This window comes from Centroberyx affinis, unplaced genomic scaffold (genome assembly GCF_046629955.1).
Source record: "Centroberyx affinis isolate AG114_WGS23_722 - 3 ecotype Tasmania unplaced genomic scaffold, CSIRO-AGI_Caff_v1 ptg000063l_1, whole genome shotgun sequence".
NCBI classification, from domain to species: Eukaryota; Metazoa; Chordata; class Actinopteri; order Beryciformes; family Berycidae; genus Centroberyx; species Centroberyx affinis.
In genome coordinates, this window is record NW_027278774.1 from 462262 (window position 1) to 527500 (window position 65239).

Below are 65239 nucleotides of genomic sequence, written 5' to 3' on the forward strand. Positions count from 1 at the left end.
TTTGTTGTGTCCTGTATTTTTAAAAATAAAAATTGTTGATCACAAAAAAAACAAACTTTATTGCCAAAGTTAAACAAGGCAAGAAAAGAAAAGCAGGGACGTGGTAAAACGGTAAAAACATTAACAGCACCAGGGTGGTCAGGGCAGCCACTAAGATGCAAACATTGTCAAAACGAAGTTTTTTAATTTAAACAAAAAAAAATCTTGAATACACCATGTTAATTGTAGAGCATTGCCCCGAATAGTACTAGTAGTACCACAAATGAATGTTCCTTTATTGTTTGAAGTTTAAATGGTGTAAACCTTTTGAGTGCAAAACTTAACTTGACAGGGTAGACAGCTGAAAATGTACTGCTCTCTGTGGGTTGAAACATTTCAAGCAGTTGTATTGGCCATACCCGAGTCAGCAATATGACAGGAACTAACCAGGATACAAACAGCTTTAGAAGTACTGACATCAGGAAGTAACTGTAAGCACTGCAAATGGATACAAACTTGACTTTCTGTGAACTGCTCTAATCCTGTGTTAAAGGAATCCAAACTTGTCAGGAGACCCCTCATGATAAAACATTAGAACCACTGAGAAATTTGAAGATTAACTTTTAAGCACCAATCAATCTCCAACATCTTTCTTTTTTTGCCTTTAAAAAAAAGACCAAACACTGTATCGCAGGTAGTAATGGCAGTGACCAAGTCGGACTCAAAGTCTTTGTAGGTTGTCTAATGGTCAGGCAACTTGATAGTCTCAAAGCATGTCAAGGCCCTGGGGAGAAGGTCACTTGCCACCTTCATGATCAGCTTCTTGGGTGGGACCTCCCAACCCACCCAGAACCGCAGCAGATTCTTCAGATGCTCTGAAGAGGCTGTTGAAAAGACAGTACAGACCTGTGAGACACGTCCTCTATACTCAGGCATCACACTTATACTTTCACAGTTTAATAATCAAGTGTTGTTCAATGGAAAAACAAAAAGGCATTGGAAGAAAGGAAGGCAGGCAGGAAAAAAGGCAGGAAAGAAGGAAGTGTCGTTCAATGGAAAAACTAAGAGGCATTAGTGAAAAAGCAATGTTCAAAAAACACACCGTGTTCAATAAAAGTCCTGAAGTAAGCCGTGACCCGAGTGATAGCCTCGACAGAGACGTCATCTTCATCGTCATCAGACTCAAAATCTGGATGCAGCGTGGGCCATGTGATGTGTGCAAGAATCATCTGCAAAGACAGAGACTGGTCTCAAGACTTATTCATACTTGGAAATAAAATTCAAGAATTTATTCAAGAAGGGGACTTAAAATTGCTTTTGATGGATAATTAATATACTAAAACTAATCTCATGTACCTGGGGTGTGATCTCAGCTTCTTTCTCGCAAGGGAAAAGCAGTTTGACCACATAATTGGAGAGAAGTGGCCAAATGCCAGTCTCCTTCAGTCCCTTTCATAACTGCTTCACTTGTTGAGCTGATTGCCCCAGAACCTGTGTAAAACAGCATTACAAGTCTGGATAAACGAAAACACCAATATTATCAGCATGACCAAATTATGTAAAACTAAAAATCAAGTTATTAACACAGCAAATAGACTGCAATTTTACCGCATGCAGGAGCAGCTTGTCATGGAGCCACTTCATGTTGTTTAGAGTTGGAAGCGGAAGGTCCCACGCCATGCAAAGGCTGACAACACTGTCACGTTGTTCACCTCCGAATTCAGAATTTTCTGTCAACTTCAGATAGATAGGAAGGAAGGAAGGGAGGCAGGAAGAAAGGAAGGCGGGAAAGGCAGGCAGTAAAGAAAGGCAGGAAGAAAGGAAGGCGGGAAAAAAAGGTACGAAGAAAGAAAGAAAAGAAAAATGTAATTAATGCAAGTCACACAGGTCTTAATATCTTCCAGTAGCACAAGTCTTACTGATGATGTTACTTTTCTGATTCTAAAGCCCCCCAAAACAGTTTCCCATTATTGCTGTTCAGTATTCAATGTTACAGACCTTTGTTAACATTTCAGATCACAATGTGACATAAGCCAATTTTATTAGGTCGTGTAGATATTCTTTAGTAATCCTTGGTTAAAGAGGGTTGTTCAGTTTTCAAAAGCCATTCAAAGAATACTGTACAACCTAAGAGGAATATTAAAATTTCTCATAATGTTGGAAAAACCTGGAAAGGTAAAAGTGCTCCAGAAATTCTCTACGAAATTGAAACTCTTTGCTTTAACAATTTTGAACAAGGCAAAGACATGGCCTTCTCTAACAATATGCAGTAAAATAAAGGTTGCCAAACATACCAGCTGGATTGTTTCACGGATGTCAAAATCAGGACAGTCTTTGATTGTGACTGTGGCAGTGTAAATGGAACCACTACAGACAGAACATGTGTGATGGCTGGGCTGAGACCAGGGAAAGCAGGACCACCATACAAGAAGCAATGCCTCATCATTCGCCCTGCCATCAGGAAAAGCTCACTCTCCACCATCACAGCAGAGTTGGCAGGCACCAAGTGGTCTGACTGACCCTCGAAAACCTTTGTGATTGCACCGTTTCCTGGTTAAAGAATATATTTATGATAGCTCATAATTATGACACTTCATTTTTGTCAATGCCTACTTGCACATTTGAAATGTTAGAAACTGAGTGTGGTGTAGGCACTGACCAAGATTAAGGTGGATCCAGTTGTCAGCTTCAGCATCATTGTTGACATTACATGTCGGTTAACACCTAGTCCTACAGCAGCATCGCCTGTGGGAAAGATGGAGACAACTTAGCACATTAAAGTATTAAACAGCAATACCCTCATTTGGAAAAAAAAAATTGTTAAACTAAGAACAAAATGACAAAAACAGGTACCACCACAAGTTATTTTCAATTTGACACACCGAAAAAGACATACAACGCACCTTCAAGTCTGCATCTCCATGGCGACGCCCACTCCACATTGCTGCGCTTATAGAAGCTCACATAGGACCTGTCCTGTTCTTCCTGGTCTTTCCTCAAGTCCACTGCGAAACGATTCTTATTGTGCAGCACCTCTTGGGTGAAAAGCCAAACAGCTCTTTTGGGATCTGCGACAGTCCTCCAGTCTGACAGGGCAAAGAAATTTTCAATATGTAGTATGAAAACCTAGATTTACAACAAATCGAAATAGAGAACACAATAAATGCAAACGTAGGTGCATGCTGAAGGGACAGAGCGTGCCAGAGTGGGACATGTTGCACAAAGGGGGGGAAATATTTGGGTGGAAAAAGGGAAAGAGGAACAAAGAAAGTGCCACCTTTCCTTCCTCTGATGTACCTGCTGACATGCTTGCTGCTGTACTTTGAGGAAGTGGTGCTACAGCATTATCATGGACATCAGGGATGCTGTGAAAAAAAGAGTGGGTTTGGCAGACTTTGTCATTGAGCCATTCTTGCTACTCATTATAACACCTGTAATAAGTCTTTTTTAGACGACTACCTCTCTGCAGAAACTTGCATGAATCTCCAGACTGTGTGTAGGATACAGCTGGCTACAGATGGGGCAGGAAGCCATGGCGGACAATGCAGCTGTGGGACATGCGTTCATCTTCACAGAATAGATAGGAAAATCACATGTTGTTAAAGGCAGTGTCTGCACAACAGTAGTTTTTTTATTTTTTTATTGGTGAAATAGCATTACAAAAAAAAGAGTGACAAAGAAGATAAACAAGATAGACATAATGGACAGACATACAGACAATAACATAAAGCAGTTACGATGATGTATGTGATGATATGATATGAGTTCGGGAGCAGAGATTACAGGTTGGCAGGTGAAGCAAGGAGTGTGGTATGTGTGGCGGAGAGAAAGAAACAGACAGTGTTAATGTTGTAGTGATAATAAATATATGATGTAACAGCAATATCATTATAATAACAACAATAAAATAATATGATAATAATATAATCATACTATCACTATCATCATTATATATAATATAATATAATATAATATAATATAATATAATATAATATAATATAATATAATATAATAATGACCATTATAATAATTAACATTACATTTATACAGCAATGAGGAGAGAGGCCAGACCGGGGCACCGGAAAGGCGGGCGAGAGGGCCCCACCCGGCCCCCCAGCAACACAACCGGAAGCCCCAGCGGGAGACAGGCGGGGCAGGTCAGCGAAGGAGCAACCCCCCCCCCTTTTTTTTTTTTTTCCTTTTCCTTCTTTCTTCCATTTTGTTAGTTTAGTTTAACTTTTTAGTTTTAGGGAGATCTTGCTTTGAGCCACGCCCAGGCCCAGAGGAGGCCGCTGGCCCATTGCAGGTTTTGTGCCTTGTCCTACCTTGGACCACTCCCAGACCGTTTGGAAGGGAGTCTGTCCGCTAAGGAGTGACATTCTTTGTTTTCTTTGATTGTTTATTTGTTTGTGTTTTTTTTTTTCCCCTTAAGGGGGAGGGAGGTAGGCCCTGCCAACCCCGCCCCCCGTCCCCCCCACCGGAGCCACCGCCCGCCCCCCCCCCAGCCAACCCAGTCCGGCCCCACAACCCATCGCTATTGTTTGAGAGTAATAATGTCATTATCACAATTACAGCAACTGAAGATAAAAAAATAAAAAAAAGTAATAACAATTCTATAAATCAATAAGTAGTACGTATATGAAAAGAAGAGAAAAGAAAAAGAAAAGATAGATAGAAAGAAAGAAAAAAAAAGAGCAACAACACTATCTTAATGTAAAGAATGAATAATAAGACAAAGCAAAAGAAAAACAAAAGATAAGTGTGTGAGTGTTTGATTGTGGGTGACAGGTGTCTCATGAAGATACTATGACTGTAATAATAACAACATTAGTAAAATTAAAAGCAAAATAAATAAATAAATAAATAATGATATAATATATACATACATACGTACAGACATACATACATACATACATACATACACATATACATATATATACACATACACATATACACACACATACACACACACACACATAATAATAACAATAATGACAATAATAGTAATAATAACAGCAATAACAATAATACTAACAATGATAATAATAATAGTAACAACTATAATTATAATAATAATATCATCACTGGTAACATCAAAAAGAAAATAAACATCAAGGGAGAAAAAACAAAGAACTTGACTAGATGATTATGATAGTAGTAATGACAACAACAACAATAACAACAACATTATTAATAATAATAATGAAAAGAATATATAAGTACGTGTAAGTATTATAAATAAGTAGTAAGTAAACATAAAATTACTAATGATGATTCGCAGGAGGGAGGGATAGATTAGAGGAAGCTAGTGTGTGTGTGTGTGGGGGGGGTTGAATGTGTGTATGTTTGTTGGGTGTATGTGTGTGATACCTGTAAGAGTGCAAATGTATGTCAGAGTAAAAAAAATAAATAAATAAAAATTATAGGAATCATTGCATTGTGGATTGGAGATCAGGCAATAGCGGAGGTTAACTTATTGATGACTGTGGACCAGGTTTTATTGAAATCAGCTGTTTTATGGTTGAGGGAAGCAGACATTTTTTCCAGGGATATATGATCTATTAGAAGATTCTTCCACTGTATGACGTTTAGGTTATTTTTTGATTTCCAGTTTAAAAAGATAGTCTTCTTGGCGATAGTTAGGGCTGTGAGGAGAACACTAGAAGCAGTACTGCGTAATTGTAATGCTGATAGGTCGCCTAAGATGCAGACCTTGGGGGATAAAGGGATGTGGCAGTCCAGTACGTGAGATAATTGATCTGTAACTTGGAGCCAAAAGTGCCTGATTGGTGAGCAATGCCAGGTGGCATGCAAGTAAGTGTCAGCTGTGTTTTGTGTGTGCAGAAGGTGACTTACTGACTGCACCACTGGGGAGACATGGCTTCCACACACCTTCTCACAAGGCAATGAGGCAATGACATCACATGTGCAAAACTGGGGTATTAACAAGGAAGCCACAACTACCCAGGTGCAGGTAGTTTCCTGACGCCCTCTTCAACCCCGCCCACTGGATCATAGTTTACATTTGAGACAGGTAGTCCAGGGGTTTTTGCCAGGTTTCGGTGAGACAGAGTAAATCCAGTTTATTGTTAGTGATGAATTCATTGAGAATAAGACTTTTATCGTTGAGAGATCTGGTATTAAAAAGGGCGATTTTCAGGGATTTTTGTTTTGAAATTGGTGTGGGGGACTTTGGTATTGGGCGGAGATTGATAGTATTCACATGGGGTTTATTGTGATGACGTAGCGTGGTCACGTGATTGTTGTGATGAAGGATTGCAGAAGTGGGGGAGCTACGCCAGGACCACAGAGATGGGATACTGTTGACCAAAGTAAATGTATAAATAAACTTATGACAGGAGTCTCCGTGGTTGTAGTCCAGAGTTTTTTATTGCTGTGAAAAGTTCTGTAGCAGGAGGCGTTTGGTGATTTAGTTGGAGCAGTTGTGTAGCGGATAGCCATGACCGAAACAGAGCTGAGCCAAGTGGTGAATACCCAGTAAACATTTAGACATTGAATGACTGTTGGGACAGTGGGACAGCCCTGAACCCTTGCGAGCCGCCGCCATAATGGAGGGTGTCCCATTACCAAGTGAGCCAAATGAAGCGAGGGCGAGTGGCTGTTCAGCCCTCCGACGTTCCCTTGAAAATGAGGCAAAGTGCTGGCTTAAAAGCGAGGGTTACCCAGCAGGCACTGCGGTACCAACATGAACTACCACAGAGAGCATGGTGGAGGAGGAGCCAACTTACTGCAAATGTAATAAAATAGCTCTAAATAAACTAAATCTAGTCTAAATCTAAATTACTGTAGGCTTATATTTTATTCTAGGAAACAATGTAAATAAAATCTATGTGGATTTGCAACAATTCTGTCTGATAACTATAAAATTATAAAAAGGAAAACATGGTTAAACCATGGCGAAAACATAAAAAGAAGACTTATTATACAAAATAGCAGCTTCTCAGGTAGAAACAGACATTTTACAATTTCACCATTCATTTATGCTTGGCTGACTATTTTTTTTTCAATGATTTAATTTATTTATCCAGTCACGGCCATCATGCTCTGAAACAAACACACTGACAATATTGAGAAAATGCATGTTGCTCAATCTGTGTAATGCACTAATGTCTTCTTTTAATGACCAGTGCTGCATATCTCCAATAAAACTGAAAAAATACGCTGCAACTATGACGTGCCATGTCAATAGGAAGTGATGATAGAGGGAAGTGCGTCCCAGAGCTGCTGCTGCAGGTCCTTCACCCCCTGCCTTGGCTCCTCCTGTGAGTGGCCCTTCTGACAGGCCTGGATATGCTTCCTCAGAACTGCTTAAAGATTTTCACTGATGGTTCTAAGGACCCAGAAAGTGGAAGAACAGGATTAAGTATTTGCATAGATCTTCTTGAAATCCATCAAGGCTTGCGAATCACAAATCATGCATCTATTTTTGCTTCAGAATTGTTAGCGATAATTTGGGCATTATGGTGGGTTGAAGATGTTAGACCAAATTTTACTGTAATATGCTCTGATTCAGCAGCTGCCTTGATGGCTTTAAAGAGTAGTACATCAGAAGCTCAACCTGACCTTATTTATGAGGTATATATCATGTCAATATCATGTCTTATCAGAATTGAGAAATTGAGTTGTGAGGTAGGGTTTATCTGGGTTTCAGGACATGTAGGAGTAGAGGGAAATGAAAAAGCTGATAGAATAGCTAAATCTATGCTAGAGAAACCAAATTTAAAGTGCCAGTATAGGCAGAGCAGAGTGCCACAGTTTCATCAAGGGACTTGAAAAGGAGTGGCAGGAAAAGTGGAATAAGGAAAAATGGGGAAGACTTTTCAATACAAGAGTCTGTTAAAAATATGAATATTTACATGGAGAAGGATAGGAAAGACACTGTCATATTGACAAGGTTAAGGTTAGGGCATTGTGAGTTGAATAGCTGTTTGCAGGTCATAGGTAAACATCCAGATGGTCTGTGTGAATGTGGAAACCCATACGGAAAGGAAATATATTTGAAATATATATTTTTTGGCCACAATGCATTTCACATACATTTGGAATGTATGGAATACATTTTGAAATGCATTTGAAGCCATGCAAAAATGTATTTCTGTCTCTAAAATGTATTCCTACGGAAGCCGAGAACGGCCATGCTTACAATTATTTTTTTAATGCCGTTATCTCGAGATCACAAGTTAATTATCTTGTGATCTTGAGATAACAAAGCTCGTTTTCTCGAGATCACAAGTTAATTATCTCGTTATCTCGAGAAAACAAAAGTCGTTTTCTCGAGATAACGAGATAATTTATCACGAGAAAACGACTTTTGTTTTCTCGAGATCACGGGATAATATGGAGAACTCGAAAGAGTGTCTGGTTCATTTGATCACACCTGACTTCAGCCTTCAAGGTCACTGTCATGACTGTCGGGGAGGATTCATAACTGAACAGGAAGCATAAATGTGTAGTTTTGTTTGCTGCAGTTACATTTCCAGCTTAAAAATCAGTTGCTACAGTTGTCAAGATGCCCTATGCATGCTGGCATGGCGCTCCTGATCTCTGATAAACATTATAAGTAATAGGGGGAAACGACATTTTGTTTTCTCATAATAACGGGTTGATTATCTCATTATCTCGAGATAACAAAGCTTGTTTTCTCGAGATCACAAGATAATTAACTCGTGATCTCGAGATAACGGCATTAAAAAAATAATTGTAAGCACGGCAGTTCTCGGCTTCCGTAGTATTCCAGACCAGAGAAGAAATATATTATATTATTTTAGAAATACATTTGAAATGAATTGATAAATGTAAAAATATAATTATTAAAATATAAAAAGTGGCCAATTTTTACATATTTCAAATGCATTTTGAAATCCATTTTGAAATCTTTCTTTCCGTATGGGAATTCTGAAACAGTGGTAAATGTCATGCTTCATTACCTCCGCCAAGGAGGTTATGTTTTCGGTGCCGTTTGTTTGTTTGTCAGCAGGATTACGGAAAAACTACTGGGCCGATTTTCATGAAACTTTGTGGAAGGGTGTAGCATGGGCCAAGGAAGAACCCATTAAATTTTGGAGCGGATCCGGATCCAACTCAAAATTTGCATATCATAGCAGACTGGACTGTTGGCCTTGGCGGAGGTCTGCGCTCTCCGAGTGCCCTTCTAGTTGTAAAAGGTATTATAAAGAGAGAGAGACTCTTTTCAAAGAATTGTCAGACCTGGGCGTTGCTTCTTTTTTATTTAAACTTTGTTTGGCCGAGACAAGAACCATCCTTTAATTCAGTGGTTCTCAACATGGGGTCCGGGGACCACCAGGGGTCCTCGAGGGGGCTCCAGGGGGTCCCCAGCAAATTGATAAAGTGTTAAACTTCACCATTATTTCATTTACAAGAAATTAAAGCAATTAGAGAATGTAGAAGAATTACTATTTTGGTCATAGTTTGACTGCTATCTCTCTACCTACAATACAGATAGACATGGAATTCTGGACAAAATCATATCTAACAATGAAAATATTCTCAGCTTTGGGTCTGAGGGAAAAAAATCTCATCAAATGGGGTCCATAGCCCTAATGTGGACTAAATTAGGGGTCCTTGATATGAAAAAGGTTGAGAATCACTGCTTTAATTGGACTTTTGTGACTGACCGGTGGAGGGCGGTAATGAAGCATCGAAACCGCCGAAATTCCCAAACGAAGAAGAAGAAGGAAGAAGGAAGAAGGAAGAAGAGCTACATTACCTGTAGACCGAGACACGAGTGCTTGTTGCATACGGATTTTGGAGATAATGTTTCTCCGTTTTAGTGTTAGGACAAGTCTGCTGGGCCGCCAAGAATATGTCAACGTTAACCGTGGTAGCGTCGTGGCAAGACGGCGGAACGACTTTGGGGACGAAGCCGGAAATCGCAGCCCCTGGGCCGTTCAGATGCCTCTGCCCCTCACCGCTGATTCTCCTGCAAGACCGATTCATACAAAAGCCGACTACAGAGCTAAAAATCTGATCAGCAGGTTCCTCAACAAGTCCAAGTGAGTCGTAAAGATTAAATCACATGCAATGTTTACAGTGTTTTATATCGTATGACTTTTTAGGTCTAAGTCTTAGCAGGGTTGCCTGCTGGAGTGAGATTTTCATGACATTTGCGCTTGCATGTTTTCACCGTAAATTCACCATATGTCATTTATTTACCCTAAACATTCACAAATAACTGATCACTGGCCGTCACGCCCTATTTTGTATGACATAACTGACCTCGAATGTACAGCAATTATAATATCTTGCCTGAACAGTGCATCACGCATAGTGCTAGTGTAGCTACATTATGAACATTGTTTTTGTTTTTACGTATTAGTTCTCTCTCACAATAACAAGCCATGGATATTCGGCTTAACGGCCATGTTTGTATAAGAGGAAGATGGCATATTAGTTTTCAAAATACAAGCATTTGTTAACATTGCGTTTTCAAAACCCTTAATGCAACTTCCAACACCAAGATGCCGCTAACAGTTAATTTCATGCACAAAATGCAGCTCTCAAAACAATGAACAGATGTCCTAAAAATGGAATAAAAAAGGAAGATAACAGCTTATTCCCATAGTCAGCACCTCCCTCATTGGTGTGCGTTTTTTTTTGTTTCCCCGTTGGATCTAAAATTGAATAAGTCAACCAAAACATCAACATGTCATCAGCTGAATAGAGTATTTGGTCAGGTAGTCTTACACTCTCAGAAGAACAGCTATCAATATTGCATTGAGCCTTTGTATTATGTGAATCTTTGGTTGATAGTATAAAATATGTATACTGTAGATCATTTTCTGAATTAGAGAATAATGTAGGCTTAGATAATGAAAAGACATCATATTGGGCCCCCACTATCCCAGGCCCTTAATTCCGCTGTACCAACACTGTCAACCCATTTAAGCTGTACCTCTTGCTGTCTAATACTTTTAAATCATACTGGTAGTGATCTGTAATACTGTGCAGACATGCCAGCCCCATTTTGCATACAGCGGATGTGATTATATAATGCAAAACAGTTTGATCTGAATTTTAATCAGACTTACAATTCAGGACGCTTAAGATAACATACATTACTAATGCTTACTATCACGGTTAGGTAATGACTACAAGGGTTGTAGTGACATCAAGTGAAAAGTGCAATGGTCAACTGTGCTTTGTTTAATTTTACTATAGGGTCATTCTGTGTCAACTCAACCAGAGCTCTGCGGCTCAAATTTTTGATATTGTTCGTTTTTCTCCTGTTGGAAGATATACATAAATGATGAAGAAAGCCCAAATATTAAAGCTCACTGATCATTATTTACTGAGTTTCCCCCAATTTTGTAGCAGGATGGTCAAAATGTCAATTTTCGCATATGATTTGGAGCAAGTTTAGGGGTCTAAAAGCGACACTGAGAAAGGTAGCAGCTTAGGGCTGGGCGATAATTCAATATTATCGTTTATCGTCTTTCAGTGGAATCATATTGTGATGATATGAAGATATTTTAATATCGTGACACACATTTCTGTGTCATCTTAATTGATGATGACAAGCAAATTTGACTTAAAAACTCATAAAATGAGGTATGGTAGGAATATTATTTGAATATCTCTGTTTTGTTTGACATCACACCTAACATTACCGTTCGGTTCAATGAGATGAACATTAATTTGATTATTTAACATGATTTTGCATACATGAACCATATCGTGATATATTGATATTGAGAAAAATCCTTATGATTATCGTGATATTGATTTCAACCATATCGCCCAGCCCTATAGCAGCTCCACTATTTTTCTTTTACAGAGAGACTTGTAGGTAGACTACAAGATTCTGGCAGTTTCAGCACTTGATTTTGTGATGTGTGCCTATGGCAGTAGTCAAAAAACAGAAAAAACGTGTGATTTTTTTGAAAGTGTAAATATTAATCAAAGGTATCAAAGATACCTCAATATCCTTTTACTTCCTGGTTTAAAATAAAAAAAATCTTGGTATCTTTGCATTTGCAAGGACCTGGGTGGTTTATTATCTTACATAATGACCTGTGAATATAGCTCTAGAATTAAGTAGCCTAGTCAAATTTGACAGGTCAAAAACCAACTGTGTGACACATGGTAGGAAGCTAGTCTTTTGTGTCCATAAAGAAGACGCTCTGAAGTAAAAAAAAATATAAAATTTGGAAATGTATCTTTTTCCTTCATTGAAACAAAATTAGGGCAAATGTGACAGAAAACAACAAACGAATTTCATGAGAGGAACAGTTCTTAATTCATTTTAGAGGCCCTCTGCACAGCAATGAATGTTTTGTTTGTCACACATTGTCAATGTAGTGTATTTTTGACCCTCAAAAACATATTTATTTTTTGTCATATTTGCCCGATTTTTTTTAATGAAGGAAAAAGATACATTTCCAATTTTTATATTATTTTTTACTTCAGAACCTCTTCTTTATGGACAAAAGACTAGCTTCCTACCATGTGTCACACAATTGGTTTTTGACCATTGAAAACATGTCAAATTCATTATCTCAGAGAATAAACCACCCAGGGCCTTGCAAATGCATAGACACTAAAATATTTGGTAACACTTTATAATAACCATCATTAATAAATGGTAAATTGATAGTTAATTAAACTTTAGTTAATAGTTATTTTACTGTTAACAAACAATGAAATGATCATTAATAATGTTTACTAATTATTAGTAATGCTATAATTTATGTTATTTTATCATTAGTTTGTGTAATATAAAATCATTTGTTTATAAATTATATATTGTATCATAGCTGATAAGAGACGGTAAAAAGGGTAAAAAGCTAATAATTAGTAAACATTATTAATGATCATTTCATTGTTTGTTAACAGTAAAATAACTATTAACTAAAGTTTAATTAACTATCAATTTACCATTTATTAATGATGGTTATTATAAAGTGTTACCAAATATTTGTATTTTAAACCAGAAAGTAAAATGATATTGAGGTATCTTTGATAGATTTGGAGTGATTAACATTTAAACTCTTAAAAAAACATTTCAGCTACTGCCATAGGCACACATCACAAAATCAAGTGCTGAAACTGACAGAATCTTGTAGTCTACCTACACAAGCCTCTCTGTAAAAGAAAAATAGTGGAGCGGCTACCTTTCTCAGTGTCGCTTTTAGGCCCCTAATCTTGCTCCAAATCATAGGCAAAAATTATCGTTTTGACCCTCACTCTACAGAATTGGTGGAAACACATGGGCTAAATATTTGGGCTTTCTTAATCATTTATGTATATCTTCCACCAGGAGAAAAATGATCACAATCAAAAGTTTGAGCCGGCGAAATTCCTGAAATTTGGTTGATTTGACACGGAATGACACTATATAGTTAATTTTACAGTCTGGACTTTAATCCTAATTCAGTGTGTTCTCTCTGACAGGAAGAAGATTTGGTACGAGAGTGCAATACAGGTTAGCCACAACACAGCACAAACAAACTCTCACCCAGTTTGAGTCTACAATTCACTCAGCCCACCTACCATTTGCCAGAAAAACTGTGATTGCTTAACTTCTATGTTTTCTTGCTACCTTTAGAGGCACAAGAAACTTGACCTACGTGAGAATAAGAATGGATACTGCAATATAAAGAAAAAGGTTTTTAAAGCCTGTCAATGGCACACAGGAATTGTGTTGTCCCTGGTTGCAATCCAATTAAGTAGACCTTGTGCCATAGTGATATTAGTCTTACATGACCATTTTCTGGTTATTCAAAGCTGGCTGTCTTTTAATTTCTTAAGAGAGATATAATCACTCCAGCATGTCTTGGTCTTCTCTGAGGCCTCCTCTCAGTCAGACCTGCCTGGTACACCTCCAAAGTGAGATGACTTGGGACATCCTCATCATCTGCCTGAACCACCTCAGCTGAATCCTCTTGGATCGCTGAGCTTCTCACCCTATCATGAAGGGTGAGGCCTGCAACCCATCTGAGAAACCTAATTTCCATCAATTGTATCCACAACCTCATTCTTTTGGTCACTACCCAAAGCTCATCACCATAGGTGAGGGTTGGGAAGACTGACTGGTAAATAGAGAGCTTTGCCTTGTAACTCAGCTTCTTCTTCCCCACTATGGTCCAATACAGTGCCTGCAGTACTGCAGATGCTGCACCTATCCGCCGGTCGATGTCACAGTCCCTATTATCTTGGTGTGATTTTTAAAAACCTTTTTTTTATTGTAATCTCATCACTACTGACAATTGTAATACCTTTGAGTTACTACGTTTTTCTATTGAGTGTGTTTCCCCAGTTTGTTGTATGGTTATTTACCGACCCCCCAAACAGAATAATGGCTTTTTAACTGAATTTTCTGGCTTATTATCCTCTATTGTTCTCTAACAGGATAAGTGCATTATTGTTGATGATTTTGATATACGTATTGATGACCTGTCTGACGCTTTTGCTGCAGAATTCTTAAATATTGTCAGACCATTCAATCTTGTACAACGTTTTTGGTCCCACACATAATTGCGGTCACACCCTTAACCTTGTTTTTACCCTTGGTTTGTCTCTGAATTCTCTCTCCACAATGGACTTTGTCTCAGATCATAAATGTATTCTATTTAAAACAATCAATCAACTCGTTAACCCTGCCACCCCACCTGCGTCTGTCACCTCCTCGATTGATTGATTGATTGAATTATCTTCTTCCTTGATAAGGAAGAAGGTGTGATAGTCGATCTGATGTACCATCAGATAACGATACATTGCGGTCTGACAGCAGTCTGTCAGACCGCAATGTATCGTTATTTCGCAATAATGACGGTCTCAACAATAAATACATTTTTACAGTGACATTAAAAAGGAGCCTTAGTAGCACACAAATATGACTAAACAGTTATGTAAGCCATGGAGAGATCGCTAGGGAAACGCACAGAGAGCGAGAGAGAGACGAAAGCTACACAGAGAGAGATGACAGCATGTCTTGCTCCAAACTAAGAAAAGTAGATGCAGAAAATCGAGCTTTCAAGGATGAATGGACAGACCAATATGCCTTCATTCTCCCCGCAACGAGTTCTAAACCAGTCTGTCTCATATGTTCTGAAACCGTGGCAGTAATAACAAGCACAGACCCTGTACAGACCCACGGTGTGTCTTCAATTCTATGCACTGCGACACGGTTAAATTGCCTAATTCCACTAACATTACTTAAATACCACAAGGTAATGTTACGAAGACGAGTTACTGTCCGCAAATCCCCGTTACTAACTGTGGAATGTTAAGTTTAACTTTTGTGTTCACACCAGGAGACTCTGTGGATTGAGTTTAATGGTGCTGGTCTGCTGTCTGTACATGTACATGTCTCCACATGACAGACATGACGTGATGCGCATATCAGGTGCATTAGAGATCGAGTGCATCATCTCGCTAAGCGTTACCTGACTGACTGACTGACTGCCTGACCTGAATTTGCCTCATGATGGCCGCGGCTGCGCTGTGGGGAAAAAGTGGCAATGTGAAGCGCCACTGTGAAACAAAATGTACATTGTTTACTGTATTTCCTCTAATAGTGGCTGGTAGTCAATTAAAAACCGGGTCTCCGATAATGGCCGGGGCTGTGGTCGACACAAACAAATAAAGGCCGACCCCAAATACAGGCCGGGGAAAAAAACAAAGGAAACAAGCGTGAATTCGCCATAGCTGCGACCACGTACACACTGTGATGCTATAGGCCACCAAAGGGTGGGGAAATCTTTGTGGACCAACCAACCAACCAACCAACCAACTAACCGACCGACAGAGCGAGCTATAGAGCTGCTGGTCGCAGCTAAAAACAACGGTGGATACTGGTAAACTCCTGGCGGAAGTCTCTGGAGCATGCCGCCGTCAATTACCGTAATTATCATAATGCATTGCAGTAACCAAAAAACGGCTACCTAACGAACCCAAACAGAAGCAGATCAGAAAACAAGGAGGCTTCGTACTAAAATATGAGCAAATATACTTATCAAACAGAGGGAATTAGAAATAAAGGCCTGTCTCTAATATAAGCGTGCTTCCAATAAAGGCCTGGTAGCCTCTGCAGTTGAGGTAAATAAAGGCCTAGGCCAATATTAGAGGAAATACGGTATTTTATTTGATAAATAATACATACATATAGGCCTCCGAATCATAGCACAAGTTAGACATTATGATATTTTGGACCTTTGATGGGAAGAAATTTTAGTGACTGGACCTCCTTGAATTTTAGTTGAATACCCCTGCTATAGCCCATTATCAAACATACCCTAAAAACTAGCCTAATCCTAAACCAATAGGCTAATTTACACAGCTGATGCACTGCTTACGCACAGCTAGGGCAAAAACTTAAAACCTTTGCAGTGCATTTTCTACAAACTGGCCTCTTCTGCGGTTGCGGCTGCTCTCTGACACGCACACTCGGGGTTGCCTGCTTGACTGTTAGGAGGTCTGGGTGCAGCTCCTTGGCCAGATCCAAGATGAAGCTCCTTCTGGCAATGTCCTCTCCCGTGCAGGCTTTGTACAGGATGTGTGCGTTGATGGCAGCCAGATCCAGCAGGTTGTAGAAGACAGCCACTGGCCATCTTTTGGTTGCTCCCTTCACAGAGTGCTGCCGTGCCATCGGGTGTAGCACATCAGTGCCAACCTTGGTGGAATTGTAGAGGCAGACAGTCTCTGTTTTTTTTTCATGTCACCTCCAATGTCAACATCCTGCCGCGCTCGGCACTTAGGACCCTGGGGGAGAACAGCTCCCGTCTCTCCTGTACAGGAGAGACTGCCTGGCAGCTTTGTTCATCATTCTGACATGTCTGGTGTTTTTGGCCAGCAGGCTCTGGGTGAGAGAGAGCGAGGTGAAGCAATTGTCCGTTGTGACATTCCATCCCTTTCCCATGAATGGCTCCACCAGCTTCAACACAACACTCTCTCCCAGACGCTGGGTAACGGGCCTCCTCATATTTGCAGAGGTCAGGGTAGCTCTTCAGCATATATTTGGTCTCCACATCTGCTGCCATCCAAAACTTGATGCCGAATTTGTCGGGCTTGCTTGCCATGTACTGCGTAAATCGTCAGCGCTCCTTAATGGGGAACAACTGCTCGTCCACAGTAATGTAGGCTCCTGGTTTGTAACAGGCAATGCTGTTTTTCACAAATCTCCCCCAAACCTCCGACATGCAGGCAAATTTATCCGTGTGGAGAAAAGTTGCCCTGTTGGCCTTGTTGTCAAATTGGAGGTAGCACATGATTTCACTGTACCTGTTTCTGTCATTGTTGTAGAGATGAATGGTAGCCCCCATTCCTCCACCCAAAGGCTCTCCATTTCTATATTCTTGCTGAAGGCCCCTCATGCATACAACAGTGTTATGAATGCCTTCAATTCCTTGAATGCCTTGAATGCCTTACCGATGTCACACCCTCGTGCGTGCTGGCCCGTACTCCACGAGGCTCACTGGGTTGGGTTCTGGCTCGCCATCTTGTTCAGACAGAATCCACTCTTGCAAAGGGTATCAAAAAAGACAACCTGCATACAGCAGTAGTTGTATCTCAATTAAAATGTATATCTCTTCACTGTACAGCATAATACTTTCGATATATGTCTATGAAAATATGAATTAAAAAACATAGTAACACGATGCATAAAGCTGTGTAAATGAATGAACTCAATAACCTTGGCCTATAGATTGTGGCTTCCAATACAATGCATAGCAACATTAGCAACTATATTTAGAAGATTAAATTGTGAGATCAAACAGATCACATACATTAAATCTGTCTCCAATTGGTTTTTAGAATCTCTAGCATGCATAAACAAGGATGCATAACATTGCATATAGCCACAGGATGTAAACATCAATGGAACAAAGTTAGCTAGCATGCTAAGCTAGGCTAATGTCAATGTGACTTTGAGTCAAAGTGAAACTCACTGGTACGGAAGCCGAGAACGGCCGTGCTTGCAATTATATTTTTAATGCGGTTATCTCGAGATCACGAGTTAATTATCTCGTTATCTCGAGAAAATGAGCTTGTTATCTCGAGATAACGAGATAATCAACCCGTTATCACGAGAAAACAAAATGTCAAAATGTTACTTATAATGTTTATCAGAGATCAGGAGCGCCATGCCAGCATGCATAGGGCGTTTTGACAACTGTAGCAACTGATTTTTAAGCTGAAAATTGTAACTGCAGAAAACTGTTCAGTTATGAATCCTCCCCGACAGTCATGACAGTGATCTTGAAGGCTGAAATCAGGTGTGATCAAATGAATCAGACACTCTTTCGAGTTCTCCATATTATCCCGTGATCTCAAGAAAACAAAAGTCGTTTTCTCGAGATAACGAGATAAATTAACCCGTTATCTCGAGATAACGGCATTAAAAAAAATAATTGCAAGCACGGCCGTTCTCGGCTTCCGTACACCGGAGCTTTTAAAAATGCAAATTCAGTCATTATCTACTCACCCCCATGCCAGCTGAAACTCGGGTGAAGTTTGTTAGTCCATAAAACAGTTCCTGAGCTCCACAGCGGAATGGCGTAGAAGCCTTCTCCAAAACAACTGAAGTTGCTGGGGACCTTGATCATGATGTTGAGCTGGAGGTGGTTGTTGTCGCACCAACCTACAATAGGCACCCCCTATTGATTGATCTTTACTTGCTTGTCTACCAAAATAGGTAGAAATACTGTTTTAATTACTTTGTATGTAATCGTCAAATTCAATTAGTGAGCACCCGTATTAATGTTTGATGCCATAATAATAATGAAAAATGCCACAAAATGTGCCATTTGTAACTATAAACGCTGCATGTATTACACTGTGCAGAATACATACAGAACAGAGACTAAAGTGGACATCAAACATTAATATTGATGCTGACTTATTGAATTTGATGATTACATACAAAGTAATTGGTTTAAAAGCTATTTTCAAATCTTGCGCTTTTATTTTGAAGGTTAAACGGCCAAACCGGAAGTCTTGTTTCTGGTAATTCAAGGAAGAGTTACACACGTAGTTCTCCTCATTCTCATATCTCGGGTGCATGCAAACGTGAGCTTTTCAACAACTAGAGTGGCGATTTCAGCTAAATAATGATGTAAATGTTGGTCTATTCAAGTCACTTTGGCATCGGTTGGCTTCCGGAGACTTCAATTACTTCAATTACTTCAATGGACAAGCTGCATGGAGCCATTTTATGTTTTTTTTTCTGTTATTTTTTGATCTGTGAAGTCAGGTCAAGTCAGGTCCCCAGCAACTTAAGTTGCTTTGGAGAAGGCTTTTACGCCGTCCCGCTGTGGAGCTCAGGGCCTGTTGTATGGACTAACAAACTTCACCCGAGTTTCAGCTGGCATGGGGGTGAGTAGATAATGACTGAATTTGCATTTTTGGGTGAACTATTCCTTTAAGGGACCAGCTCTTTGTTCTCTTGTGTCACTTGGAATATGCCGATAAACCATAGTATTCGCTGGGGGAAGAACAAATTTATGACGTCTGTTCCACAAATTTATGGCATTTGTGTCTTCTAATTGAATTAATGAAATTTCATCAAATTAAAATAATAATTTGTGATGATGATCTGGGTGTGGCCTATGCAATAATGGCATACAGCTTATGTTGGGCTTTAAAGTTATAAGGGACTTTGACCCCCAAATTGTTCCTTGTGGTATATTTAACATTTGTGTTTGTCTAATCAGGGCAGCGCTGTAAAACCACCGAGAAGGCAAGACCGTGATGACAGTACTCGCTGCAGGGTCCTCAATTCTGTCCTGTTTAAGGCTGTGTCTGACCTGCTGACCTCAGCTCAGGTAATTTCTTTGGGGTTATTTATTACAACCTGTTGTAATTGTTGAAAATTCCTATTCTTATTCTCCTAAGTCTTTTTATTGACTGTATTTTGTCTTGGTAACCCAAGCATTGATCAATAATGTCTGTCCATTTTGGCGCAGAGACGTTTGGGTACATGTAACCTCGATGAAATGAATGGCAAGACCTGGCCATTGGCTTTAATATAGCAATCTTTGACATTTACTTTTTTCATTTTACCAATTCAGCAGACACTCTACAGTGAGTTACAGTTAGTACAACTGGAATTTAAGTTTCAATTCCTAAATCACAGAATGTACAAACGGCCAATAGTACTGAGTGTAAAGGTTAGAGCTGTGTGGTGTTCACAATATTCCTGTGATCATCAAGAGAAAAGTATTATGGGGTGGCCCAGTGCGTAGCATTAAGGCTAGCTAAATCCTAATTGCAGTGGCATGGGTTTGAATCCGCCCTGTGCTCTTTGCTGCATGTCGTCCCCTCTCTCTGCTCTGTCTTTCCTGTGCCTCTCTCTACTGCAACTGTCCAATAAAGCAGAAATGACGAAAAAAATATCTTAATAAAAAAAGAGAGAGAGACAAGTACTAGGAAAATTAAAAAAAATATAGCCGCAAGCGGCGATTTCATGGATCAAGCACTAACTGCAGTTAAGACCAATTTGAGCGATTGGCATTAATAGTAAACAAGTTGTAAATGGAACTGCTTATGTAGAAGGTCTTAACATCTTAACCAAGTTTCCAAGCACTCAAGCAAACCATCATTAAGTAATGGCTAGGGTTGTGCCAATTATGAAATTTTAGCTGACTATTATCAGTCACACAAATAAATTTTGTTTTTTTAACAATATTACAGTGTTACTTAAATAAATGTTGGAGATGAGGTTATGTATTGCCATGGAGAAGTCTTCTATTTGGTGACAAGAAGCCAAAAAAAAAAAGTTTACCTAATACTATATGGTACATTAATGTTCCTCATGGTCCTCATGTTTGTAGATAATAAACAGATGGTCGGACATGGTGATATGACAAAACAAAATTTATGAAGTCAGTAACCGCACAGAGCGTGGCACGAAGACAGAAGTGTGTTGGACAACCGTGCTATGACAACCTTTAATCATGCCGTGCCCATAATGTTCGGGCTTACCCCACAGCAATACATTTCTGCACAACAAAATGCCTCCATCCTCACCCGGGGGCTTATGTGCTTCCTTCGCAAGCAGAGTAGCATACTGGCACTATTCCACAACATCGCAATAAACGAACAGTGATCACATTGTAGGCTGCAGATAACTCATACAAACATCACTGAAGGAAACCTAACATGAATATCAGCAATAGATATGATATGAGACTCAAAAACAACTACACAAGCCAAAAAAAAATTTTTTTAAAAGAAGCTTTGTTTTAATAGATTTTCATCATTTAGACTGTATGTCTTTTGTCTTGTTTTTTTCCTGTGCACTGTGAATGATATACAGTTGAGGCCAAAATTATTAGCCCCCCAGGAATTATGGAATATTTTCCTAAAATTCTGCCCAATGTTTGCATCATTGATAAACCCTGATATAATCAAACATTCACCAGTGCTATTTAGTAGCTTTTGGTACATTTTGGAATGTAAAATACATTTTTAGGCTGGCTTTATATCAAATATAGTGAAAAAAGGGGTGGTCAAAAAATATTAGCCCCCATATGAATTTTTGCTTTCAAAACACACCTAATCACCCAATCAGCTTTCAAACCACACCTGTGCAGTCAATTGGCTTCCTAACAACCCCTGAGCATTCAATCAGCATTGAAAAAAACAGCTTTACTTAAGGGACTCCAAGGAACAGGGTACTTGAACACATTATTGAGAGGGACTACTCTTACTCACCATGCCAAAGACAAAGGAAATAAGTCTTGAGCTCAGAAAGAAGATAGTGGAGGCTCATAATAAGGGGGAAGGCTATACTGCCATTTCCAAGCGTTTTACAGTGTCTAGAACAGCTGTACGTTGCATCATTGCTAAGTACAAGGAAACAAATTGTGTAAGAAACAAACCTGGGCGTGGTCGAAAGCGCAAGATTTCAAGAACTCTGGAAAGGAAAATAGTCAGAGATGTCAGCAAGAAGCCCCGGACATCTGCCAAGATGATTGTTGCTGACCTGGCCTCTTCTGGAGCTGATGTTTCAAGGAACACAGTTGTGAGGGCTCTTCATCGTGGTGGGCTTCAGGGCCATCGTCCCAGAAGAACCCCTTTACTCAAAGAGCGGCACATCAGAGCCAGACTGAGGTTTGCCCGTGAACATTTGAAAGGTAAAGATGAGTTTTGGAAGTCTGTCCTTTGGTCTGATGAGACTAAACTGGAACTGTTTGGGCACATGGATGTTGCTTATGTTTGGCGAAGAAAGGGAGAGGCCTTCAACCCTAAGAACACAGTTCCCACAGTTAAACATGGTGGTGGGAGCATCATGCTGTGGGGCTGTTTTGCAGCCTCAGGCACAGGGAGCCTTGTTCGGGTGCATGGCATCATGAAAAAAGAAAATTATGTTGACATTTTGAGGGATAATTTGAAGAAATCTGCTCTTAGTCTAGGCTTAGGTCGTCACTGGGTCTTCCAACAAGACAATGACCCAAAGCATACGTCAAAATTGGTCCAACAGTTCTTAAAGGACACCAAAACCAAGGTCCTGGAGTGGCCTGCACAGAGCCCAGATCTCAATCCTATTGAGAATCTGTGGCGGGTGCTCAAAGTGAATGTCCATGCTCGGAAACCACGCAATTTGGACCAGCTGGAACAATTTGCAATGGAAGAATGGGCCAGAATCCCTCAAGAGACATCTGCCAACCTTGTAAAGAACTACTCTAAGAGGTTGTTGTCAGTTGTGGCTCAGGAAGGGTACACTATTGACTATTAATGGCCAGGGGGCTAATAATTTTGGCCGTGTCATTTTTGCCTTTTCTTGTTTCAACTCAGTGCATCAATAAAATATCCTAATCTAACTTGGTGGACATTTTGTCTTTGTTATTTTGGAAACAAATGAACTATAAACACTTGATGTTAATGGTCATTTCCATGGAGAAATCAAGGGTTTTGTCTGATTTCACAAGGGGGGCTAATAATTTTGGCCTCAACTGTATAATAAAGTGCACAAAGCCTTTGTGTGGCCTATTATTTAAGGTTTAATAAAAAAAATATATTTTGCATAAGTTTTAATTGAACGAAATAATGTTTTGCACAATAGCAGACCTGCTTTAGAATTTTAACCCAAATACCAAATCTTCACAGTGGGGAACAACCGCAAGAAAGAAGCGGCCGTTATGTGCTCTGGTCCAGACTTGGGCTATGTCCCAGTACATTAAGCACATGTATTAATAGCCTATTGTTGGGAATTAAAGATGAGGCTTATATTGAGAATAGGCCTGCTGTAAAGATTATTATAACTAATCATGGAATCAAGGGCAAAAAAAAATCTTTCTGTGTCAGGAACGCTGCTCCGTCGGGACCAGTTGCAACCGGGACCAGCAACCACTAGCCTACACATTCACAGTCTATTTGACCAACTAAGATAAAATAACATGGAAAACTAAGACTGCAGTTATAGGCTATGGTCACAGGAAGGATAGGCTATTTGGTGTCGGCACATTTCAAAGAGTGTGCTGGGTTAATATTAGTTTCATCTCTCACTGTAGCAGAGTTTTAATTTAAAAGCTTGTTAGAGTAATGTAATGTAATACTTTATTTATATAGCACCTTTCAAAACCAAGGCTTACAAAGTGCTTCATAATAAAATACTAAAACACAGCAAAGACATCAAACTACAGGATAAAACAGTCAATACACACACAACAAAAACAAGGCAGGATATTAAAACGCAAACATAAGAATATAAAATAATATCAGTGGTCAGGGAAAGCAAGGGAGTAAAAATGTGTTTTTAAACATTTCTTAAAAGTGCTTGTCGTTTCAGACATTTTAATGTCAAGAGGGAGATTGTTCCAAAGTGTTGGGGCGAGCACAGAGAAAGCACAATCCCCCTTCAGTTTGAGTCTGGTCCTCGGGGTGACCAGCAGCCCTAGGTTGGAAGACCTCAATGATCTCGCACTGGTGTAGGGACAGGGCAGCTCAATTAAATACTCAGGAGCCTCACCATGTAAAATTTTAAAAGCAATAACAAGAATTTTAAAATTAATTCTAAACTTAACAGGCACAGGGGTAATGTGCTCCCTGCGTTTAGTTCTGGTGAGCAGACGAGCTGCTGCATTTTGGACCCGTTGGAGACGAGTCACAGCTTCTTGACACACAAACAGGGAGTTACAATAGTCAAGTCGTGATGATACAAATGCGTGAATAACCTTTTCTGTGTCTTGAAAAGACAGGACCTTTCAAATTTTTGCAATATTTCTTATTGAAAAAAGCACAACTGAACAAGTGTCTTGGTGTGCAGAGAAAAATTCAGATATGGATCAAAAATAACACCAAGATTCTTGGAGAACGGTTTGACATTAAGGGCTAGAGGACCAAGAGCCTCCTGCACTTTTCTAGAAAGTTCCTCTGGGCCAATAATAAGGATTTCAGTTTTATCATCATTCAGTTTAAAAAAAATCTGAGACATCCAGTCCTTTATGGCAACAAGACAATCAGTTAGGTTTGTCAATCCACTGAAGTCGTTGCGTTCCACAGATAGATATAGCTGAGTGTCATCAGGGTAAAAATGAAAATATCTATTAAAATGGTGTATCAGGTGGCCCAAGGGCATCATATAAAGAGAAAATAAAATAGGGCCAAGAATAGACCCTTGAGGCACCCCACAGGTAAATGCTGAAAAGGATGAAGTCTTATCGCCAAAAAACACAGAAAATTTCATCAGATAAATACAATAAAAACCAGTTAAGAGCAGTTCCAGATACGCCAACCCACTCCCTAAGCTTATTAATTGAAATGCTATGGTCGACAGTATCAAAGGCTGCACTAAGGTCAAGTAAAACCAGGATGGAGGACTCTCCAGAGTCAGAATTCAACAAAGTCATTCAGCACTCTCAAAAGAGGAGTCTCAGTGCTATGCCTATGACGAAAACCAGACTGAAACTTCTCAAAGATGTTGTTTGCTTCTAAAAATGCTAGCAGTTGCTTAGATATGACTTTTTCCAAAATCTTTGAGAGAAAAGGTAACTTGGAGATGGGTCTGTAGTTGGTACAGAGAGTGGAGTCAAGGCTACGCTTTTTATTGGTTTGATTAGATGAATGGTCAATGAGTTATGGCCAATTTTGTGATAGGTCAAGTTTTGTGTCGACAAAAGCCAAACCATTTGACCTATCAATAACCTTTTATACAGCTTTTAAAGAGGATGGTCCCAAGATGGTCCACACCAAGTTTCATGTGAATCGGATGAACGGCCTAGGAGCAGTTGTGAAAAAAAGTGTTTCTTAAAGAATTCAAAATGGCAGAAAAGCATGAATGAGCAAGAAAATGCTGATTTAAGTGAGAATTCTCAGTGAAGTGCAGCAACATTCTAGAATTCTGCTGAGGTCTAGAGGGTTAATCAAGGTACCCACATTGGTTGAGGTGTGCGTAATTGCGCAGCACTTTGAAAATGTGCACCACATCGTTCAAATTAGAGGCGCGCATGTGCTGCCGCCTTCAGATGGATATAGCGATTTCATCAACCAAATTATATCCTACAAGCTGTTGTGGGTGACAGATATTGTTAAGAATAACCCCCTAATCTAGCCCAGTACAGACTACAATTAACTTTTACCTTCACATGGTGAGCTGGACACGTGCAACTTGGTGAGAGTTCAAGAAATGCAACTAGGGTCCTATTAATGTGATTAAGATCAGCGTATTCCACATATCTTACTGCGATTATGCTTACTTCGACTATGAGCATAATCACATTATCATAATCAGACTATGGTGTTTACATGGGCTCTGCCTTACTCGCATTATTGCCTTAATCACATTATAATCGCGTTATTGGTGCAAATGTAAACGTAGCCAGTTTTGTTTGGGTGTGGGCGGGACCAACAAGCAAATTTATTCCTGTTGGCAACTAACTTCCATTTGGTGTTGGCTGCATCATGTGGCTTGTAAAGTTAAGCCCTGCTATGAAAGTATAATAGATTATCTATGTTATTTCGTAAAATTAAAAGAGGACATGACCTGGACAACCTGCAATTGAATACATGTACAAAATGTGCACTGTAAAACTCATGGCTATTTTACATAAAATTGAGCTTAACTTGACGTGACAAAAACACATGAGATGGTTTTTTGCTTTAATTCCTGAATAATTAATGTAGAGAGTAGACCTCACACAGTCTATTGCTCCCAAATATATGATTTATTTTCAATCAGGACATAGCGAGCATAGTTTTCCTGACAAATTACTGACATGACTTTGCTAGAATTGTCTTTTACCTGGTGTAAAAAGTTATTGTTTTCTGTTTTTTAGGTCAGCCATGACCTTCAAAGCTACAGCCCTGAGATAACGAAGGTAACTGCATCTCTCTCTCTCTCTCTCTGTCCTCACTCACTCACTCTCATACACACACACACACACACACACACACACACACACACACACACACACACACACACACACACACACACACAGAGGTGGCACCAAACCTATAAAAGTTTGATAAAGCTATTAATGCTACTTTTTTTTAAATCCCCAATGGTCTATAGTATGGTGTGCAGTATTTGCTGTTTACTGCCTCCATGCTGTACTGCTCAACATACTGTGGGGTGAAATCAAATTTAATATGCCCCTTCATGGGTGACAAGTAGGCATGTCCTTTCCTTTGGTCCTGCTTCCAATACACATAATGTGAACATGTATAGTGGTACTGTCGGCCAGTCAATCTGCAATCAGTCAAATCAGTAGAATACTGATTGCAGATAAAATTTACCCAGATTTATAGTTTAACAAACTATATACTGGCAAATAGTTTTTTGATTAACAACAAAAGTATTGCAGGCAGGTAATCTGTGCAAAACCTTTAAAATAATTTAAATTTACGCTATCCCCTTATTTCCTCCTCTCTGTTTAAATTGCAACATTTCGAAATAAAGCCTGAAAACGTAACAACTTAAAAAAATGTTTTACTTCAAAATCAAGATTGTCAGTACCTTTCCAGTGGCATCACAGAATTTCTTAAACTAAAAGATACAGAGTGTAATCCTCATACTCAGAATTTACAGCTTGAGAAAGAAATGGCCAATATGGAATCTGGCTAGAAAACACAACTTGACCCTAACAGAATCATATCACTTACAAACTTAAAAGCCAAATATAAAATTCTCATTAATGTCAGGGCTGAATTTCTTTACCTTCAGACACGTCAACTACAATATGAACATCATGACCTGGAAAAAAGCCTTCATGACCTGAAGGCTTTTCCAAGCTTTTCTTGTACTGATCCATATTATGGATTATGATACTACCTGAAAAAAATTTGATATGTTTTGGCTAGATCACCCACCCCATTATATAAACTTTGTCATATAGTTACATAATTAAACTGTCACCATGTTTCATGTCCAATTGGAATTGTTGTCTACATTGTTAATTGAGGCTTTCATTTAGTATGTTCAGGTGGGTGGAGCGATGGGTAGAAAGTGAGCTCCTCCAGCCAGGTGAGATTGTGTGTGAGTGAGTAGGCCAGCCGGCATCACTGGTTGGGAAAAGTGGTCCCTCAATATGTAATGATGTGTAGCCAAATTGCTTGTTGAGAAGAAAGAACACTGTAAATAAAAACCTTTGCATGCACCTGCTATTGTGGCAGAGCCAGCTACTTCTTAAAGAGACTCACAGAAAACCACCCACATGGTCATCTCTGCATTTTTCCATTACCAGAAGAACAAGTATACCCATGATACCACTAGTGTCCACAATTCACCCACCACAAGGTGACATATTGTTGGAGTTAAAGGAATAGTTCACCCAAAAATGAAAATTCAGTTATTATCTACTCACCCCCATGCCAGTAGAAAATCGGGTTAAGTTAGTTAGTCCATACAACAGTCCCGGAGATCCCTGGAAGAAGTACATTGCAGCGTTCTCCAAAACAAATGAAGTTGCTGGAGACCTGTCTTCAGACTTAAAAAAATAACAGAAAATAACCCAAAAATGGCTCCATGCAGCTCTCACAGCATACTCCAAGTCCCTTGAAGCCAACAGATCCCAAAGTGACTTGAAAAGACCGACATTTACACAATTATTTAGCTGAAATCGCCACTCTAGCTGTTATTTCAAAACGATAGGTAAGACTAGCTTGAATTTGCAGATTTGGGTGAACTATTCCTTTAAGAGGACAACAGACAGACAAGAGAGGTGGTATCATCATCAGACACAATTTGATCAAAAGTTAGTTTTCCACCCTAAATAACACATTGAAACAGACAGTCAGACTGACGAGGCAGAAGACACATAGATGGCAAAGATAAACAGCTCTTGGTGTGTGTATGTGTGTGTTCTCTGTAGGTATCACTGGCTCCAGATTTTTCCAGTTGTCGTGTCTACTGGAAGAGCAGTGGAGAATCGAAGAGGGACCACCTGATTCAGAAAACCCTGGACAGAAACAGCCCTCAAATCAGGTTTGAATCATAATATGTACTTCGAAATTTTTACGTCTTGTTTTTTATGATTCTTGAAGTCAAACTCCATTGATTTTTAATTCAATTTAAATTCTAACAAATATCTGCCAACAAAACTATTTTATCCTTATTTTAACCCTTTCTCCCACTGTGCTCCTGACATGTAATTTCTCCTAGATTTTAGAGCATGATTAGTAGGGCTCTTTGCACTAGTTGTTTGAACTCATGTTTTTCCTTAATCAAGGCATATTTATTTGTTCATGCATATATTTATTACAAATGTAAAATATACATTACAGACACACCAACGTATAACAAACAACAAAAAAGTCTTAAAATACATAAAGGAAGAGGGAAGGGGAGAGAAAGGAAATGTAAATAATGTGAAGGTATATGTGAAGGTGATATAATACATTTCTCTATAAGGTATATAAATATATATATATATATATATATATATGTATGGGGGCTGTCAAACGATTAAAAAAAAAAATTATTAATTACATGCTTTGTGATTAATTACATGCTTTGTGATTAATTAATCTAAATTAATCGCATATAGCAATATTTGCTGTGAGAAGCATTTGAAAATATTTCCATTCAATCAATGAACATTATAAAATTTAAAGGTCAACATCTCTTTTATTTCCAGTTTCAGAACATTTTTTTCACTGTTCATATGCAATAATGGCCATAACAATCAAAAATATGACCTAATGCATTTTAATTGAGGAAATGAAAAATCAGAAATGTTTCAGCAAGAACAATAATGGAAATAAGTCCATAAGTTTCTCATTTTATCCTTGAAATTTGTGATGACTGTCAACGTGTCATATTTTAGATGCCAAAAAAAACTAAACTAAAATTACTTAGGCAACATAGACCAACAGTAATATATGGTGCAGTTTAAGACACAAGGCATTACATTTTCATTTCACTGAACATACAGAGCATCTCAGGCCACAATTATAACCTAACAATAGGCTAACAGTCTCTTTTACCTCAATACTATTTCTCCAATATCTTATATGCCAAAATAAACTTAGGCAACACAGACCAACAGTTTAACATATAGTGCAATTTCAAATCCAGGGCATAACATTTTCATTCCATTGAACATACAGACCATCTAAAAATAACAGTTCCATTGACCTCAATTCCTCTTATTTCTCCAATATCTTGTATGACAAAATAAACCCAACCAAGCAAAAATCTCTGTGGCAACATAGGCCATAACAGTTTGATTTATCAACATGTAGTGTAACTTAACAGTAACAGACCCATCGGCCTCACGATACCTCTTACTTCTCCTTCAGCCAGTTGCTGAGACAAACTAGCTTGTTTACATTCTCAGAGCCTCAGACCTCCATGGTGCGGTACAGGTGGCAGAGAGCAGGCAACACCACAGAGCATGAGACATAAGTCTCACCCCCAAGGAGCTCAGTCACATATCTGCAGTGGATGATAAGAGATGCATACAATATTATATTAGAGTGATATCAGTACATCAGTACATTTAATTTAGGAAAAGCAATTTAATTTATATTGTACCAATTCACAGTCAATTCATAAAGCTTTGCAAAAAAAAAAAAGGACAGTAACAAGTAAATCCCATTGTAATAAAACAACTGTTCCCGATGTCGGTGTGTGGGTGCTTTTACCTGCATGGTTCAAGGAGGGTCTCCAGCCTCTGCAGCTTGTCCCACTCAGATGTGGTCAACATGACTAGCTTGTGTTTCTGTCGGCCCAGAGTAGCCTTTACAGCCTCCTGCTTCTTCAGGAGACGAGAGATCATGGCAAGTGACGAGTTCCATCTTGTTGAAACATCCTGTATCAGTTGCTCTCTCTGTTGCCCAAGTTCTGTTTGCTGCTGGTGTAGTTCCTCCGTATTGGCGGGGCTGTGTTTAAAATGCCCCACTATCTTGCGACACTTTGCCAATGCGTCACCAAACCCGCTGTCACCAAGGCAAACAGTGATGGTTCTCTGTAACATGTGAGCAATACAAGGCATGTGGTCGAATGGAAGCTTTCTGACTGCAGCTACCATGTTTCGCGTGTCGTAAAGCTGATTTTGGACACAATTGTATTTCTCGATGGCGGCTTATAAGTTGTGTCAGAGGATGCAATCTGTAAAGCCTCTGTTAACCCCCTGTCCTCTACCACCGAAATTGGCCTGCAGTCCATTGCAACCCATTTAGCGATTGAGTTGGTTAATTTGTCACAGGTAGACTTACTCAGTTTGAGTCTGAACGCCTGTTCCAGTGTGGCTTGACGAGACTGGTTGCTCACGTTAGCATCAGGGGCTGTGCTAGGTCTGACCTCCGAGCTTGCTGCTAAGTGCTTTGCGTTGAGGTGATATTTCAGGCTTGAAGTACTCCGATGGTACGAAAATTCCTTACTGCAGAAATTGCACAGAACGGTGCTCCTATCAACAGTTCCATCTGGGCGTTTTTTAAATGTAAAATTTCCATTCATTGGGCCAAGCAACGTTTTGTCATCTGCTTCCATCATGTTTACAAAGCTGCTGTGGACGGTTGTATGTTCAGTGACATATGGGCTCAAGGGGCATCATAGAGCGCGATTAATCTGCGTTAATTATTTTGACGTGTTATTTTTTCTATGATTAATTAATCAAAATTAACGCTTTATTATGACAACTCTAATATATATATAGAATTATAAGGGGAAGGGAGGGACAGATTAACCTAATTAGTATAGCACTTGGGGAGATCCTACACCCATGCTTCTTGCATGTAATTTAATTTAATTTAAAGGAATAGTTCACCCAAAAATGAAAATTCTGTCATTATCTACTCACCTTCATGCCAGTTAAAACACAGGTAAAGTTTGTTAGTTAGTTCATGCCTACAACCACTTTAAAATTGTCCAGAATTTAATTAGCCACACTCTTTAGTGAATAAAAGTCTTCTTATATATTTACAGTGCATCCAGAAAGTATTCACACCCCTTCACTTTTTCCACATTTTGTTACGTTACAGACTTATTCTAAAATGGATTGAGTTTATTTTTCTTCTCAAAAATCGGATTACATAAGTATTCACACCCATAACTTAGTACTTTGTTGAAGCACCTTTGGCAGCGATTACAGCCTCAAGTCTTCTTGGGTATGACGCTACAAGCTTGGCACACCTGTTTTTGGGCAGTTTCTCCCATTCTTCTCTGCAGATCCTCTCAAGCTCCGTCAGGTTGGATGGGGAGCGTCGGTGCACAGCTATTTTCAGGTCTCTCCAGAGATGTTCGATCGGGTTCAAGTCCGGGCTCTGGCTGGGCCACTCAAGAATATTCACAGACTTGTCCCGAAGCCACTCCTTTGTTATCTTGGCTGTGTGCTTAGGGTCGTTGTCCTGTTGGAAGGTGAACCTTCGCCCCAGTCTGAGGTCCAGAGCGCTCTGGACCAGGTTTTCATCAAGGATCTCTCTGTACTTTGCTGCATTCATCTTTCCCTCTATCTGGACTAGTCGCCCAGTTCCTGCCGCTGAAAAACATCCCCACAGCATGATGCTGCCACCACCATGCTTCACCGTAGGGATGGTATTGGCCAGGTGATGAGCGGTGCCTGGTTTCCTCCAGACATGACGCTTGGCATTCAGGCCAAAGAGTTCAATCTTGGTTTCATCAGACCAGAGAATCTTGTTTCTCATGGTCTGAGAGTCCTTTAGGTGCTTTTTGGCAAACTCCAAGCGGGCTGTCATGTGCCTTTTACTGAGGAGTGGCTTCCGTCTGGCCACTCTACCATAAAGGCCTGATTGGTGGAGTGCTGCAGAGATGGTTGACCTTCTGGAAGGTTCTCCCATCTTCAGAGAGGAATCCTGGAGCTCTGTCAGAGTGACAATCGGGTTCTTGGTCACCTCCCTGACCAAGGCCCTTCTCCCCCTATTGCTCAGTTTGGCCGGGGGCAAGCTCTAGGAAGAGTCCTGGTGGTTCCAAACTTCTTCCATTTACAAATGATGGAGATCACTGTGCTCTTCGGGACCTTCCAGATCTGTGCCTCGACACAATCCTGTCTCGGAGGTCTATGGACAATTCCTTTGACTTCATGGCTTGGTTTCTTCTCTGACATGCACTGTCAACTGTGGGACCTTATATAGACAGGTGTGTGCCTTTCCAAATCATGTCCAGTCAATTGAATTTACCACAGGTAGACTCCAATCAAGTTGTAGAAACATCTCAAGGATGATCAGTGGAAACAGGATGCACCTGAGCTCAATTTTGAGTGTCATAGCGAAGGGTGTGAATACTTATGTACATGTGATATTTTAGTTTTTTTATTTTTAATAAATTTGCGAAAATGTCTAAAAACCTGTTTTCACTTTGTCGTTATGGGCTATTGTGGGTCGATTTTTGAGAAGAAAAATAAACTCAATCTATTTTAAAATAAGTCTGTAACGTAACAAAATGTGGAAAAAGTGAAGGGGTGTGAATACTTTCTGGATGCACTGTATATTCTCTGCCAGGCTTCCTCCGTCAGTTTAGCCGCTCTGCCAGTGTTGGATTTTCTGAATAATATTGTTTTTTCTTCCGGTGACAAAAATGTAATTTGGTTATCAAGGCAATATACAAGTTATATTATGAGAATAAAAAAAAAGGTGTTGCTTCGGTCAATTTCAATATGTTACGTCATCCTGCAAAGGTATCCTCACCTCGCCTCGTGTCCATATAAGGAGTGTGATCCTGTTTTTGGTGTGCGATTCATCTCCCCTTTGTAGCAGAGCGGGAGCGCGCAGTTATCCGAGACGAAGTAATGCGGGATTGACTAATCAAATCCTAATCCACGTTCGTGAGACAGACAAAGCCTGAGCTCAACTGATAAGATAATTCGATATGGCACGCGTCCAATTATCCTGGATTGTTTAAACCACGTACGTGAAACGGGACCCAGATCATTTGGCTTTGACTTGGATTATACTGCACGAGCTGTGTGGAGTAATTTTATGGTAATTTTTTGCCCTTTTTGGAACTCTAAAGACCAGGGGCCGGTTGCACAAAACACCTTAAGTTTTCTCCTTCAGTATGACACTTAAGGCTTAATTTGTTCTTAGCTGAGGGACTTAAATAAGGGACTTAATTAAGGTTGCACAGAATCCCTTAAAATGTTTTCCTTAGTTAAGGAAAAACTTTAAGGCATTTACTGAATTGAAAGAGATTTTACAGCGGTAAAATTCTACAGTTTCCATGGAGACCGTTTGTTTGCTTGCACTTGTGCTTGTGATACCTGTTATCGCCTCACCTGTTATCGTCTCACAAAGTTGGCCTATAGATAGTAAAAAGAAATGGCAGAAGAAAAGAAGACAAGAACACCAAATTGGTCAGAGGAGGAAAAGATTATACTTCTGGAGGAATACAATAAAAGAAAGCACATACTAAAAAGTAAATTCGATCCACAAATAACAGCAAACAGAAAACAACGAATGTGGGAGGAAATTGCAACAAAAATTAATTCAAGAAGTCTGGTGAAGAGGTCTGTCCAAGAGGTCCAAAAAGAATACGACAACTTCTTCCTTTATCACCATAAACTCGGCCATGTTGCGGTTAAGATAGAGTCGGAGGTAGTGATTTTATTTTAAGGAAACCTTAACTTGGACTTTAAGGAAAATCTTAACTTAAGGTGTTTTGTGCAACCGGCCCCTGGTCACGGATGACGTCAGTTGTTTTGGAAGAAGGCTGCTATGGAGTTGTGCTGGCAACCTCCCTATGTGTTATGTGGACAAAGAAACTTAACCTGTTTTTCAGTTGGCCTCAGAATGAGTAGATAATGACAGAATTTTCATTTTTGGGTGAACTATTCCTTTAACATTGAGGCAAGGCAAAATGTTAAACTGGGGGCATTGTATGGTGACATGCCTATGGCCCAGCACAAAAAAAGAACACAAAAAAATAAATAAATAACACTGGCTTTGAGTTTTGCATGTGTTCAATCAACACTATACTCCACCATACTTTATTACAGCTGCTTGTATGTCTGTGTGTCTTTGTGTACCAGGTATCTCATCATCTCCCAGCAGATTATGGGTGGGGTTCCTCCACTGGTTTTCCTCAGAGACAAGCAGCATGCAGCCAAAGTTGAGGTAATCTAATTAAGATCCACTCGGTGTGGTGGAGACCTGGTTCCGCTACACAGCACATGAGACAAGGGAGACTAAAACCCTTGATAAATGCTATGGCAAAATTAACAACGCTTTGTCAAACTCCGACCACAGATTCAAGATTCAGATTCAGATTCAAAAACTTTAATGTCCCCAAGGGGCAATTTGCTTTGCAGACAGTAGTCCAACACAATACAATACAATACATACAGTACATCAAACACAACACAGCACAAGATCCGTATCTCCTACACTGTCACCATGAATCATGGAAAAAAGAAAGACGCGATGACATCCGGAATTATAGTCTGTTTAAAAAACCAATAGCAGATGTAACAAAGGACAATCTGTATCTATTAGTGCTGCCTTTGGGGAGACTAAACCTCCGCCCTGATGGAAGCATCTGGAACTCAACATGTAAAGGATGTTGAGGGTCCAAAACAACAGTCTGTGCCTCTAAGATGGCCCTCACTCCATACAGGTGCTGAAGGTCAATAAGGGTAGCACCAGTAATCTTACGGCACAGCTTGACAATTTTTTAAGACTAAGGCTGCCAAACCAGCAAATCATAGAAAAGGAAAGGACAGACTCAATAAAAGAAGAATAGAACATTTTCATCAGTGTCATGTCCACATTAAAGCTTCGCAACTTCCTTAGAAAGTGAGTGGAACATCTTTCATGAGATGGATATGGACATGGCTACAGAGACTGTTACTGAGTAAATAAAGTTTTGTGTGGACAATGCAATTCCTCAAAAACAAATAACAGTATATCCTAACAACAAACCATACATAACCAAAGAGGTAAAGGACTGCAAAAATAGGCATTCAAGAACTGTGATAGAATGCAATTGAAAAAGGAACTGAACCACTTGATTCGGGAGGCTAGGATTGATTTGATTTGATTTTTTTATTAGGATCTCTTTTAGCCCAACTGGGCTATTCTTCCAAGAGTCCTCAACATAAAACCATCACTTTAATAGATACAAACAGAAACAAACAATATTTGTACAAGTAAAACACTTAAAACCCACAATTACAAATACATTGTGCAACACAAAAAAAACCCCATTTAAACATTAAAACAACAAAGTACAACAATTGATGTCCTGTATACAGCAGGGAACCCACTTTATATACAATGAACTATATCATCATTAACTACATATTTCTATTGTCTCACATACATTAACTTAAGATATTTTTTTTAATTATTCATAGCCATTACCCTAGTGGTGTCAGGTAGTTTATTCCACCTTTGACAAGCCTGATAAGAGAATGCTCTTTTACCAAGCTCTAATTTTGTCTTTGGCATAACATAATTTGTGCCTGTAGTTGTTCTCGTATTGACAGAATGTCTATCTCTCACCAAATGGAGTCGGTCATAAATAGCTCTTGGTTTCTTCGTATGATGTACGTTATAACATAAACCCAAAAGGCTTTTGTCAATGGTGTCATTTACAGCCAACCACCCTAGAGTACTATGTAATTCAGTCCGGGGTGTCATACGCACATCTCAAGACAATTCTAGCTGCCTTATTCTGTGCCTTTTGGAGCCTTCCTATCTCACCGATAGCTGCATTGCCCCAAATGGCTGAGCAATAGTTGACCTGACTGCCAATTAAGGCTTGGGTTGGCTGCTTCAATAATTCCATAGGCAAATAACCAGCTATCCGTCGAATCATACACTCTGTGCTAGTGATCTTTTTTGATAAGTGACTGATATGGGGAGTCCATGATAAACAATTATCTAAGTGAATACCTAAAAGGTTAATATCTGAAACCTGTTCAATGCGTTCCCCCTCAGAAAAAACTTTTAACTGGATCTGTTCAAGTCCCTTTTTCCTAGATCCAAGCACCATCATTTTGGTCTTCCTGGCATTCAGGACAAGTTTGTTGCTACAGACCCAGTGATTAATATTTAGTAGGTCCATTTGGAGGGCCTCCTCTATTTGTGCTGCTGAAAGTCCAGCTGTATACACAGTAGTGTCATCAGCAAATACTGTAGTGCTGGACTTAGTATGTGTGGAAAGTCATTTGTATAAATTAAATAGAGAAGTGGACCGAGGCAGCTGCCTTGCGGTACACCACACTTCATAAAATGTGAAAAGGAAAAAGACCCATTAATGAACGTAGACTGCATTCTATCTGTTAGGTGAGATTTCACCTAGTTTAGTGCAGTTTCTTGGAAACCATAATGCAAAGGTTTCTCTACCAGTATATTATGATCAACCAGATCAAATGCAGCACTAAAATCAATGAATAAAGCCCCAACTATATTACCCTTGTCCATCTGTCCCAGCCACTGGTCAGTCATATCCACAAGAGCCGTAGCAGTAGAATGTCCACTTCTATATGCATGTTGATGAATAGTGAGTAAATCATTGTTCTCCATGTAATGCCAGATTTGTTTACTCACTATAGTTTCCAACAGTTTACCAGTTGCAGGGAGAATGCATATAGGGCGGCTATTGTCCACCGTTAAAGGTTGCTTATTATCTTTAGGAATGGGACAAAGTTTGGCATGTTTCCAACTCTTTGGGACATGTCCCTGTTCAAGCGACCAATTAAACAGGAAAGTTAATGGAGTTGCTATTTGCTGAGCGGCCAATCGAAGTAATTTGTTGTCTACAAAGTCATAGCCAACTGATTTTCCATCAGTAAGTGCCTCCAACAATTGAACCACCACCTCCTTACACTCTGGTGAATGAGCCATAGAGCAGGTTCTACCCTTCATGATATTATCATCAATAGACTGCACAATGGTTTTCATAGAACTTGAGTGTTTAACCTTTTCTCTCAACATATTCACTTTAGTAACAAAGTAATCTGCAAAATGGTTTGCCACATCATTTGGTTTTGTTAGTATGTGCCCATCAACATCAACATTAGATGGAGGAGCTGAGACAGATGTTCCACGCAGTCCTTGTATAATATTACATGTATTCTTTGAATCATTTTTGCAATCTCTGAATGCATTCTTGTAAAATGAAGCCTTCTTATTGCAATTTAATTTAAGTGCATAATTATGGAGCTTTTTATAAACATCGCACAAAAAGTTCGGAACTTTGTGTTTGGTAGATTATTTCTCTGTTGTAACAATGCTTCTTGGCAATACATTTTATACTGTTGGAAAGCCTGTTTATTTCCCTTTTAAATGGTGCCTCATTTGTAAGGAACATGCATTTGTGGGATGAGCAGCACAGCTGAGTATGTGGGTTGCGCTCATGTAAAATTTGCCAAATCTTCTCTGCCAATGCCAAACAGCTTATTCTGCTGTTGCTATTGACTCTTGTTCGGTATTGTTTGGTGGATTGGATGATTGAAGTCTATCAGTAACAAGGAAGAAACAAGACATATTGGCAATTTTACAATTTATTCATTTAACAAACAGTCAGGAGCCTCAGTAGCGTGTGGAAGAACCATACACAGCCACAACAGCCTGGCACCTCCTCCTCATGCTGGTCACCAGCCTGGTTACACACTGCTGTGGGATGGCATTCCACTCCTCAACCAGGATTTGTCACAAGTCAGCCAACGTGGTTGTGTTGGTCACTCTAGCACGAACAGCACGCCCAAGCTGATCCCATAAGTGTTCAATTGGGTTGAGGTCAGGACTGTTGGCAGGCCATTCCATTCTCTCTACTCCCAAATTCTGGAGGTAGTCTCTGATAAACCCCGCTCTGTGGGGGCGAGCGTTGTCATCTTGGAGGATGGAGTTCGGTCCCAGACTGTGGAGATATGGGATTGCCACTGGTTGCGGAATCTCATCTCGATATCTCTCTGCATTGAGATCGCCTCCAATGATGACAAGCCTCGTTTTTCCAGTGATGGAGATGCCGCCCCACACCATCACACTGCCTCCACCAAAAGGTGTTACTCTATCGGTGCAGCAATCAGCATAGCGTTCTCCCCGTCTTCTCCACACTTTGACCCTACGATCCAACTTCCGTAGGCAGAATCTGGACTCATCGCTGAACATAACGTTCCTCCACATGTTCAGGTTCCAGTGCAGGTGCCAATCAGGTACCTGATTGTCAGCACCTGGGGGTACCGGAAGCTCAAAACAAGAGTCAGCAACAGCAACAGCAGAATAAGCTGTTTGGCATTGGCAGAGAAGATTTGGCAAATTTTTCATGAGCGCAACCCACATACTCAGCTGTGCTGCTCATCCCACAAATGCATGTTCCTTACAAATCGGGCACCATTTAAAAGGGAAATAAACAGGCTTTCCAACGGTATAAAATGTATTGCCAAGAAGCATTGTTACAACAGAGAAATAATCTACCAAACACAAAGTTCCGAACTTTTTGTTCGATGTTTAGTTCTGTCTATCTAAATCCAATTTTGAATTTGATGCAACAACTTTTGCCCTGTTTCTTTCCATAAAAGCCTTGCTTAACTCATCATCTATCCAGGGGGCTGGACGTGCTTTAACAGTCCTTTTCCTCACTGGAGCATGATGCTCCATCACCTCTGTTAAGAGTTGATTAAAACATTCAGTGGCATGATCCAAATTATCCTCAAGATACACCAATTCCCAAGGAACTGCAGCTAAATCCTTCTGAAATTCACATTGGTTAAAATTTTTAAAACTTCTCTTAACAACAATACGCGGTGGTTTCTTGGGAACTCTGGACTCAGAACACTGCACTGGTAAACTGCTAAAAATCAAATCAATACATGTCTCAAATTTCTCATGGTTTCTAGTGGAAAATCTTGTTGCACTTGTAACCATTTGGTTTAAGTTACAGGTCTCAGCAAACCTTGACAATTTTATTTTATTTGTATTCTTTGTATCACTCCAATTAATATTGAAATCACCCAATAGGAGTACCTCCATGTTTTCTTCTGTTCTGCTTTATCTATACTGCTACACAGATCTTCCAGATAGGACATGTTTGATTTGGGAGGTCTGTAAACGCATCCAATAAGCATTGGTAATTGATATGGCAACTGTATTTGTACCCATATTGCCTCTACTTGACCAACACAAAGGTCGTCTCTCCTTTGAAGGCAAATATAATTTTGAATTTATAAAGCCACTCCTCCTCCATACCTGTTCCTATCTCTTCTCATCATATTCAATTCCTCAAGGTGAATCTGTCCATCATTAATTGTGTCATCTAAATGCATTTCAGTTATGGCTAAAATATGCACATTATTATTCATCATTAAATCAGAAACCTCATGCATCTTATTAGGCAAGCTGCAAACATTAACGTGCTAGATGCAAGTATCATCTTAGATTTATAGTTAATATCTCCAAAACCTCGAGACAGATCTCTTAGAAATATACAAGTACACTCGCCCGACGTAGAACGCACATTTTGATGTATGATATGTCTATGTAACGTAAAAACTGTAGAGGAAGAAAGGTGCCAAAAAAATGTCTGCCAGAAAAGATAGAATAGTAATGAGTTGACTATTAAAAACATATAGAGAGAGCTCACACTTCAAAACCTTCTTGTTGTCTTGTTTAAAGTTGTGTAAGCGCTTTGTTACATAATTAATTTTTTTTAATACCATCACTTACTGTCACAAAAAATAAAAAATACCATCACTCACTGTCTGAAAAACAGTGCATCTTTAATGGTGACCTCAAGCTGAACCAATAGGGCTAAATAAAAATTCCAACCAATAAAACAATCATAGATTTTTGAACAATCCCACCCCTCCCATCAAATAAAACTGATTCTCTCCCTAACTGGTTTACACTTTTAATGATCCCTCCCTGCATTATGTTGTGATTAATCAGTAGTGCTGTTATCGATGTCATCAGAAATGATTCCTTACAAACTCTGCTATCTAGTACAACAGGAATACCTGTTTCCCATCCCATCTGTGGCATACCGCCACAATATATCTGCACGGCCGCCACAAAATAAGAGATGTGCATCATGTTATGTAAATTGTCAACCTGTGGGAAACACTGAATACTGTAACAAAATAAACAATTTTCCCTCCTACCACACATAAAGTGAGACTGAAGTACACACATCTGTGTGTCTTCTTTGGCCCAACACACACTTGTGTTACTTTTGAACACAACATATGTTAATGACAATACATTGTAACACAACATGCATTGTTATTAGCATATCTTGTGTTGAAACGTACCATGGTTTACCATGTCATTATTTTGTTGTGTTAAAGATGTTGTACTCTGCTATGTTCCACATGGTTTTACAATAGTAAGTGTACAGCTTGTACTTTTATGTTATAACCTGTTATCCTATTCTGTGTGCACAGGTGGACAGGTTGTGCCATGTTAGCATACCATTCTATTTTACTCTTTCAGGTGGACAGGTTGCTGAAGCAGGCTGATTTTGGTCCTGATCCTCCAGAAGCCTCTCCTAATGACAGGTATAAACATTATTAGTGTGCTATCTGAAAACTAGCATACTCATGCCCCAGCATTTCTTTATTATTAGGGGTTCAAGCCCATAAGGCTGAAACCCTATTGTTAGTTTGCTAGTTTATTATTGTTCTTCTGACTTGGCGCAAATTGCCGTGAGCTGGTACATTGTAGAGACATGAAATTTGGCCCAATGACAGATATCAGTGACCATTACTTGCGCAAGAAATATTTACCCCATCAGCCTGATGGGGGTGCTACAATTAAAGGTTTTACTTTAAAGGCCATAACTCCTACACCGTTTGTCCGATTTTGACAAAACTTAGTACACATATGCAGGTGTCCTAACTCTACAATTTGGACCCTCAAGGTCTGCCTGGAAAGTTTTTGAGGTATTTTGAAAGTTTTGAAAAACATATTTTTAACATCTCCTCCTACACCGTTTGACCGATCACCACCAAAATCGGTCAATAGCATCTATGGACCAAGCTCTATAATTTGGGATTTTTGATGTCTACATTCGTTTTGAAAATATAAATTTTTTAAATTGTGAGAGGGCGTGGCCTGTCAGATAAATTGTTATAACGTCATGACCGATTGTCCAATCATCATGAAACTTGGTGAACATGTTCACATATGGATAATGACCAGCTCTGCAAAGCTGTTTTAAGATTTAACGGTAGAGGGCGCCACAAATGCCAAAAAACTGTATCTCCTAATCCAGTTGAAATTGCGTGAAATTTGGTACACGTGTTCTAGGACAAGGTGTAAGGTTGGCTGAATGGCTGAGGCACAAATGAGATGGTTAGTCATATGAGTTATGGTGTCATAACATGTAATAGCTGGTATATCAAAGTCCAGTCAGAAAATCAGTCCCAAACTTCTCAGCCTTGTCTGGAAAGGCATGTCAAACATGTGTACCGAATGTTGTGCAATTTGGCCTGAAGGGGGTGCCACAAATGCCACAAATGGGCATGGCCTAACACAAAAATGGCCGTAAATCCACATCCCTTGGTTCGATTATCATGAAACTTGGCGGGATATATTTGGACCATGTCCTCAGAACCACTAACACTTTTTTTGCATTAGTACCAGTCACTAAAGGCTTGAACCCCTTTCATGGCCACTTGCGACTATATTTAGGGGTTCAAGCCCGTAGGGCTGAAACCCTATTGTTTTTGTGCTGGTTAGGGGTTCATGCCCCGAAGGAGCTGAAACCCTATTCTTTTTGTACTGCTTTTTTATTAGGGGTTCAAGCCCGTAGGGCCGAAACCCTTTTGTTTCTGGCTGGAGAATTATTATTATTCCCCCGTGGTATTGGCTCTAGCTCACCGTCTGATTGGCAGAAAATTTTCAGATTTGGCACATACATAGCAAGGTGTCCAAGCGGTTTGGTGACATTTCGGCCACAAGGAGGCGCTATAACATGCAGCGAAACTTAAACGGTCATCCCGGCTGCCCCATTTGACCTAGACACTTGAAACTTGGTATATAGCTGTCATTTGGCATGCTGAACAAATTTGCAATTGGGACCCATAAGGTCCATCTGGGTAGATTTTCCGCCCTCTTGGAAATTTTGAAAAACCTTTGACAATCTTCTTCTCCTGAACCATAAGTCCAAATGACACCAATTTGGTATGCATGGTCCGTGGACATGCCCAAACAAAGTTATCATTTGATTTAATGATTGGGTAAAAAATGGCGGAGTTATTAGCCAATCAGATTCTGACAAAATTCAATCTATCACAAGTCCACTTCACAGTGGCGTATGACCTTGAAACTTGGTGGGCACATTAGTGACAACACCCTTAGGGACTGTACCATGTTTGGTGTTGATTGTCTAAGGAACGACAACACAGTACCGATTTCAATTTGTGCTAAGCTAACCGCTAACACTCGAAATCACACATTAACAGCATTTACTCATAAACCGTGACTCGCATTCACTCCTGAGTGCTTGTGGACACTGCTCATACCAGTCCTGAGTGATCTTCAGAAGCGGTCACTGTACTAGGCGGTCGCTGTAGTAGGCGGTCGCGCACTGTGAATACCTTTCGAGGCTGCTTGCGGCTATAATTTTTCTATCTTTCTTTCTTTCTTACTGAAACTGCCTTCCCATGCATGCAAAAGTCACCAACCTTGGCCCGTTGCTCCAGTTCCATGTCAAACGACACTCACTGTCTGGGGCAAATAGTCCAGATGGTGGCGCTACAGCAGCAGTCTTAAGTTAAAAACTGTAACCTTAAAAAAAAACCTTTAAAAATCATAAAAAATCAACAATCCATGCTACAGCTTTGTAATTTTCTGAGGTTAACGGCCCAAACAAGACAAAACTTTCATACACTGCTACCTATACTAAATTATGAAATCCACCACTCTGCTTTTATTAACAACTGTAAAACGAATTAATCTAACTACTCCCACATACTTTGCACAAATTACATGAAAAAAACTGCGGCACATCATTAGACCTGCCCAAATAAAACTATCGCTGGGTTTTTCATTTAATCAGAAATTGAGCCCACAGCTCATCAAAATGTCTGACTGTAAATGGTACTGTACACAGCCACAGTGAATTGCTGTTTACTCCATGTCTAATCTTCATGTAAAAAATAGAAAATATTTTCCTGTCTTGGTAGCTGAAACATACAAAATTTCAGACTTCTATCTGAAAAACTGAATTTTTAAAAATGATTTGAATTCTGCCCTTATGGAAACCATTGTAGTCAATGGAAAATAGAGCATGGAGCCTCAGTCTTAGCGTGACGCCTCCTCTCTTCAAACCACCAACAGATAGCTCAGCAAGTTCATGACTTGCCCTTGGTGTCAAATGTTGTGAGTTCAAGTCCTGGGTGATGCTGAGTAAATGTGCTTGGTTTGCTGTGACTCTTTCCTCTTGCGCTACTTCTGGCTGGCCCCGTCCATGACTGCTTGCAGTCCTAGTTACTATTATTATTATTATAATTAACAGCCTAGAAATTGGATGTCATTTGGACGAAACAAAATAAAAAACCCCCCAAAACACCCCAGAAAAAAAAAAAAAAAAATGATCCCCTAACCCTAACCACCCCCAATCCCACTCACCCCTACGATAATATTGTATATCGCACTAATTTGGCGGGACAGCATTATGATACAAAATTTTCGATATCGCCCAAGCCTAGTTGGTATGAGAGAATCAAACATTGAGGGGAAAAAAAGGCAACACAATCCCAGAAGCAAAACTATGAGAAGTCAAGTTTTTTTAAATTATATTATATTGTATTATAATATTATATTTTTATATATATTTATTTATTTATGTATATATATATATTTTTTTTTGTATTTATTATTATATCAGGGCCTGTTGTATGGACTAACAAGACATAAAATAAAACACTGGAAAGTATAATATATGGGAGACAGTACTTGCATTTGAACTTGGTTGTGTTTTTCATTGTTGATTTATTACATTGCTGTTGCTAGTGGCTTTAAGGTTGATGAAATTCTATGCATTGTTGTGGGGTGAATGAATGAATGAATGAATGATGAAATCTGTTACTCTAGTGCATGTATCCTTTGTGTGGTTTGACAACTGACAAAATATGACTAAACAACCATCACAACTCGCAACACTGAAGTATTAGTTGTTAGGTACCACAAGCTGATCACCGAATTTCATATGGGAGCCAGACTGGTTTCCCGTAGGACATTGTGGGGAAAGAGCCACGCTTGTCAATCTCAGGGTATTATTGGAATTTACTGATCTTTAAAAAAGCACTATATATATTATTATTATCTGGAGCAATAGATAGCTTTCGGACCAACATGAAAGCAATTTTTGATTTTTTTCTATGATTTTTAGAAGCTGTAACAGTGGCAAAAACCCATGTAAACCCATTTCTCAGCTATAAATTTTACAATGGTTCTGTATGGGAAAACTGACCTTACTGCACAATTAGCTAACGACCGACCCTGGTAATGCAACTACCTTACCAGATCTTCCTACTAGCGTAGGAAGTCGGCCAACTTACTGGGGGCTTGGTCCTGGCACGTTGTTTTTATTCAGCAGCTCTGTACATAATCAGTTGGATAGCATTCATTCAATTCACATTAAAGACATTTTTATATTTTTTATATGGGTTGAAGTCTTACAATCCAGTCCTACAATCGCTGCTTGCAACTATATTATTTTTATCGTCATCATCATTATCAAGACTCAAAGGATTGTGCACCTCTCATATGATATTTTGTCTGTGTGTTTATGTGTGTGCATACTGTCTCACTATGTCTGTCTCTTTACAGGCATGGCCCCCTGCCTGGTGATGGGGCAGGTTCAGGTTTGGTGCGCCCGGTGTTGTTTCCCATCAACCATGAGATCTTGAACCGGCAGATCACCGAGTGGCAGCAACAGTCCAAAGGGGAAGGGCTAGGATATAGCCCGCCCCCTGAACTTACAAAGGTAGAGAGACAGAGGGTGCACTCAACTTGGGGCTCCCGGTACCCTCCCAGATATGTCACGGCAAGCATGGGCGGGAGCGCACTGCTGCAAATGAATGCAAACGCCAGTGGTTAAAACATACACACTGTACACATGCAAAGTGAGAAGAGAAGCAGTTATTTGAGCAATTATTTCATAATTGGACAACAGTGCACCCGAGTATAATTTTTACAGTTCATTCAAGCATTTCATGCATTCAACCACTCATCATATAAACCTCAGCTTCTCTTGTTCCCTCCCTCCTCCTATCTTCAAGCCAATCTCAGTGTAGATAGTGAGGTACCACTGGCTTTCGCCGCTGATTCAGAGTGGGCATGTCGGGCACCCAGCTGGTACGTCAGTGACACACCAGGAGCCATTAAATGAGTACTCCCTACTCTGAACTGTTAGGTACTTAACAGGAGAGACAGAGAATACTTAATTTAAATGACTTAATTTGCTCTCTTCTGATTATATTACATACCCATTACCTAATATACCCAGTTACTGTGAGACCTGAAAATTAACTGCTGGTGTAACCATGGCTAAAGCCATCACTTTTATGCAAAATTGAATTAAACTGAATACATATTTGGACAAAACATTGCAGATAGAATATACTTATTTGATTTCACAACTCCTTTTTGTTATCAGGAACAGCTGGATGTCTTGACAGAATACAGGAAGCAACAGATCATTAAAAAGAGGAAGAAGACGGCTCCAGCCATTGATGACGATATCACACCCAGAGAGTTTCTGCTGGCGCAGCACTATAATTTCACACCACAGGGTCAGGACACAGAGGAGGGTGGAGCATTCAAACAAGAAGAGGCTCAGCTACAGGAACTCATGTCACAGGATGACAAGATATCATGACAGACTGAAGTCAGGCTTTGTTCCTTGGTTGTTGTTCTTGAACAACATAATCTGAATGTTGTACTTTTTATATACTGTTGCTTTTGTTTGCTTTATTAACTTTTTGGTTAAGGTCTAATGGTTATGTGGACTTTCTCCACATAAACCATGGTTTTGGCCATTTGGTATAGGTCTGAAAATGAATGACTTTCCACCACCTGTGGGGAAATGAGCCTCAATGTGATAATAAAGTATAAAAAAAAACCAATTATCCATGTGAACATACTCAAGTGATATTCTACACTACCACTGCTAAATATCCAAATATGATGATGCTGCTGCAAACAACTATAAGCATGTTGTCAGTTCAACAGATTTTTGTAGAAACAGATACACTCATGAGCACGTTATTAGGGACACCATACGAATACTGAGTAGGTATCAGCTTTCAGCTCAATGTCAACCAGCTACCAAAGTGACATCTGCCTCAAGGTTTGGCGTGTTGTGCATTCTAAGATGCTTTTCTGCTCACCACAGTTGTAAAGAGGTTATCTGAGTTACTGAAGCCTTTCTGTCAGCTCGAACCAGTCTGGCCATTCTCCTCTGACCTCTCATCAACAAAGCGTTTCCGTCCGCAGAACCGCCGCTCACTGGATGTTTTTTGTTTTTCACACCATTCTGTGTAAACTCTAGAGACTGTTGTGTGTGAAAATCCCAGGAGATCAGCAGTTTCAGAAATACTCAAACCAGCCCGTCTGGCACCAATAACCATGCCACAGTCAAAGTCACTGAGATCACATTTTTTCCCCATTCTGATGTTTGATGTGAACATTAACTGAAGCTGCTGACCTGTATCTGCATGATCTTATTCATTGCACTGCTGCCACATGATTGTCTGATTGGATAATTGCATGAATAAGGTGTAAAGGTGTTCCTAATAAAGTGCTTGGTGAGTGTAATCTAATCTAATCTATTATCACAAAGAATCCACCTCATTCAGGTTCAGTAGCTCTATTAATATAATATTAAATCAATTAAAAATTGTAGAGTTTTTCTTAGTTCATTTGACACATTTCTACAAACTTACAGTTAACACATCCATCAAAACTCTCTTATTTTGCAAAACAGCCTGACTCTTCTTCAGTACTTCAAAATGAAGTACTGCTTTCCTTTCAAGTCACATCTTTATAAAAACCAAATACTGACATCAAAAGCACACGTCATCTATTGGTAAGATAATACATTCATATATATTTACACAAGAATACTGATGATAAAACACATCAGAAAGTTCCACAATCCTTTTCCATAATCTGATTTTATGTAATTTTATCCATAATTTGTTCATGAAATGTTTCCCTTACAGTAGGCAAAATAAGATACGATAGCACTTTATTGATCCCCTTGGGGAAGTTCAGGTGCCACAGCAGCAATTGGCGGACAATGCCAAGAAAGTCAAGTATGTGTGAAGTACAAGGTAATAAAAGAAAATAGGTACCAAAATATAAATAAATAAAGGCCATGTACATCAACAATAGAGACAGTGCAGATAATGCAAATATATGCAAATAATAAATGCAGATTCGGATAAGTCCATGGATCTATTTCAGAGGTATGTAATATCTGTGTGCAATATAGTCAAGAAGGTATTAGGGCAGGCAGGTTAGGGAAAGGGGGTCTAAGGGGCTAGGGCCCAGGGTTGAAGTTATTGTGCACGTTGGGTGGGGGAAGATGGTCACAACTGACTGGTACAGGGGTTGCTGGTGGTGTTGAACAGTCTGCAGGCACAAAGCCGTCCTACAGCGTGGGATGAAGGGCCTGTGGCTGAAGGTGCTTCTCATCAGCTTCAGCTCATCGTAGAGAGGGTGAGAGGGGTTCTCCAGGATGGAGTTTATCTTTCCCCTCCTCTCTGCCACTGCCTCCAGACTGTCCAGTTTGTGTCCCACCACAGAGCTAGCCTTCCTCACCAGCTTGTTCAGAATGTCTTTTTCTCACACTTTTAGAAATACTATAATATGTAATATTTCACAGTTTAACATGTAGGGGATTTGTCAACTTTGGCAATGGCATAACTGACATGTTTACGTTTCGATGATTGCTTTACAAGAAACCAAAAACAAGTACTGTTGTGACTTTATTCCTCATCAACCCTTTCATTTGTCAGACCAGAGTATTTATGGTATATGTAGTTTTGTAATTTGTGTGAAAACAATGAAACTGTTAGTTAAAGGTACTGTTCTTTTTGCTAAATTAAAAAGTGTTGACTGAGAGATTGAGAGAACTGTTTTAAGAGCATGGACCTTAGTTTGGACCGTTTTGTGTTTATTTTTTGAAAATAAACAATGAAAATATATTATTAGAGTATTAGTTAAACGTACTGTTAGTTTTGCAAAATTATTAAGGGTTTAGATTGCTGTGTTAATTGTTTTGAGAGGATGGACCTTAGTTTTGAGAAATCAACTGAGAACAATTTTCAATTTATTATGTTTAGACTTATAATTCTTAAAATGCATTGTATTTATAGACTTTTGTAATGTAGCGTGTACGTTTTAAAACATTTTTTTTAGGGTTTTTCTTTATTTATTAAGACAGTTCCAAGTAGAGAGAGATGGGAAAGACTGGGAGAGAGAGAGGGATGACATGTAATAAAGGTTCTCAGCCGGATTTTAACCCAGTATGGCGCATTTACATGGTACGCGCCTTAGACCAGTGATTCCCAACCAGGGGTACGCGTACCCCTAGGGGTACTTGAGCAGCTTGCAGGGGGTACGTGGAAAGATTGGGGCTTACAATTTATTTCCAAAATGATTAAAAAAAATTCCAAGTCATTTCATAAGCCCATTGCTAAAATGGTACGTGCAACACTACTCTGCGCGCAAACCAACTAGCTAGCAAACATGGATAAATGGCTCAAACGTTGAATGAATATTATTTTTTCACTCACAATAAGTGTAAATGTCTTTGTATTAAAGGGGAGTCATTCACATGATTTTCATTTAATAATCAGTTGTGTTAGATACTAAAAGTTTAATATGAGTTTAATAGAACAAATTTAGGAGAATCATCAACAGGCATGAGTGAGGGGGTACTATTTGACATGGCAAAACATCTCAAGGGGTAGCCTACATAAGACAAAAAAGGTTGGGAACCACTGTCTTAGACCACTTACCCACCAGGACGCCCCCGTAGCATGTATTTTGAAGCAAATTGCTTAAAAATATATTTTTTTTAAAATGCAAAACAACTGGCCCCAGCCGGGTTCCTTGATTTAAAATGGTCTGAACAACACTGTTTGACTGGGTAACACTTTAAAATAATGAATGTTTATAAGCCCTTAATAAACAATGAATAACTGATGAATTAATGATGAGATCATGTGGAGTTAATCATCAATTCATTATTATCAATGATTTATCAATTATATCTTAAATGCACACATATCAAAATCAATTTCCGGCTAGTAGTAACCAACTGACTGGAGTTCGATTTGAAACAGTTTGTAACAGTATGTGTTAGCTAGTTAGCTGTTAGATGTAATCCTTACATTTCAGCTGTATGTTAGTTGGCTGGCTCTCTGCTGCCACGTTGTTTCTGAGAACAATCAGCACACATCATTCAGCATTATGTCCAACCAGTGTTTATATTCTACTGTGGCAGGTCGCCACCATAAAGTCGTGACCCGCCATGCTAAAAATACGTTCTACAGTGTTTTCTATAGTATTTGTATAGTACTCAGTAGCGGCACCACTGCTGAAAATGCGCTGATTTATGTTTTTTAAATTAGGCTGGCAGGCTATTTCTGCCAAGACGCTCCTTAATGATGGAAGTGACACATAGTGGCGTGTGGTGGCAGACAGAGAGGACATTCATTTGCATATCTGTATAGGCTACTGTGGATTTTAAGTTGATTCAAGCCAGCTTCACCTACACCTTACTAGGTTTTAGAATTCCAGGTTTTACAGATATCTAAACATTGTGCAGTCTTTCAAATCTCTATAATCAGGGGTGTCTCCAATCCTGGAAAAAAAAAGAATTTGAATCTCTGAAATGTGTTTCAAACCACATATCTCATTGGTGTATCCATGCTCCATATCAGATTTGCAAACTCTGTGACCGGAGTGCCTCAAAGCACAATTTTTGGATCTCAAAACAGTCACGAGAGGGTGTTTTGTAACACTCTATGTTGTGTTGAAACGCCAGTGTAAACAGGGTTTTAACTCTACTATAATGGTGGCAGCAGAGTTGCCACCACTTTTTGGGTTTCAAAACACTTTCTTCCAACAGTGTTGTACACTTTAAAAGGCTTAAAACGAGGTGGAACGTTATAGCTTATAACGTTACACCTTGTTTCTCTGGTCCCTATAACGTTTTGGGGATAAACTAGATTATACAAACTTTTTCATCAGCTCTCAGCAGAAAGACATGGAAGATGTTTCAGAGCCTACTTCTATTCTTGTCATGGTTGTGACTTTTTGGCTGGTCAAGGTTTTGTATTTCTTTGTCTGTTTCCCTGTGTAGTTCTCTTAGTTCTACGTGTACCTTGTTTCCTCTCTGCCCCAGCTGTGTCTAATTTGTAATCACCCCCCATGTGTATATTAGTCTTGTTCCCCAGTCAGTCTTCGTCGGTTCATTGTTCTGTTACTTGTGTCAGTTTGTGTAGAGCTCTTGTTTTTTGGTTTCCTGTGTCACCTGCTATCTGTTTATTAAACACCCAGTCTTGGGGTTTTTGATCACCACCTGCCTTGCTGTCCTGCGTTTGGGTCCTCACCACACCTCCCCGTAACAATTCTCCCTTTACATGCTTCCTTTAGGTCAGTCAACCCGTTCTCATTCCCAACTCGTCCTATGTTGACACGTCAAATCCCTTGGCATCACGATAATGACGCTAAAGGTACCCTTTGATGGCTGCAGTCAAATAGTCTTTTTTGCTTAGGAAGGTTCCTAACTGAGTGAAATGACCCGGAAGTATCTAAGTGGCAGCCATGATAAGAGCTGTTCCAACTCTCTAAATGCTAAGGAAAGGTGCTTCAATGCTTCCTTACTTATCTCCTTTAGCATAGGATACACTGGACCATCCTTTACGAAAGGAAAGGAGATAATGCCGTCCCACAAATCCTTGCGGCAGCAACATTTAAAGTGACACACCATTCGGCCGTTCACGAAAACAAATGATCATGACCGACAAGGGACGCGATCATCATGCAAGTTACCATTGCTTATTAAGCATTTTCCATCTTATGCCATTACTTGCTAATATGCTTATATGTTTTGAACTTTCAACAATATCTTAAACCCATAGGTGAACTATGAACGTTACGCTGCTGTTGTAAAATGATCAAAGTTAAGTTAACGTTGTAGCGTAACCTATGCTCAGTTTGCATTAGTTATTTCTTCATTCTGAGCGTTGTTGTATTGCCAGCCTTTAGGAATATCATTAATTAATTTTACTTCAGTCACAGATGCTGAAACCCTTGCCTTAATAAAGGCCTGTATCAGCCATAACAACGTCAAAGCACAATCAAGTCAACATTTCAAGGTGTTTACTGAGTTGTGTGGTGGTTGTTAAGCTATTATATGCATAGGCTTATAATCAGATCATAATCAGCATATTGACCATAACACAGAAGTCTGTCTTTCAAGAAAAAGGGATATGAGACGTTTTTAGCCAGATGATGTTTTTTATTCAACATGTTTGAAACTTAAGAATGATGATATGTACAGTAGTAGATTTGTAGGCCTAACATGTTATGCCTATCTTGCATGATTTTAACAATTATTTTCATACAATCATACTAATTAGGATTCATGTCGATAAATATGAGTGGACAGGAGGGTGAGCGTGAGCAACCATTCTCAATGTGACAACCATTTCGTTTCACTTTTGTGACTGGTAGCCTATATTCCTTTTTTATTTCAATTCCAACCTTGGTGATGAAGCAATATTTTTCACTGGGTTGTCCATGTCTATATAGCCTGCATGAAACAACACGGTAAGAACACACGGGGCGAAGTATCTAAGATGCGCTTTTAGTAGTCCATCTTTTGAACATTGTAGTTTCACCACGGCAGACCCACGTCATTAACATCCGCCGTCGCATAATTACGTAGCCTAGTGTAAGTGCAGTCAGATTCTCTTAGCACCGCGGTTGTCTTTTCCTAAGCCCTTATGAATTCTCCTTCACATCTTTCCTTGACCTCATGACGTTTTCCAACGAGGTCATGGAAAAGTGGTTAGGAATAGGAGTTAGGACGTATTTTTTTGACTATTCGACCGCAGCCGGAGAGTCAATACATCAATACAACTTCCTCGTCACACAGCTTTTTTTTTTTTTAAATCTATCTGCGCACATTCAGACAGCCACAGAGTAATGACAAAGGCCCTGGGGGTGTACATTCCAAAAGTCCAAAAAGGAACTACTTTCTATTTCTTTTCAATATGTTTATATTTCCTTTTTTAGACATCTTACCATCTGGAAGCCTGCAATTTATCTCTACACAAACTTAATAACAAACAATAGTACTCTACAATGCAGGGAAATTTTATGTTATAATAACAACATGGGATATATAGTTTGTTTAAGACATGTTTTGATTTAGTAGTACTTGACTTTAATTTCATGTGAAAAAACGTTTTCCCCAAAGACACACTTCAGCTCTATAAATAAATACATTGACTACATTGGAATTTACAATTGTACACCTTCCCCCCCATGCACCAGATGAATATACCCATTTACACCCATAACCACATAACCTTCACTGTTCTACTTTTGCACACAATGCTTACATACTTTTCCTCTAATAATTACAATTTCACATTTGGCAGACGCTTTTATCCAAAGCGACTTACACATGAGATAATATAGAACCCTCTCTTTCCTGCACCTCCTTTTGAACACTCAATACATTTCAAATCACCTACCTCATAATAACATCAACATTGCCATCCTCTTTTGATATGGAAACCAACAAACCAGAAAACAACATTTACAATCTTCAAAGTATTTTGGTGACTGTAACATAATTGTCTTCCCGCCAATTACATTAATCAGATGTTTACTTCAATCACTTATCGCTTATTTCACCACATCATCTGTGTTTTAGAACACCAGTGAAGTTGCAGAACATCACGCTGGTGCCGTCACGGACCACTCAAGGGAAAATGGAAGTGAAAGTTTCTGCATGGTCTACAGTATCCTGTGTGAGAAACCTCGACTTCATCTATGACAGCAGCTACAGAACTACAGAAACATGCATGACTGTTTCCGAAGTCTACTCGCAAGCCAACAACTATCAGCGGGTAAATATCCTTTCATTGTGTGTACCCTGTACAATAGTATGTCTATTACGTTAACTTATAAACATCTCACAATTATGGAAGCCCATTTCTGCCAGTGTGATGAAAAAAAAAAAAACATCCTGTAAGTCATTATAATGAGAAACTTTCTCAATATTTTGACTTAGTATCTCAAAATAGTGAGAAACTTTCTCAAAATAATGAGTTAGTATCTCAAAACAATGAGTTAGTATCTCAAAATAATGAGAAACTTTCTTGAGGGTTAGGGAGAAAGTTTCTCATTGTTTTGAGAAAGTTTATCATTATTTTGAGAAAGTTTCTCACTATTTTGAGATACTAACTCATTATTTTGAGAAAGTTTCTCACTATTTTGAGATACTAACTCAAAATATTGAGAAGGTTTCTCATTATTTTGAGATATTAAGTCATTATTTTGAGATACTAAGTCATTATTTTGAGAAAGTTACTCATTATTTTGAGATATTAAGTCATTATTTTGAGATACTAAGTCATTATTTTGAGAAAGTTTCTCATTATTTTGAGATACTAACTCATTGTTTTGAGATACTAAGTCATTATTTTGAGAAAGTTTCTCATTATTTTGAGATACTAAGTCAAAATATTGAGAAAGTTTCTCATTATTTTGAGATACTAACTCATTATTTTGAGATACTAACTCATTATTTTGAGAAAGTTTCTCATTATTTTGAGATATTAAGTCATTATTTTGAGATACTAAGTCATTATTTTGAGATACTAAGTCATTATTTTGAGAAAGTTTCTCATTATTTTGAGATACTAACTCATTGTTTTGAGAAGGTTTCTCACTATTTTGAGATACTAAGTCAAAATATTGAGAAAGTTTCTCATTATTTTGAGATACTAACTCATTATTTTGAGATACTAAATCATTATTCATTATATCATTATATAATCGTTTTGTTTTTTTCATCACACTGGCGGAAATGGGCTTCCATACACAATGAAACTACACAATCAACATTTACCTACAACTTGCACACACTGTCTGTGTCTCAGCATCAAGTTGCATTAGCAACACAGCACATCATTTGTGTACATTTTCACTCATCACTCACACTTTTCACATACAGTACTGACACACACATGCCCAGTTATGAGAAACACATTCATGGAATTACCTGTTGATTTATCTGCTTTCCATCCAAACCATTCACACAACCATTACAGTTACACAGCACTTAGAGCTATAATTACTACAGTGTTACAATCTAGTCTTTCTAAATATTCATACCTGCACAATCATTACAAAAGATGTAAACATACCCACATACAGATCTACATACATTCTTGTTACAGCTACATTCCCCAAAAGCTACAGCATGGTTTCCTTTTGTAGTGGATGCACCTTCATCATCATCATCATCATCACACATCTGGAAGGGCCTCGCATCCTGTGTGAATCTCTTCCCTGATAACAGATCAGGAAAGTGGTTGGATCGTAAAGGAGGTCACTGACCTCTTGGTAAATCACTCCATTTTCACTCTTCATGGATGGTACCAAGAAACAGACTCAGTAAACAACCATAAAACACCAACACACAGCCTGTCTCTGGTAAGCCCCTAGGCTCCAGAGAGTCTGAAATGACAACCATTGGAATGTTGCCAATATGAGAAGAAATCCGTGATACAGACTCATGAAAGTTTGGATATCACATTGTGATGGACTTTGTGTGTGACGGTGATGTTTTATATGATAGTTATTCATAGTATTCGTGTTGTGCATCTTTACATGGGGCTTAGATGGCCATGTTTGATATTAAAATACTCAGTAATGTGCGCTGAATGCAATCAGGTTAATGTTATGACGGTAAAGTATATTGCATAGAGCTGGGAGACAAAACCTACGTTTTATGCATATGAAATGAGATTTTTCCCGCTGTAACACTACACACACTAGCCCACACACACGCCCCCTCACACATCACAACAAAACCACATGCACACATGCCCAACGCGGATTTCACGCCTACGTGGTCATGAACATGTTATAGTGAATCTACACAACTTTGCCTTAAACTTTGTCTCTGAGACTTTGTCTCCGAGATTCGATTCAACATCAGCTCCACGAGCCAAGAAGAAGAATCTGCTTCACCCTCCAACTGGTGAAGTGGGCCTGCCGCATCTGCCTGACAAACACACACACAACGTCTATTCAGCGTGTGTGTCCTGCGTCTGCTACGACATCGCTATTCAGCTAAACCGCAAATCTGACAATCATCGGATCCGCTGGTCGGCGAGAGCCTTGAGAGACCAGCACGTCATTTATCCAGAACTTCGAGTGGGTCAGCCTTGAGAGACCCACACACAACCAACTCGCCGAGTGTGCAGCCTGCTCTGCCCCACTGCGACCCTGCCGAGTTCAACCCAGAATCGTCGTTGGATCTTCATCACCTACCAGGCCCGTTCTGCAGATACCCCCATGTACTATGCATCATGTGGCTCGCTATTGAAAATACTTCATCTGGCAGTATACACTTGTTTCACCCTTAAAGTAAATTCTTTCTCTGACATTTCCAACCTCTACCCAACAGGCCATAATGGCATCATGTGATTTGAGCAATAATTCTACATGTTCTACGCAACTATGTAGATAAAAAAAAACACAGGGGACTGTCCTATGTACTGTAACAACTGTCCACCTGTAATCACTATTACAAACCTATGACATAAAGCACACAAATCACCACACAACACCTGCAATTTACCGGTCATTACTGACCCTAAGCAACATCTAATCTACTACATTTTAAATCTGCACATTATTTTCTATCTTCTACTCACAAACATGGAAATACTTACATCACCTACACAATATTAGCTTGTTATATCTCATAATAAGCATAAAACATAATATGATAACATCTCGTGCAAACATACCACAACAATTTGCTTGTCATACACCACTTAACTCTGAAGGCGAATTGTCATTGAAATATTCATCCATCACAAGTTACTTGCTATACAGAAGAGATATAACACATTACAAACATTGCCCAATGTGTTTCTTATTACAAATGATAAAATATTCTTCCAATCCACCAAACCCCCAGACAGTGAACAGCAACAAAACCCTGCAACCTCTACAGACTGTGCCACCACCTACCTATCAGCTTCACAGACCACAGCTAACACTGAGATTTCTGAAGACCAAACCTCAGCTTCAGCTACAAAGACCCCTGATAAACCACCCAAACACACCTTTAAACTTTTAAAATACAACACATTGTTAAAGATTAAACCAGTGGTTTCCAACCTTTTTGGCTTTTGACGTCTTACAAAAAGCAGTGTGTAGTCAGGGTCACATTTCAGATGTCTATGAGTTGTTAACAGCTCCACCAAATAGTGATTTTTCCCTCTAAACCTCACATGGTTTCATTTCAATAAATGTTCAAATGATCCAATATTTCAGCAAAAATCAAAGATTAGAGAAAAAGTCCAAAAAGTGAAAACAGATTTGGGTATCAGAACTTTGTTTTTTCTTCTTTCCTCTCCCATTAATCATCTCACGACCCCTCAGATTTATCTGGTGACCCTTTGGAGGGGCCCGACCCCTAGGTTGGGAACCACTGGACTAAACTAGCTAACTGTATATAAAGTAGTTCAAACTAGCTCCACCTCCAGCAGCTACAACAGTAACATGCTGCTTACACACTGATGCTTCAGTATTAATAACCTAATGATGTCATATATAATAAATATCAGTCAGAGGGACCAAACCACTACTTTTACGTTAATACTTTAATTACATTTTGCTGCTAATACTTATGTACTTTTACTTAAGTAGGATTTTTCATGCAGGACTTTTACTTGTAATGGAGTATTTTTACATTGCTGTATTGGTACTTTTACTTAAGTAAAGGATCAGAGTACTTCTTCCACCACTGCATATTTTACATGCTTGTACAAAACACACAGTACAGTAGCAAGGTATTACATACTAACACAACAACCTTTGACAACCACTGTTACTGCTACTTGTGTCCTTCATATTACTACTTACAGACTTATGACTATTTACATTTATTTTCTACAATTTCTACAACTTTTGTACAAACACTTCAGCAATGTCAAAGTACTTTTCATGATGGTGCCTCAAAAACACCTTTACAATGAAAGACATCACCTGTTGTACTTGCATCTGACCAAATACTGTAAATTACTATGTTCAATTATTACCTCTTGTTTTTCTAAATTGTGCACTATTTCTATAATAAAGTAAGATACTTCTCAAATAACTTGCTTTCCATATGTCTTCCTTTAATGTCTATCATTATTGCACTTTTTTTTATACTAATTGCTTCCATTAACCACATACACACATGTCAACAAATAATTTATAATAATTTATGAAAAATATAACTCTCTAAATGGGGACAGTTTGCATAATGAGTACATTTACTTTGATACTCTAAGTACATATATTCCCCATTAATTTGCATTTGACCATTGGCATATAAAGCCACAATTTGCATATTAGCTCATTTTGAGATTGCAATTACAATTTACACTTTCCCATTTGGCAGACGCTTTTATCCAAAGCGACGTACATATGAGGTGAAGTGAACAATTGCTATGCTCCTTAGGAACATACCAAAACATGTCATAATGTAATACTTTGCACACTGAACACTATCTCCATAATTTTCAAACTCATCACATGCTATGTACCAATTTAGACAAACCTCACCCACAAAATGCCAATATGTGCTTGGACCCCGTCATTGCCGCCTGCGGCTATATTTATTATTATTATTTGCTTTTTTGGACTTTAAGATAACGTCACCAGAAGGTATGAATTGAATATCAATCCATCAAGATAGTCTCTGCAAGTGCTGTGAATCCACCAACAACTGACAGCAGTAGGGGGCAGTGAATGGTGTTCAGTGCTGTCATTGAGTTACTCTTGAGTGGTCTATTCAGTTTATGACCTAAAGTAAAAGCATTTCACTGACACCAACAAAATCATCCTCATTTCAAGTTTCTAAAGTACAGGCTCTAGACCTAGAGGAAGGTACCAGTGACTCATATTTAACTATTGAGGCCCATGACACGGGCATGTATTTCCAAGGTAATTAGCAGGATATTTAAAATAAAGATTAAAAAAGACCCTGGTACTTTCCTCTTGGGCCTTCCCTTCAGGAAATTGCATCTCCCTGCATCACACTACAAACTTCCTGAGAAGCTCCTTTTAATTGCTCGGAAGTGCATCTTGCACTATTGGATCAAAGACTTCCCGCCAAGTGTTACTCTCTGGTACAGAGAGATTTTTAACACCCTCCCCCATGAAAGATTACAGGCTGTCTTAAGAGGAAAGTATAAAAGTATAAAAATATACTCTTCCTCAGGTGTTACTAAGTCTATGTTAAGAGTCTTAGACAAAGAGTGAACAGGACTAGAATAAGTAATTTACAAATCTGGTTAGATTATAAATGCAATTAAGCATGCTTTATTAACCTGACCCATCCACCAGATCCAGAATCAATATTAATACTACCAAAATATCAATATGTATAGCCTATCCATTAAGCTTAGCAATGGAGTGGTGAGTCAGGCAATGGGTTTTGGTGTACGTTATTAGGGATGCAATCATATTGATCTCTATTGATTTTAGTAAGCCAAGTTTTTAATTAGCCTACTTGTGTCAGATAATGGGCTATGGATACAAATCCATCGATCTCCATGGATATTATTAACTATGCCTTGTCCTACCTTCTTTAACACAGTGATTCTCAACCTTTTTCATATCAAGGACCCCTAATGTAGTCACATTAGGGCCACGGACCCCCATTTGATGAGATTTTGTCTCTCTGACCCAAATCTGTGAATATTTTTATTGTTAAATATGATTTTGTCCAGAATTCCATGACTATCTGTATTGTAGGTCGAGAGATAAGAGAGAAACTATGATCAAAACAGTCATTCTTCTACATTCTCTAATTGTGTTCACTTCTTGTAAATGAAATAATGAAGTTTAATAATTCATCAATTTGCTAGGGACCCCCTGGAACCCCCTCAAGGACCCCTGGTGGTCCCCAGACCCCACGTTGAGAACCACTGCTTTAACAGACACATTTTCAGAACAGTAGCAGGAACACCCCAAATCTTTTATGGTTAAGAAGCACCTTTATGACAAAATACATGTAAAAAGTGACAGAATGTTCTACCTCATTAACATACAGTTAACATAAGAAGGACAATATGGTACCGTTACATCTTCACATATACTGGCATAAACAGCCAACGTTATAGTAATTTATCTTACCAATCAGAAATCAACCATCGTAAACAATAATATAGACTAAATCGGCCTACATAATATGGTTAGCTTAGTTAACTAATAAATACATTTTCCCACCCATAAACACATTTACAGGCTTTTGTCTCCAATTGAAAACATATGAAATTACAGAGAATTTAAGAGAACATAACTTAACCTAAAACCAAATTGATTGTTAACGTTAGCTAGCTTAACGTTATTGTTTTGCTCTATTAATTTGTTTCCGTACATAAAATAACATAGTCAGATTAAATATATAAATTAGGTAAAGTGGAATTAAATTTAAATGCTCTAAAACATATTGCTAACTCGATTCACATGTGATAAAAAGATAAGTAGCAAAAGTAATACTGATTTTGAAGTTATTACCACTAAAAACAGCAGTTGAAACACTGCTTCCCTGTGGCGATGCAGCTGCTAGCTCTGGCTGTTTGGAAGTATTGAGGGTCTCCATGATCCGTCATTGCTGTAAAATAATTGGCCTGATGAAGTGAATGGAGGTGACGCAACTCTTTCTCTCAATGACTCTGATCCTTCGTAAAACCCTGTATGGAATTTTGCATAAGCTAATTCAATTCAACCCCCACCTGCCCACCCCCACAGTGATAGGTCATTCTCTCACCCTCCTGCCTCCACCAGAAAGTGAACCAGCAGATCACTCAAACTGTGACAAGCCCCTCTCCACTGACACTCGTTGCATGAGGTAAGTGCTTATCAAAAAGATATGTTTACAATCTTGACTACGTAACATATGGAAGTTAATTTTACAGGACTTTGACCCCAGCAGCTCCCAGGAGAGGGCCAATTCAGCTGGTGGTGCTACTGGGGGGAGTAGTGGAGAGGTGATGTTCATGTATCAGGAGGGACTTCAGAGATATGGTCCAAAGTATACTGGAACACACGGATTAAAGGCAACAAACTTTATTGCAGGACTAATGTTTCGACGCCAAGTGCGTCTTCATCAGAGGCAAACAGTACAAAGGCTTGTATTCTCTTAAATAACCTCCCCTAATTAGGGACTAATCCAGCACAGCCAAGAGGGTGCAGATTGAGAGTGATCCACGTATCATTAGGAGGGTCACAAGGCAGAGGTGGACAGGCCCGGCCATCAAGGATTTCGGTGGCGACAGAGGGAAAGGTATGTAAAAATGTCTTGTGAGCAAGAGAGCATTAATCCTGCAGTCAAACACAGATAATTATAATCCTATAATGGACAAGCACATTTAATCCCTAAACACACTGTTTGGCACACATTGCTGTAACATTTCCGCTCAAAGAAGCTTGTGTTTGCTTTAGTGCTGTTTGTTTAATTGCATTTTTGCCACCTGTGAATGTTTATGTATTTTTTTTCTCCAATATCCCTAATAAGCTTTCCATATAAACAGCCAGCATTTAATAACGCCAGTCCGTTCTCTAAAATTGCTTGCCTTTTTTCAATCCAGCTAAAAAGCCACCAAACAAGCACGCTATTAGGTTTTACAAATTTATTCTTGCCATTTCCAGCCTACTTGTATATTATGGTAGTACATGAATTGTTCACTTGTTTTCCTTTGCTCTCCTGTGTAGTGGTGATAGGTATTAATGGTGTCTGATATCAATATAATTTTGAATTTCAACCCACACAATGAACACAGGGGGTGACTTTATGCAGAATAATATATTTATTACTAAACTAAAGCACACTCAATAATCAGGTAAATACAATCAGGTAAATACAAGTGAATATAGTACAGTATATACAAGAGGTATACCTATGAATTGTGATGAATCAATGGCAATAGGAATAGATGATCATGTGAATACACAATACTGATAATTAAACCAATATTTTAGCAGGCACAATCATGGAAGATGAGCAGTGGAAGACATGAGTCAGCAAGATAGGAATAAAGGGCGACAGTATAACTATCTGGAAAACTGACTCAAATTAATCTTTGAATAACTGAATGCTTACTATAACTATAGGGAGCCGTCATAAAGTGTGTGATATGTGTGTGAAGTGTGAATGTAATGGAATAGCTATGTGTGATGTATGATATGATGCCCAGTGGACAATGATCAGTACATACGACACCAGCGAAGGTCCGGAGGGAGATGAAGCACGCTGAGGCCGGGAGTCTGTGAGGAGTCTCGGCTCGATGAGGTGCTGGAGGATGAAGATCTGACGTCTGTTCAGTTGATCTCAGCAGGCCGCAGAGTGAAGCACGCAGGCTGGAGCACACAGGCTGCTGGACAGGGCTGTGGGTCTCTCAAGGCTAACGCCGACCCACTCTGGAGGTTCCGATGATTCTTCAGAGTTAAACTCAGCAGGATAGCTGATAGCGAGGTTGTAGCAGGCAGGACACACAGACACACGTGCTGGTGTGTGTGTGTGTATTTGTCAGGCAGATAGGCAGGCAGCAAGGCAATCTTCACTGTTTCAGATGAAACAGGCTTTCTACTTGGCTTGTGATGATGATGCTGTTGAGTCCGTCTTTGGAGACAAACTTTGGAACAAAGTTGTTGTCAGACTCCGTTAGCACACGTGTCGCAACTACGTAAAGTGCATGAAATCCGCATTGGAAATGTGTGTGTTTGGTTTTGTTGTGATCAGTTGAGGGGTGTGTGCGTGGGCTGGCATGTCTAGTTTTACGGCTCATTACATATGCATGAAACCCTAATTTTGGTTCCCAGATCTATCCAATATAATTGACCGTCTTAACATTAACATTATTAAACTCAGCACAAATTCCTGAACACTTTAATATCAAACATGGCTATCTAAGCCCCATATAAAGATGACGAAATTGAATAACGTAAATAACTATTATATAAAACATCACAGTTACACATAAAATTTGTCATATACATTAGAGTCCACCACAATGTGATACCCAAGGTTTCATGAGTCTGTATCAAAGATTTCTCTTGATTTTGGCAACATTCCAATGGGTGTCATCTCAGACTCTCTGTCTCTTTGGGGATTACCAAAGACAGGGCTGAGTGTTGGTGTTTTATGGTTATTTACCAGGTCTGGTCCTTGATACCAGCTCTTAGGGTGAAAATGGAGTGATTTACCAAGAGGTCAGTGGCCTCCTTTACGATCCAACCACTTTCCATCCACTTTTCTGATCCGTTATCAGGGAAGAGGCTCACACACAGGATGCAAGGCCCTTCCAGATGTGTGATGACAATGATGGTGTGGGTGCAGTTACTACACCTGTTTTCTCTGTAAATTCACATATTCACACACTAATGTCACCTTCTCTTGACCACAGGAGTTGTTGCCACAAAAGCCTTTGCCAAGGGCTCCATCATCTGTGATTATCATGGCATGGTAATCACAGCAGCAGAGGGCAGGAAGATGATGGAGTCCATGCAGGATGAGATGGGCTACCTTTTTTTTTTCAAGACTCATGATGGTCGTGACCTCTGCATTGACGCCCAGACGTTTCCTTGCGAGTGTCACCCATCTGAAGAAACCCTTGGCAGAATTATCAACCATTCGCGGAAGAACAACAATGTGACACCACGCTACTGCAAGATTAACTTCCCGGAAGGAGCAAGGGATGTCATCCTGTTCCAGGCCTTGAAAGACATTTCCATCAGCGAAGAGGTCCGGTTCGACTACGGAGTGAACAGGAAGTCTTTCCGAGGAGAAGGGCTGGACCTCGAGTGGCTGGATGACTGACCAACATAGCAGCAGGTAAAGTTTGAATGCAGGCCCATTAAGAGACACGTGTGTGTGTGTGTGTGTGTGTGTGTGTGTGTGTGTGTGTGTGTGTGTGTGTGTGTGTGTGTGTGTGTGTGTGTGTGTGTGTGTGTGTGTGTGTGTGTGTGTGTGTGTGTGTGTGTGTGTGTGTGTGTGTGTGTGTGTGTGTGTGTGTGTGTGTGTGTGTGTGTGTGCATGCCAGAGTTGCCAGTGAGGGGTCCTGCAGGCCTCTCCTTTTCTTTCACTGCATCAATAAATTCATACTACATCTCTTTATCTTTCATCACAGGTGGACAGTGTCTCCAGGATGCAGAATTAAGGGACCAGGGATTTCCTCCTGCTCCTCCTCCCCCATCATCATCATGTATATAATTACCCCCCCCCCCCCACACACACCAACAACTCCATATTTATTCCAGCATCTTTGCACTCTGCACCATTGCACTATTGTCCTAGTGTTGTTTACATATATGTGTATATATATATATATATATATAGATATATCTTTTTTTTTTATTATTATTTTTTAATATATATATATATATATATATGCATATATATATATATATATATATATATATATATGCATATTTGTACACAGTAGTTAAATGCTTAGGTTCACCTCTGTTCATCTTGTTTTGTAAATAAAATCATCTTGCTTTAAAACTAATCCTCAGGTATGGCTCCCTCCTTATATGTTGCTGGTCACAAGGTTGAGCCAAATGTTTTCTTTGTTGTGGCCGTAACAGTTATTTTGATCTATATTATAACCCATGAAGGAAAGTTGTAGATATCACTGGTGGTGTTTATTTGGTGTTTTTACTGTCAACATTACTACAATAAAAGAAAAGGTGGTGTACTAAACTAAACTGAATGTAAAGGAAAGAAGTTAGAATATTGTATGTTAAAGGAATATTTGTAGTCAGCATGGAAGCAGTGAGGAGTACCAGGGGCACGTCACAATTATATAGTATGCAGTATACAGTTGTATGACTTACATTGTGTAAATATTTGTGAATTATCTGATAACCCTCACACTTACTGTAAAAACAACATCTCTGTAGGCTACAGTACTCTTCTCAGTGGTGTGTGTCTCTCTTGGCACAGCTCTTTGTGTCTCTCATATACATGCAAATTTCCCCCCACCCTCCATGGGCTGCTGGAGCTTCCTAAGTGTCCAGCACCACCTAATGGTCACTGTCTAGATGGCATGCAGGAAAGAATTTATAAAGAAAAAGGGTTAAAAAGGTCAGGTAAACTGAATGTAAAGGAAAGAAGTTAGTCAGATGTGTGTGTGACAACCGAGCAATAAGCACTCAGGTACTGATACTGATACTGGTGCATGTCATGTGAAGTGTATAACCAATCATGAAAATCAAATATATTACTACCATAGGCAACTGCTGGACATAAGCTTTGTAGTAAACAGATGAATAAAAGGCTCAGTTATGAATTCCACAACCTCACTCCGTTAATGGCTCCTCTCATGTGGATGGTACTTGGAAAGGGGGCCCTTGCTCATTGAGAAGCCGAGTTTCTGCAGCCCATGGGCTGCATAGTCAAGGTCAGAATTTGCATGCAGTTATTTTCATAAAACTTTTATGAATTGCCAAGCCTAAAAGGGTGAGAAGTGACATGACAACTTACTCACTCTTTCCTCCGGGCGACCCGTGCATGAAAAGGCCCGCAGCGCGGCGTTGAGCAAAATGTGAAAATATGAATCATATTTCCTCAATCTGCAATTTATGAGAGAGTAAAACGAAATCATGCAAT

General features: G+C 39.3%; 2 protein-coding genes across 3 annotated transcripts; one reads left to right on the top strand and one right to left on the bottom strand.

Moving 5' to 3' along the window:
• Positions 1–9696: 9696 nt before the first annotated feature.
• Positions 9697–47157, top strand: rbfa (ribosome binding factor A). Of its 2 annotated transcripts, none has more exons than XM_071520211.1 (9): positions 9697–10013; positions 13411–13441; positions 19671–19781; positions 26235–26276; positions 28269–28381; positions 34383–34467; positions 40786–40850; positions 45130–45286; positions 45959–47157. In XM_071520211.1, exons 1-9 carry the CDS (start codon positions 9775–9777, stop codon positions 46178–46180), a joined length of 1065 nt encoding a protein of 354 aa, XP_071376312.1. In that variant the 5' UTR covers positions 9697–9774; the 3' UTR covers positions 46181–47157. The 2 variants fall into 2 exon arrangements, with proteins under 2 accessions (XP_071376312.1, XP_071376320.1); XM_071520219.1 differs by lacking the exon at positions 45959–47157 and adding an exon at positions 45582–45909.
• LOC139644650 (E3 SUMO-protein ligase ZBED1-like) lies at positions 29740–30428 on the bottom strand. Its single transcript, XM_071520098.1, has 2 exons — positions 30043–30428; positions 29740–29833 (listed from the first exon to the last, which is right to left on the bottom strand). Exons 1-2 carry the CDS (start codon positions 30426–30428, stop codon positions 29740–29742), a joined length of 480 nt encoding a protein of 159 aa, XP_071376199.1.
• Positions 47158–65239: the final 18082 nt, after the last annotated feature.

Coding starts and splice junctions, on each gene's coding strand:
- rbfa (XM_071520211.1), top strand. CDS start 9,775: ATGTTTCTCCGTTTTAGTGTTAGGACAAGTCTGCTGGGCCGCCAAGAA. Junction 19,782..26,234: donor ACCTGCTGACCTCAGCTCAG/GTAATTTCTTTG, acceptor TCTGTTTTTTAG/GTCAGCCATGACCTTCAAAG. Junction 45,287..45,958: donor CGCCCCCTGAACTTACAAAG/GTAGAGAGACAG, acceptor TTTTGTTATCAG/GAACAGCTGGATGTCTTGAC.
- LOC139644650 (XM_071520098.1), bottom strand. CDS start 30,428: ATGGTAGCTGCAGTCAGAAAGCTTCCATTCGACCACATGCCTTGTATT. Junction 29,834..30,042: donor ACCCTCCTTGAACCATGCAG/GTAAAAGCACCC, acceptor CATCCACTGCAG/ATATGTGACTGAGCTCCTTG.